The following is a 62,309-nucleotide window of genomic DNA, read 5'->3' as shown; positions in this document are numbered from 1 at the left end:
TAATAACTGTTTTGGTACAAAAGTAATACATGCTCATTTCAGAAAATTTGAAAGATACAGATATCAATAAATTAAAAGAACATAAAATTCAACTGTTTCTCCAAAAAACCATAATTCCAGTCTAATTATGAGAAATTCTAACAAGGAAGCAATCTTCAAAATATCTGCCAGGACTCCTGAAAACTCAATGTCAAAAGTCAATGTAAACTATAAATGTCTTGAGAGACTGTCACAGCCAATAGGAAAATTACAAAAGCATTATGACTAAATATAATGCAATCTCCTGAGTAGGATCCTGGAACAGAAAAATAAGAAACCTGAACTAAATATGGACTAGAGTTAATATTTAAATATTTGTTCATTAACTATACTAAATGTAAGAGGTAATAATAGCTCATGTATACTCATATAAGGTGGTAATAATCGAGGAAACTAGATGTGGGGTATAAAGGAACTCTGTACTATCTTCTCAATCTTCTGCAAATTGAAAACTGTTCGAAAAATAAAGTCTAATTAAATTTTGTAAAAAAAAAGAAAAAGAAATCAATTGTAATTTCACCACCCAGAGTAAACATGTTAGCATATTAACATCTATATTTACAAATGTTTTGCCTATGCATAAATTTCCTTTCATAAAAAGTGGTATTAAACTATTTTCAATTATGTTTTATTGTTTTTAACAAACCATGAACATTGTCAATGCTGAGAAATATTTTCCTACAGCTTTATTTTTAGTGGCAACACATGCAGGTTTTTAGGCCTAAATGTACATAACTAGTGCTTCACAGTAAGATATTTGTTTTCCATTTTTAAATATTAATAAATAATGGTTTAGGGTTTTGTCCTTTAGTTTTACAAAATGGAATCCTATCACACATGGTATTTTATATACTGCTTAAGTCACACACAATGCACTGTAAATATCTCTGAGTCCATGAACACGAGCTAAGATATTGAGCCCAAATCTGGAACCTCATCCATAGCTGCATTCCCTAGCTGCCACTGCTGCTGCTGCTAAGTCGCTTCAGTCGTGTCTGACTCTGTGCGACCCCATAGATGGCAGCCCACCAGGCTCCCCCGTCCCTGGGATTCTCCAGGCAAGAGTACTGGAGTGGGTTGCCATTGCCTTCTCCATTCCCTAGCTAGCAGTTCTCAAGGTTCTTTTACATTGGGATTTCATACACTCCATGAAAGAACATAGAATTATATCATCAATTAAATACAGCTTTTTATCAGATGAACTTAAGTATGAATTTACATTAAACCACCCACGACTGGAAAACTCATTTAATGAAGATGCAACTCTCTTCTTCACTGGCAACATCTCCCCCATTAAAAGATATGGCCAAGAGTCTGTCCTGGTTCTGGCTCTTTGTTGACCTATTTTTAAGGTCATCTGCTGGTCCCTATTGGACTCCATCTGTGGCTACAGACCACAATGAGCATCATTAGATGATATAAGGACTTATCTACAAATTTCAGAGAATTCCTAGTCTTTCTGCAATTACTCAAAGTTGATTTTTTTTTAAGCACAGAATCTTTATTTCCTTGGTTCTAACCATGTCTATTTTTATTTGCTACTTCCTTGGTTTGAACCACACTATTTTCCTTGGTTCTAACCATGTCTGTTTTCATTCGCTACTTTATAGGTTGCAATTACACAGTGAGATAAGCTATGTAGAACACTCAGCATGGCACACAGTAATCACTCTTGTTATTGGTTAGTATTATGTATATAAATGCTGTAAAGACAGGATCCATAGAATAATGGCTTTAAAATGTCTCACTGTGTTAGGAGAAAGAGTTTTAAAGCCTCTGCTAGATTTTGGCAACAAAGGATCAATTCATATGCTGTGTAGCTCCTAAAAGACCCCCAACTTCTCTGTTTTGTAGATGTCAGTTATTCTATATGTATTTTTCATGTATCACAATTTGCTTTCCCAGAAACTGTAATTATAGTTGAAAAGTGAACTTTTTTACAGCCTCACCAGGTCTTTGCTGTGGAAGGTTAATCATAACAATATGCATGTTGGGTTTACACATCTGAACAGTAAACTGGGTTTCAGACTTATAGACATACAAGGAATGTGTTCATTTAATATAAAGCTACAGTCTAGCTGTGCCTTCATTATCCCATTTGTGACCTGGGCATTACAAAGCATTCACCATATCCCTGTTTACACAACTTTGGAACCATTGAGCTAACAGTAATTAAGCTCTAGTGAGTAAAAAGCCTGCAGAAGAAGTACTATAGTGTGGGTACCTCACTCACAAACATAGTGCTGTTTTTGCCACTGCAGTATTTAAATGCCACTGTTTAAATACCCCCCCCAAAAAAAGGCTGTTTACCTAGTTTGCTATTCTTCAAACCCTGTGTCTAAGTTAAAAAATAAAAACAAAAACTATTCATACTACCATTTCTTGTTTATTTGCTATCAACCAGTCCTCAAGACACTCCAACTCTCCATCCACTTGGGATTTACGGGCTATCATAGTTTCTTCAGTCACGCCATTCGGACTCCCGTCTTGATGGGTTATCTATTTCTTAAGCACTCGATCCTACCTGAGTTCCCTCTTGTTTCTATGACGCTGTTTGTTCTTTCTTGGGTTGACGTCACACAAATCTCCACTTCGCATCTGATTAGACAACATGGCGGTGCTATCTCATCTGCTCCCGCCTTGGGCCAGGTGAGTGGTGTCCGCACTGCAGGTATCCACTCCCCACTGGGCTCTTAGTGGCCCCCAGGGAAGAAGCTGACTGGGGGGAGGTCCCAGAGCAAACTGAGGAAAGAGGCAAAGTCGATCCTGGGCCCACTGGGGCGCCTCCTGGCTGCTTAAGCCGATCATTGCTCCTCTGGGTCAGCCCCAAGATGTTACACTTTTCCCTTCTTGGAATTTACTGTTCCTATCCTCTCATCCTGCAGCCTTGACCTGACCAATCTGTGCTAATATGTGCATGAAAAGGGACCAATTATTCTACCCAGTGAAGAGAACTGCATCTTAACAAAAGCTTTCTGGAGCTAATGTTGTACCCCAAAGGGAAACTTCCAAAAGAGCAATTTTCTAACTCTAAGAAGACTGCTGGAGGACAGGTGTTTGAGACAAATAAAACTTTCAGCACCTCTGAAATTATAGGAGGCAAGCAGCTCTTTATTCTTAAGGGCAAGCCCATCCTTACAAGTGTGGGAAGTGCCACCAGATGCCAAGTGGAGGAAACTGTCGAGAGTTAATCATATGCACATTAAGCCAAAGGGGAAGATAATCAGTAGGTGTCTCATTTACTGCTTTTGCCTTGGAAGAAAGAAAGGGAATGAACATTTATTGAAACTCAACTATGGGCTAGCCATTGTCCCAAGAACTTCATATTTCATCTCACTCATCCAAAGAATAGCTAAGTAAGTGCTTGCTCTGTATCATATCCTGGATCAAAAATTTGAAATATACTGCTTAGTTGAATCCTCCTAGTAATCATATAAATACTCCTATAGTATCCTAAAATACTATATAAGTATTATTATCTCCCATTTTACCTGCTGGGGAGTAAGAGTTGGGTAGTCAACTTAGTACCACACAACTAGTCAGAGGCCGAGTAGAAATCAAATTTTGATGTAATTCCAAACTTTGTACTCTTAACACAGCTCTTCAAGATAACTATAAGGTCCCATTTTTCAGATAGAGAAACTGAGATCAGAGAAGTTAAATAATTTTCTCAGTGTCTTAGAGCCAGTCAGAAATGGATGCAGCTTCTTCAAAACCAAGTCTACTTGAGCATATAGCCCCACGTGCTCCCTCCTGGTGACCCTTGGCAGAAGCTGAAGATGCCTTCCTCCCAAAGACCTTGCAGAAGTATGTGGATAATTCCAAGATAAATGATGTGGGTGAAAATCAAAAAATATGTAGAGAAAGCACAGTGGCCCATCCTTAAAAAAAAAAAAAAAAAAAAAAACCTGATTTAATGTCTGGGGCCACATTTATGTGAATAATTGTATGCTGATTCCCAAATGTTTTTTTCTCAATTTCATTATCACCACATTTCAAGGTAGGAGGAGGAAGGACCCGGTTGAATATATAGTTGCTGAATATAGTTATGATAGGTAATTGCTCATGTTGTTTATTCTGATGAAATAAGAACAGTAGGAGAGAGGAAGGTAGAAATGAGATATGAACAAGTGTTGAGTGAAAAGCAACATCTAGGGGCATTGATACAAAATTATTCTGAGGATGAGGTTGGTGAGAACAGGAGTGAGGCAGACAATTGAGGAAAGAACGAACTTGAGAGGAAGTTGGAGAAGAGAGGCAGAAACAATCAGAGACATGAACAGGCTTCCAACAATTCCATCACAGGAGGAAACGCCAACAAGGGTTTTTCTATTTCTCCACTGGTTTCCCTGAGGATGACCGATGGCCTTGGCCTGAGCTTCCTGGGGCTGAATTCATGACCTCATTTCCCTGACCGCCCCCCCACACACACTTTGTAACCCAGGCTAGGAGCACAGAGGTATTGATGGAGCCTCCATAAATTCAACATAGAAGTGTATGGGGACGGTCGTGTAGGGTTAAGGGTGTAAAAGAGCATGGATCTGGGGGCCAGCAGACTTAGTTCCAGTCTCAGCTCTAACACTGAAAGCTGAACTCTGCAGTGCCTCGGTTTACCTAATTGTAACATGAGCCCATCATGCCAACATCCTAAGGCTGGAGGAGTAAATGTGAGCATGTACACAAAACTACCTCACACAGGGGTTGCCTGGCACAGGGGACATTTATGTTCCTTCATCTGTGTGCTTAGTTGCTCAGTCATGTCAGACTCTTTGCAACCCCATGGACTTGCCAGGTTCCTCTGGGGGAGGTGGGTTTCCCTGTCCATGGAATTCTCCAGGCAAGAATACTGAAGTGGGTTGCCACATCCTCCAGGGCAATCTTCCTGATCCAAGGATTGAATCCGAGTCTCTTACATCTCCTGCATCGTCAGGCGGATTTCTTACCACTAAAGCCAAATGGGAAGCCCTTCATCTGAGCAGGGCATTTTAAAAAGATGATAGTAGTTCTCCTTGCTTTGGCCATTAAATCATGACTAGTTGTTTAATTTCCTCCCATAGGGTTTAGGCAAAAACTAGAATCCTCTTTAGAATCAGTATCAAATTATTTTTAATATTTTCATGTTTCTTAAACCTTTAATCTTGGTTTTGATTTGGAGGAACATTCAGAAATCATTCAGCACAAAATCTGATAGATGGATGATAATTTTTGGTTTGTTTAAAAATACAGACAGAAGGAAAACAGAAAAGAAGGAAGGGGATGAAGGATTGGGAAAGAAAGAGGAAGACAGAAAAATGCCTGAGCTACTAACTTTCTTGGGTGACTGAACTGATAAAAGGTTAGTGTAAGAAGGACTTTCTAAAACTGGCTTCAGTAGTGTCATCAGTTTGGGATAAAAGCCTACTTGGAAAGTGACAAGAAGACAATATTTATTTGGATATGAATGTCCTTTTGTATTTGAATTAAAAAAAAAAAAAAGGGCATGCAGTCACACCTTGTCATCCTCTGCAAACAGGACCGAGGGAGGGGGTGTGATGACATCATGTAGACTCCCCCAGCCTCCCCTCTCAGAGACCCTGGAGGGTCACGCAGTCGCCTGGTTACACATCCCTTGGTGGCAGTCTATATGCCTCTGCAAGGATAAGACAGACCTTGTCATGTTTACCCTTGTTGTTTTCTCTGGGTTTACAAAGTATCCTGAGAAATAGTACAGAAACACCAGTCTGAAGAATGAAGTTAAGAGAAGCAGATTCAAATGCTGGTTATCTGTGCAAATACTCAGCATTGCTTAACCTCTCTGAGCCTTTGTTTCCCCAGCTATCCATCTGTAAAATATCTGGATTAATCTTAAAAGTCCCCTTTGGAGTCCTACATTCTGTGGTTCCTGCTACTTTCCTTTGTCCTCAGAAAAGCAATGGGACTCTAACCTTTCATAGATGCATATGTGGATTTATCAGGAATTAATGAAGTTTTGTGGGTTTCCCTGGTGGTTTAAATGGTAAAGAATCTGCCTGCAATACAGGAGAGCCGGGTTCAATCCTTGGTTTGGAAAGATACCCTGGAGAAGGAAATGGCAACCTGCTCCAGTATTCTTGCCTGGAGAATCCCATGGACAGAGGAGCCTGGTGAGCTACAGTCCATGAAATGAAGCTTTCAATTTGGGGCCGCTTACCTCTACAGGGCCATTCCTGGGGCTTGGGATGGGATTCTGTGTTCACATGATTACATGTTCTTGTAAAATTTGCCAAAATAGATATTTATGTTCCTTTTCTTAAAGAGGACCCTCAAAATCGTTTAAAGCTCAAACTTCACAAGATCTCAATTTGCATTGTACAGAGAACATATTTCTTGCCAAATCCACTGATCAGAGTTGTGAAGAGTAGACAAAATCACCAAGGGATCAAGTTAAGTCCAGAAGCTTGTTTAAAAAGCAACTGCTTCCAGCTTCCCCCACTTCTTATCTCCCATTCAGCTTGTTCTGCATTTTTAGAGTGAGAAGCTGAGACCTTGAACAGCACAATGACCCATCCAAATTTATAACCTGAACTGAAGTTATAAAATGCACTCGATAATAAGGTAGTGTTCTCAGTCCTAGTAATGGGAGCACCGAAACCCCTGAAAACATGTGGTGCTCTATTTTACTAACAAGAAATCACAAACGGCTTAGAACCACTAGTGAAAGGGGATGGAGTACATTGCTGTCCTTAGAAGGTCAGTTTTCACATTCACCTCCTGCTTTTTTACATCCTTTAAAATAGAGTAGCTGGTGGCTGTTTTTCACGGTATGGCAGTGATTATTTTTACTTTCAATTACACTCACCAGAATAGCAACTACTACGCTGGGAATAGAGACTGGGCTGGCATTTATTTAACTGGTTTCCAAGACAGAGTGAGTCTTCATAAAAAAAAATTTTTTAATGGTTTCTCCCAGTTTCTTTATGGCCCCTGGGACTTGCTTTCCTAGAAGATGTCTTCAAATCCCATGCCTCTGACTTGCTTTTGGGGTGCAACTAGCTACAAGCCTTCTGCCAGAACTTCACAAGCCACCTCAAGTGGGAGTTTGCACCAAGCTTCCTGCACTGTCTGAGGGGACCGCACGCTATCAGGCTGCACCCCAGTCTGTTTTCCAGTCTGTCTCCTCAGGGAGAGCATCAGGGATGGAGCATTCCAATCCCAGAGGGAGCCCGTTGCCATGCAATTACTAAACACCAATTCTGGTCCAGCTGCGGGGGAGCCAGGAGAAGCATCCTTGGGGGGTAAACTACACACAAACATATTTATTCAACTTGTTGGGAATGTGAGCTACTAAGTGCTATTTCACAAGCCACTTATGCAATGGTCAGCCTACTTCCCGAAACTTATCCTACTGGCTGTGCGGGTAGGAAAGATATATCAAGGAAATTTTTCTAAACCAACAATAATTATACAAGTATTAAACGCTACATTCCTTTGTCCTTGCAAATTGTTTCTTTCCCCAATTTGTCTCCTACCGTGTCTCCTGCTCCGGGCTCTGCCTCCATCCACATCCAATATTGTTCTCTAGAGACATTAGTTGTCAAACACACTTAGCTTTCCATCAAAAAAATACTTGTTGGGACTTCCCTGGTGGCCCAGTAGTTAAGATTTGACCTTCCAATGCGGAAGATGCAGGTTCAATCCTTGATCCGGAAGCTAAGATCCCACATACCTCTCGGCCAAAAAACCAAAACAGAAAACAGGAGCAATGTTGTAACTAATTTAATAAAGACTTAAAAATGGTCCACATCAAAAAAAGTCCTTGAAAAATTAGTTATCAAGTGCTTACCTTGTGCCAACACCAGGTTTTGCTCTGGGGGAGGAAAAAAATCAAGAGGAAATAGTTCCTGCCTTCTTTGAACCCCCTGGGAATGCTGGAGGCATAAAACAGAGCACACAAGTGAATCGTAATAAGTGTTGGGATGTCTACTTCTGAATCTCTGCACACGTGCCTTTAGGGGCTGCCCAGGAGGAATGTACAGTGGAGATCTGCAGTGATCCAAGTATTTCATTCGAAGAACATGTTCTACTGCTTTTTTAAAAAAATTATTTATTTTTAATTGAAGGATAATTGCTTTAGAATATCGCATTGGTTTCTACTTTATATCAACACAATTAATTCATATCTGGTGTATTGGTTTTCTATTGCTACCGTGAAAACTACCATGAACTTAGCAGGTTAAAACAGCATTCATTCACTATGACACAGTTCTGCAGGGCAGAAGTCTGGTTGCTTTGGTTAGGTACTCTGCTTAGGGTCTCCCAAGGTCAAAGTCTTGGCTTGGGCTCTCTTACCTAGAGAATCTGATTCCAACTCATATGGGCTTTGGGCAGTTTCTTTCTTACTCATGGTTCCCACGTGGCCCCCTCTATCTTCAAGCCAGTAATGGTGGGTTGAGTCCTTCTTACACTTTGAATCTCTCTGAATTCCTCTTCCGCTTTCAAGGGTTCATGTGATTACATTGGTCCACCTGGTAATCCAGAATTATTGCCCTACTTTAAGGTCGGCTGATTAGTAACCTTAATAACATCTGCAAAGTCCCTTTTGCCACATAACAACATAATCACAATACTAATGCCAGGGTCAGAGATCCCAGAGGGCCAAAAATCTATCTATTTCAGTCCACTCCCAGCTCCCAGGATTCATACCGTATCACCCACAGAATACCTCCACCCTATCCTAAGGTCTCCAGAAGTTTCATCCCACTATAACACAAAATTCCACCTAAATCTCATCAGTCCAGAAGTCCAAAATCTCACCTAAATCATCTAAATTAGGCTCTGGGTATATTCCACTAAGTACAGTTTGGGGGCCACAGTTTTTCTCCATCTGTGCACCTATGAAACTCAAGAAACAAATTATCTGCTATCTAACATACAAAGATAGGACAGACACAGGATAACACAGACATTCCTCTTCAAAAAAAAGAGAGGGGAGCAGATAAAGAGAAGTCACCAGTCTAAAGCAGTATTAATATCCAGCCAGACAAACTCCATTAGAGTTCAATGCCTGGAAATAATTCTCTGTGGCTTTCAGTTCTGCCTTCTGAGTCACTAGGCAGATTAAAATAGCACTAATTATATTCCAGGCACTGTGCTATAGGCTTTATATATATTGACTTATTTAATTCTCCAACTACCCTATGAAGTACACTGCAATTAATTATCCTTGTTTCACAGACGAGGACTCTAAGGCATATAGAGGTACAGAGCTTGCCAAGATTGTACAGTTGGGCATTGAAGATCTGGACTCAAACCCAGGCAATCTGGCTTCACGGCTACTACACTACCCTCCAGTCTCTTGAAAAATAAGTAATAATTTTAAACCACTGAGTTCTGCTCAGGAAGGGAGGAATTTGGAAAGTATTTCAGGCTTTCTCCGTTACACAGCACTATTTCCTCTGAGATACACATGCATGTTTATATGTCCATGCGCAGGGCTCAGCTTCAGTACAGAGGATTAAGAGAATGCCTAACATCTCTGTTGTGAGTTATAGAGGTGAGAGTGTTAAGGAAAATCCCAAGCCTTGGAGCGCTTACATATAGAACTCTTCTCCAAAAATAATTTTATATGTGAGTTCCTCCCACTTCAATATAATCTGTCCTCTTAAGAAAAGAAAATCATTACTCTTCATGTCTTTATAGACAGTGATTTTCCAATCATCCTTTAGTCTTTGCCCCTGATAAAGGAACACATGTGTTTAATATTTCTTCACAGAAACCTGGCATCTAACTGTGGTTAGGCCTGGTGCCTCAGAGGTGTTGGGCTACCTGAATCTGAATGCTGGCCCACCACTTCAGTGCTCTTGAATCCCAGAACACTCACTTGACTTTTCTGAGACTCATTTCTAATATGGAAAGTATATTAGTTCCTGTCTCGTAGCATGTGTGCTAAGTCACGTCTGACTCTTTGTGACCCTATGGACTGTATCCCACCAGGCGCCTCTGACCATGAATTCTCCAGGCAAGAATACTGGAGTGGGTTGCCATGCCCCCCTCCAGGGGATCTTCCCGACCCAGGGATTGAACCCACGTCCTTTACGTCTTCTGTATTGGCAGGCAGGTTCTTGACCACTAGCACCAACTAGGAAGCATCCCCCTCCCCCACCGCCAACACCTCATAGAGATTTTGTTAATCACAAAATGCATATAAACTCTATGTGACCTGGGATCTGATAAGTCCCCAATAAATCTTAGTTACCATAGTCTTCTTATTTAAAAATATTTCCTTGTTTTCATTTTGTATCTTTTCTAATTCCCTCTATGCTATAATAAGATACAATTCTATGTATAAAAGAATTATTCTTTCTATTCTATTCTATTGTTTGAAATAGATGTGGTTCAGAATATGCAAAGTTTTCTATAAAGTTAATTCATTCCTCATTTTAATAATAATCTGAAATGAAACATCAACAATTCTTAAATTTTACATTTTGCATTGAATATTCATTTTCATACAAACCCAGTTTCATTTTGACTTTTCAGGATAATGCATTGATGGATAATATGTCCCAAATATCTTTCTCTTGTTTAGGTAGCCTGTCAGTTTTCCCCAATATTTTGTAGAATTTTTGTTCCAAGCCTAAAGAGGAAGTTGGCAGTTAACCTGAACACAATGGACTGTCAAAACGCATGAAAGTTCAATCACAAGAAAGAAGTTTGTGATAGAATCAAAAGATCTGAATTGTAGACCTTACAGCTATTAGGGTGGCTACTACAAATAAAAAGACTGCTGCTGAGTCACGTCAGTCGTGTCCGACTCTGTGCGACCCCATAGACGGCAGCCCACCAGGCTCCGCCGTCCCTGGGATTCTTGAGGCAAGAATACTGGAGTGGGTTGCCATTTCCTTCTCCGATGCATGAAAGTGAAAAGTGAAAGTTAAGTCGCTCAGTCGTGTCTGACTCTTAGCGACCCCATGGACTGCAGCCCACCAGGCTGCTCTATCCACGGGATTCTCCAGGCAAGAGTACTGGAGTGGGGTGCCATTGCCTTCTCCAATAAAAAGACTAAGAACAGAAAATAACAAGTGTAAGGAAGGATATAGAGAAATTGGAACCTTTGTGCACTATTAAGAAGATTGTAAAATGGTACAACTGCTATGGGAAACGTTAAAGAGGAGCCTCAAAGCAAATTAAACTACCATACAATCCAGCAATTCCACTTCCAGTAGCCAAAAGAATTGAAAGCAGAATCTCAAAAGAGATATTAACACACCCACCTCTATAACAGTGCTATTCACAATAGCCAAGGTATGAAAGCAATTCAAAAGTCCATTGATCAGCAATTATAAAAACAAAAGGTGGAATATACAGATAATGGAATAATATTCAGCCTTAAAAAGGGAGGAAACTCTGCCGTGTGCTACCGCATGAAACCTGGAGGATACTGTGTTCAGTGAAATGAACCAGTCATGAAAAGGACAAATGCTAGATGATTCCATTTACATGCGATATTTAAAGTACCGGGGGCTAGGGAAAGGGGGCGAAGGAGAGTTGTTTAATGGGTATAGAGTTTCTGTTCTGCTAGATACAGACACTAACAAAGTTCTGAATATCTATATCGTAGCAATGTGAATATATTGGAAAAGACCCTAATGCTGGGTAAGATTGGGGGCAGGAGGAGAAGGGGACGACAGAGGATGAGATGGTTGGATGGCATCACTGACTCGATGGACATGGGTTTGGGTAGACTCCAGGAGTTGGTGATGGACAGAGAGGCCTGGCGTGCTGCAATTCATGGGGTCGCAAAGTGTCGGACACGACTGAGCGACTGAATTGAACTGAACTGAACTGTATGCTTAAAATGGTTAAGATGGTAAAGTTTATATCATATGGTTTTTACTACAATTTTTAAAAAAGGAATAGAATATGCAATACCAGCATTAATTCTAATATGAACCATATGATTTGGGTGATGACAAGGTGCATGAATGGTAAGAATTTGCCTGCCAATGCCAGAGATGCAAAAGACCCAGTTTTGATCCCTAGGTCGGGAAGATCTTCTGAAGTAGGAAATGGCAACCCACTCCAGTATTCCTGCCTGGAAAATTCCAGATTGACCTGGTGGGCTATAGTTCATGGCATTGTGAAGAGTAGGACACGACTGAGCATGCAAAGGCAAAAAACAAGCCAGGTGTCAATATAGGGTCATTGATTCCAACAAATGTCACACTCTGATGGGGAATGTTGACAGTTGGTGGGGGCGGGGGCTGGGGGAGTTGTAGGGGCTTATGGGAACTCTCTGTACTTTCTGATCAATTTTTCTGTGAACCTAAAACTGCTCTAAAAAAATCAGTGTGCTTAAGTTCTGAATTCTCGGCTATGTAAACGTTCTAAATATCCGATGGTACCTTCAGAAAGACTTAACTTGGTGTATCACTAATGAGAACATTAGTGGATGGCCTCAAAAGCATCACCAATGTGGTGTAACATGACCTATAACCTATGGTCAAATATGTTCCTTTGGGAATCACTCCTTTGGGATAGGCAGAACTCTGTTTTCTCATCTGCCATGTAAGAGGCCACAGTAAATGACCACCGAGGCCAGTGTGACCAACGCATGGCTTTATGAGACTATGAGTACGGGCCCTATACGTGATCTCATTGAGTAAAAAGTTGTAAAATAGATGACTTAACTTGGGATTTGTGTTTGTGATTCATGCTTACATAATACCAGATTCACCATTTAGAGATGCAAAAAAAACCCAAAAAACTGTTTCTGTGCAATATCACTTAACTATAACTTGAATTTTCATATGTAACACCTAAAAGTAATTCAGATGCCTTTATTTAAAAATAATTATAGCCACAAAATAAGTCTCTACAAATTTTTTAAAAGATTGAAATTATTACAAAGTATGTTTTCCAGTCACAAAGGAATAAAGCTGGAAATAAATAGCAGAAGGAAAGCTGAAAAATTCACGATAAGGGGAATTGAATAACACACTCAAACAACCAATGGACATCAAGAAGAAGTCATAAGGAAAATTAGAAAATACCTTAAGACAAATGAAAATTGTGCTTTTGCAGCTCAATCGTGTCCGACTCTTTTGCAACCCTATGGACTGTAGCCCACCAGTCTCCTCTGTCCAAGGGATTTCCTAGGCAAGAATATTGGAGTGAGTTGCCATTTCCTCCTCCAGGAGATCTTCCCAACCCAGGAATCAAACGCATGTCTCATTATGTTTCCTGCATTGGCAGGCAGATTCTTTACTACTGAGCCACCTGGAAAGCCCCAAATGAAAATGAAGCTGTGAAATGCAGCAAAAGCAGTGTCAAGAGGGAATTTTATAGCTATAAATGCACACATAAAAAAAAGGAGAAAAATCTATCTTAAATTAACAAACTAACTTTATACCTCAACAAACTAGAAAAAGAACTAACTAAATCTAAAGTTAGCAGAAGAAAGGAAATAATAAAGATTAGAGCAGAGACATTCCCAGGTGGCACTAATGGTAAAGAACCCACCTGTCAAAACAGGAGATATATAAGATGCCAGTTTAATCCCTGGATCAGGAAGATTCCCTGGAGGAGGGCATGGCAACCCACTCCAATATTGTTAGCTGGAGAATCCCATGGACAGAGGAGCCTAGTGGGCTACAATCCATTGAGTCACAAAGAGTTGGACACCACTGAAGTGACTTAACACACAGCACAGCACAGACCAGAGATAATGAAACAGAGAATAGAAAAAACAATAGAACAATAAAAATAAAGCAATAGAAACTGAGGTTTTTTTTAATCAACAAAAAAGACAAATCCTTAGCTAGATTAACTATTTTAAAAAAGAGTGAAAAGGCTCACTAAAATGAAAAATTATAGAGAGAACCTTACAGCTAATGCCATTGAAATAAAAAGGATTATGAGAGATTACTATGAAAAATTTTATGCAACAAATTGGATAACCTAGAAGAAATGTTTAAATTCCTAGAAACACATAACTTATCAAGACTGAATCATGAAGAAATATAAAATCTTAACAAACCAATAACTAGTAAAAGATTGAATCAGTCATCAAAAAAAAAGAAAAGCCAGGACCAGATGGTTTCACTAGAGAATATTAACAAACATTCAAAGAATTAACACCAATCCCGCTCAAAGTCTTCTCAAAAATTGAGGAAGAAGGAGCCCTTCCAAGCTCATTCTACGAGGCCAGGATACCCTGCTATCAAAACCAGGCAAAGACACTACAAGAAAACAACTAATCAATATTCCTGATGCAAAAGTCCTTAAAAAATTGTAGTAAACAGAATTCAACAGCATGTCAAAAGACTATACATCTTGATATAACTTATTCCTGGAGTTCAAGGATGCTTCAACATACACAGCACATCTGAGTCACTCCTAATGAGGTAGGTGAACCTAGAGTCTATATACAGAGTGAAGGAAGTCAGAAAGAGAGGGACAAATATTGTATATTAATGCATGCATGTGGAATCTAGAAAGATGGCATTGATGAACCTATTTGTGGGGCAGCAATGGAGACACAGACATAGAGGACAGAGTTGTGGACACGGTTGAATAAGGAGAAGGTGGGACGAGTTGAGAGAGTAGTATAGAAACATATGCATTATATACGTAAAATAGATAGCAAGTGCGAATTTGCCGTGTGACACAGGGAGCTCAGCCCAGTGCTCTGTGACAACCTAGAGGGGTGGGATGGGATAGGAGATGGGAGGGGGGCTCAGGAGGGAGGGAATATATGTAAACCTGTGACTGATTCATGTTGGTGTATGGCAGAAACCAACACAATATGGTAAAGCAATAATCCTCCAGCAAAAAAAGAAAAATATATATATTGCACAACAATAACAGAATGAAGGATAAAAACCACATGACCATATCAACTGATGCAGAAAAATCGTGAGATCAGGGAGGAATCAATGACTTCATTGTGGATTTGTCCTTCATTTTCAAAAGCTATAGATGGTCCAGGCATCAAGCTTGGCAAAGACAAAAGCCCCCCAAGTGAGCTTGAGAGAAGAGATAATGAGGTTCCTGTCCCCTAGAGGGGTCAGAAGGATAGGAGGAGAGACAGGAAAGGATGTAGAAGGAAATATGTTTTGATATGTGGAGGTTTCACAGGCAGGGAGTTTCCACAGAAATAGCCCGTGGGTTCTAAGGCAAAGGTTGAACAATCAGCGAAGCGTCCATCATTCTCTTTATCTAAGGTTCAATTCCAGAGAGACTCCACTTATCAGAGAGCATCCATTAGGAGGGAAATCTTTTGCATTAAAACTGCATCTTAATGGAATCAAGGGAGGGAAGATGTTTTAGCAGAGGATATTAATCATCCAACAAACTCTAAAATTTCCTGTAAATGATACCTAGAATATATTGCAACAACTTCCATTGAAAAATTATTAAGTACTGTGATAAAGCTGTATGTGAAGTGTGTTTCATTCATTAACCCATTTAACTCTCACAATGAGGCAGGTACCGCTTAATGTAACCCCAAATAAATGAATGCTTAGAAGGGTGAAGTGATTTATCCCATAACATACAGCTAAAGAGTCAGGATTTAAACCCAGGTCTGTCTGTGTTCAAAGCTTAAGATCACAACCACAGTGCTGTCTCTGTGACTTCGCAGTTCAGATCAAGGCTCCTGGGCTGTCCTGACTACCATCCCAAGGAAATAAGTATAGAGCTGCCTCCGGCAATGCTGAGATGAAAGGAGGTTATTTCCCGCCACAACAATGAGCCTTCTCTCATTCTCACCCTGAAAAATAGCCTCCCTCTCTCTTCTCTGAGCAGAACTACCAGGGATAATTGGGCTCATTAAGTTGATCACACTCCTACTGCCTTACAATTTGAGGACACATTTAGGAATGGAGCTATTGCACAATGAATATAGCAAAGAAGTCAGGTCCTGTTATTAATCCCTTTTTAAAAAGATTAATGAAGGGAGAAATACAGATCTTTAAAGAAAGAATTCAAAAAGACGCTGAAAGCTGTGGGCTCCTACAAAGCTAGTCTAGACATTTACTTCTTGCTTGTGGACTCCAATGGAGAAGGAAATGGCAACCCACTCCAGTGTTCTTGCCTGGAGAATCCCAGGGATGGCGGAGCCTGGCGGGCTACAGTTCATGGGATCACAAGAGTCGGACACAACTTAGTGCTATCTTTTGTGGACTCTAAAAGGTATTGGAATAAAATCTATACATGCTTAATAGATTTCACTTAGACTTAAACTTACTGGACTTATCTAGATCAATTTCACTTTGACAAATCAAGTTCGATGCTCCAGCCAGTGGACTGAGCAGGTTTCACTGGAAGCCAGTGAAGAGTGTGGGGGAGGAGGCGAGCTCTGCCCTCTTGGGCTGGGAGGCCAAGGGTGGCTTTACTCCAGGGATTCTCATTCTGTAGAAGGTTGGCTGGCTCTTCATTTTGCTTGATATTCATTTCGTAACAAAGGGGCGAGGCTCTGGGCTTTACCCAGCCACACTAGGTGTTTCCTGTTGTCTTCAAAACGGGTCATCACAAAAGAATCATGTCCTTGGCGGACACATGTATATACATGTCCCTCTCTGTATATCATGCAAAGTTGCTGTTGTGCTTTTGGGATCCAATCTTCTCTACATTTTTGCCATTAGAAAAGTATTAACATTTATGAAGTGAAGAAATGTATGGTGGTTTTAGTAGCTAAGTCATGTTGGACTCTTTGCGACCCAAGGAGCCTACCAGGTTCCTCTGTCCATGGGATTTCCCAGGCAAGAATATTGAATTGGGTTGCCATTTCCTTCTCCAAGAGATAGAACCGGGGTCTCCTGCACTGCAGGCACTCTCCTGCATTGCAGGTGGATATTCTTTACCAACTCAGCCACCAGGGAAACCCAATAGAATGTATACATGCTTGTATTAGTTTTTTGTTGCTGCTGTAACAAATTACCAAAACCAGAATAGCTTAGAAAAACACAGGTTTACTCTTCTCTTTAATTAATTAATTAATTTTATTTGGAGGCTAATTCCTTTACAACATTGTAGTGGTTTTTGCCATACGTTGACATGACTCAGCCATGGGTGTACGTGTGTCAGATTTACTTTTTTATGCCCCTGGAGATCAGAAATACAAAAGCGGATAGGCAGAAGTGGGTTTGCACTGGAGGCTCTGAGGATGACCTGTTCCCTTATCTTTCTTAGCTGAGAGAGGTTGCCTGCATGCCTTGGTTCAGGGCCCCTGCTTTCATGTTCAAAGTCAGCAGCTTGACATTTACCCTCCTGCCCTCTTTTATAAGGATTCTTGGGATTACATTGGTCCCGCCTGAATAATCTGGGATAATCTTCCCATCTCTTCCCAAAGATGCTTTTTCTTTGAAATTTTTATTTTATTTTACTATTTTTGCCTGCGCTGGCTCTTCGTTGCTGTATGCAGTCTTTTCTCTAGTTTCAGCGAGTGGCGGCTAGTCTTCATAGTGGTGGGTAGGCTTCTCATTGCGGTCACTTCTTTTATCTAGGGGCACAGGCTCTAGGTGAGTGGGCTTTAGCAGTTGTGGCTCATGGGCTTATTTGTCGCGAGGCATGCGGGATCTTCGCAGACTAGGGATTAAACCTGTGCACCCTGTTCTAGCAGGTAAATTCCTAAACCACTTGACCACCAGGGAAGTCCCTGTCTCAATTCTTAATCATACCTGCAAAGTTCCTTTCATCATGTAAGGGTAATATATTCACAGGTCGGTGGCTGCGTGGCGCTGGACCATCAAGTGGCTGAAAGGAGAGACCCTATGTGCAAGGTCATTAGCGGCAGCCAAGAGGAGATACCCCACATCCAAGATAAGGAGCAGCGGCTGCATTTTGCTGGAGCAGCCGTGAAGAGATATCCCCCGTCCAATGTAAGAGAAACCCCAGTAAGACGGTAGGCACTGAGAGAGGGCATCAGAGGGCAGACAGACTGAAACCACAATCACAGAAAACTGACTAATCTAATCACATAGACCACAGCCTTGTCTAACTCAATGAAACTAAGCGACGGGTCTTGGTGAAGAGGTCTGACAAAATGTGGTCCACTAGAGAAGGGAATGGCAAACCACTTCAGTATTCTTGCCTTGAGAACCCCATGAACAGTATGAAAAGGCAAAAAGATAGGACACTGAAAGATGAACTCCCCAGGTCAGGAGGTGTCCAATATGCTACTGGAGATTGGTGGAGAAATAACTCCAGAAAGAATGAAGAGATGGAGCCAAAGCAAAAACAAAACCCAGTTGTGGATGTGACTGGTGATAGAAGCAAGGTCCGATGCTGTAAAGAGCAATATTGCATAGGAACCTGGAATGTTACGTCCATGAATCCAGGGAAATTGGAAGTGGTCAAACAGGAAATGGCAAGAGTGAACGTTGACATTTTAGGAATCAGTGAACTAAGATGGACTGGAATAGGTGAGTTTAACTCAGATAACCGTTATATCCACTACTGTGGGCAAGAATCCCTTAGAAGAAATGGAGTAGCCATCATAGTCAACAAAAGAGTCTGAAATGCAGTACTTGGATGCAATCTCAAAAACGATAGAATGATCTCTGTTCATTTCCAGGGCAAACCATTCAATATCACAGTAATCCAAGTCTATGTCCCGATCAGTAATGCTGAAGAAGCTGAAGTTCAATGGTTCTATGAAGACCTACAAGACCTTCTAAAACTAACACCCAAAAAGATGTCCTTTTCATTATAGGGGACTGGAATGCAAAAGTAGGAAGTCAGGAAACACCTGGAGTAACAGGCAAATTTGGCTTTGGAGTACAGAATGAAGCAGGGCAAAGGCTAATAGAGTTCTGCCAAGAGAATGCACTGTTCATAGCAAACACATGACTCTCTACATGGACATCACCAGATGGCCAACACCGAAATCAGATTGATTATATGCTTTGCAGGCAAGGATGGAGAAGCTCTATACAGCCAGCAAAAACAAGAAAGGGAGCTGACTGTGGCTCAGATCATGAACTCCTTATTGCCAGATTCATACTTAAATTGAAGAAAGTAGGGAAAACCACTAGACCATTCATGTATGACCTAAATCAAATCCCTTATGATTATACAGTGGAAGTGAGAAATAGAATTAAGGGACCAGATCTGATAGACAGAGTGCCTGAAGAACTATGGACAGAGGTTTGTGACATTGTACAGGAGACAGGGATCAAGACCATCCTCATGGAAAAGCAATGCAAAAAAGCAAAATGGCTGTCTGAGGAGGCCTTACAAATAGCTGTGAAAGAAGAGAAATGAAAAGGAAAGGAGCAAAGGAAAGACATACCCATTTGAATGCAGAGTTCCAAAGAATAGCAAGGAGAGATAAGAAAGCCTTCCTCAGTGATCAGTGCAAAGAAAGAGAGGAAAATGATAGAATGGGAAAGACTAGAGATCTCTTCAAGAAAATTAGAGATACCAAGGGAACATTTCATGCAAAGATAGATGCCATAAAAGACAGAAATGGTATGGACCTAACAGAAGCAGAAGATATTGAGAAGAGGTGGCAAGAATACACAGAAAATCTATACAAAAAAGATCTTCATGATGCAGATAATCATGAGGGTGTGATCATTCACCTAGACCCAGACATCCTGGAGTGTGAAGTCAAGTGGGCCTTAGAAAGCATCACTACGAACAAAGCTAGTGGAGGTGATGGAATTCCAGTTGAGCTATTTCAAATCCTAAAAGATGATGCTGTGAAAGTGCTGCACTCCATATGCCAGCAAATTTGGAAAACTCATCAGTGGCCGAAGGACTGGCACAGGTCCATTTTCACAATCCCAAAGTAACACAATGCCAAAGAATGCTCAAACTACCGCACAATTACACTTATCTCACACACTAGTAAAGTAATGCTCAAAATTCTCCAAGCCAGGCTTCAGCAATACGTGAACCATGAACTTCCAGATGTTCAAGCTGGTTTTAGAAGAGGCAGAGGAACCAGAGATCAAATTGCCAACATCCAATGGATCATCAAAAAAGCAAGAGAGTTCCAGAAAAAATCTATTTCTGCTTTATTGACTGTGCTAAAGCCTTTGACTGTGTGCATCACCACAAACTGTGGAAAATTCTTAAAGAGATGGGTATACCAGTCTATCTGACCTGCCTCTTGAGAAACTTGTATGCAGGTCAGGAAGCAACAGTTAGAACTGGACATGGAACAACAGACTGGTTCCAAATAGGAGAAGGAGTATGTCAAGGCGGTATATTGTCACCCTGCTTATGTAACTTATATGCAGAGTACATCATGAGAAACACTGGGCTGGAAGAAGCACAAGCTGGAATCAAGATTGCTGAGAGAAATATCAATAACCTCAGATATGCAGATGACAACATCCTTATGGCACAAAGTGAAGAAGAACTAAAGAGCCTCTTGATGAAAGTGAAAGAGGAGAGGGAAAAAGTTGGCTTGAAGCTCAACATTCAGAAAACTAAGATCATGGCATCTGGTCCCATCACTTCATGGCAAATAGATGGGGAAACACTGGAAACAGTGACAGACTTTATTTGGGGGGGCTCCAAAATCACTGCAGATGGTGATTGCAGCCATGAAATTAAAACACGCTTACTCTTTGGAAGGAAAGTTATGACCAACCTAGTTCAGTTCAGTTCAGTCGCTCAGTTGTGTCTGACTCTTTGCAACCCCATGGACTGCAGCACGCCAGGCCTCCCTGTCTATCACCAACTCCTGGAGTCCACCCAAACTCATGTCCATCAAGTCGGTGATGCCATCCAATCATCTCATCCTATGTCATCCCCTTCTCCTCCTGCCTTCAATATTTCCCAGCATCAGGGTCTTTTCAAATGAGTCAGTTTTTGCATCAGGTGGCCAAAGTACTGGAGTTTCAGCTTCAACATCACTGCTTCCAATGAACACCCAGGACTGATCTCCTTTAGGATGGACTGCTTGGATCTCCTTGCAGTCCAAGGGACTCTCAAGAGTCTTCTCCAACACCCCAGTTCAAAAGCATTCATTCTTCAGTGCTCAGCTTTCTTTATAGTCCAACTCTCACATCCATACATGACTACTGGAAAAACCATAGCTTTGACAAGACAGAATTTGTTGGCAAAGTAATGTCTCTGCTTTTTAATATACTGTCTAGGTTGGTCATAACTTTTCTTCCAAGGAGCAAGCATCTTTTAATATCGTGGCTTCAGTCACCATCTGCAGTGATTTTGGAGCCCAAAAATATAGTCTGTCATAGTTTCCATTGTTTCCCCATCTATTTGCCATGAAGTGATGGGACCAGATGCCATGATCTTAGTTTTCTGAATGTTGGGGTTTTTTTTAAATTAGTTTATTTTATTTTCTATTTTTTGACTTTACAATATTATATTTGTTTTGCCATACATTGCCATGAATCCACCATGGGTGTACATGTTTTCCCCTTCCAGAAACCCCCTTCCACCTCCCTCCCCATCTCATCCCTCCAGGTCATCCCACTGCACCAGCCCCGAGCACCCTGTGTCATGAGTCTCACCTGGACTGGCGATTCGTTTCACATATGATAATTTACATGCTTCAATGCCATTCTCCCATATCCTCCCACCCTCACCCTCTCCCATAGAGTCCATAATACTGTTCTATTTATCTGTGTCTCTTTTGATGTCTCACATACAGGGTTATCTTTACCAATTAACTAAACACCATATATATGTGTTAGTATACTGTGTTGGTGTTTTTCTTTCTGGCTTACTTCACTCTGTATAATAGGCTCCAGTTTCATCCACATTAGAACTGATTCAAATGTATTCTTTTTAATGGCTGAGTAATATTCCATTGTGTATATATACCACAGCTTCTTTATCCATTCGTCTGCTGATGGATGTCTAGGCTGCTTCCATGTCCTGGCTATTATAAACAGTGCTGTGATGAACATTTGGGTACATGTGTCTCTTTCAAGTCTGGTTTCCTCAGTGTGTATGCCCAGCAGTGGGATTTCTAGGTCATATGGCAGTTCTATTTCCAGTTTTTTGAGGAATCTCCATACTGTTCTCCATAGTGGCTGTACTAGTTTGCATTCCTACCAACAGTGTAAGAGGGTTCCCATTTCTCCACACCCTCTCCAGCATTTATGCTTGTAGTCTTTTGGATAGCAGCCATTCTGAAGGGCGTGAAATGGTACCTCATTGTGGTTTTGGGTTTTAAGACAACTTTTTCACTCTCTTCTTTCACTTTCATCAAGAGGCTCTTTAGTTCTTCTTCACTTTCTGCCATAAGGGTGGTGTCATCTGCATATCTGAGGTTATTGATATCCCTCCTGGCAATCTTGATTCCAGCTTGTGCTTCTTCCAGCCTGGCATTTCTCATGATGTACTCTGCATGTAAGTCAAATAATCAGGGTGACAATATACCGCCTTGACATACTCCTTTCCTTATTTGGAACCAGTCTATTGTTCCATGTCCAGTTCTAACTGTTGCTTCCTGACCTGCATACAGATTTCTCAAGAGGCAGGTCAGGTGGTCTGGTATTACCATCTTTTGAAGAATTTTCCAGAGTTTGTTGTGTCCACACAGTCAAAGGCATTGGCATAGTCAATAAAGCAGAAATAGATGTTTTTCTGGAACTCTCTTGCTTTTTTGATGATCCAGCGGATGTTGGCAATTTGATCTCTGGTTCCTCTGCCTTTTCTAAAACCAGCTTGAACATCTGGAATTTCACAGTTCACATACTGTTGAAGCCTGGCTTGGAGAGTTTTGAGCATTACTTTGCCAGTGTGTAAGATGAGTGCCATTAGAGCTGACTCAAATACATTCTGTTTTATGGCTGAGTAATGTTCTAGTCTATATATATACCACAGCTTCTTTATCCATTCTTCTGTCAATGGACATAACTGATGTTTTTTTTTTTTAAGAGTGATGAATCTATGACATTATCCTAAAAAGCCTAGTTGAGTTTTATGTATTCCCACACTCCTGCTGCACACGGAATCTACAGAAAAGCAGCCAGAAGTCCAAGTTCACTTGACCAGTGCTGTACCCCCAGGCGGAGACTCTGTGGCTCAGCCACTGGAGAAGCCTCATTCTGGATCAGAGTCGTGTCAGGACCAGCCCCATCCAGCTCATGCTGCAGATGCTTGAACAACCCAAGAGGGTAAGAACTGTGCACTGCCTCATGGCGCACACTCTGTGTGTGAAAAGCAATCTTCCCACCACCTCTGCTTCAATATATGACCATGAAAGAAAGACAGTGGAATGATACAATGATGAGAAGAGCTAGAATTTATTAAGAACATACTGCATGCCAAGCAGTGGTCTAAGTATTGGACTGCCCAAAAATTTTGTTCAGGTTTTCCATAATATCTTCTGGAAAAACCCAACCAAACTTTTTGGCCAACCCAATACTTAGCACGTATTAGTCATTTAACCTTCTAGCGTCTTACAAAGTAGCTAGCATTATCTCTCCATTTCCTGATGTGGGACTGCATGACAGAAATGTGATTTGCCAAGTGAGTAAGTAGCCAAACTGGAATTTGAACCTAAATGGTGAAAGTCACTCTCAACCACAACACTAGACCACTTTGCTTTACAGCAAGGGTCCTGGGGCTGGGAGCAGGGCTTCAGTTTTTGGAACAGAGTGGCTCTTTAGACAGGTAACCCAAGCCGATGGAAAAGAACCAAAGAGTTGGAACCATACAGACCAGGCTGGAATCCATTCTGGCAGTGAGCTCTCGAGGGCTTAGTAGGACTAACTGCAGAGTTCATGTTGTGGTCTGTCGGGTTACCATCATCTGGCTTGGAGAGACGTGTGGGCAAAGAGCCCCTGACCTCTGGACGGAGTTCCAAAAGCTGGTCTCCAAGGGAAGAACCCAGCTATCATCCACAAAGAGCCCTGCTTTCATTAGCTCTACTGATCCAAGAGCTAGAAGACTGCTTCCAATCCTTAAAATAAACTCAAAGCAAGTTACAGAAATCTGATACAAGAAAAGGGCCTCTTCTTCAATGATCACAGACTAGGAACGTGTCCAGTTCGCTGGGACCTGCTCCAGAAGTATTGCCAGAACATCACACGCTACTCAGAAATCCCCAAGGGTGCTTATCACAGCTTGTGAAATCCAACGACAAGCAGAAGAAAGGCTTTCTTAAAGTTTTTCAGATATCTGCTCTGTTGAGAACCAAGCAAACAAAACACTTTGTTCATTTGTCAAAATTGTCAGTTTATTCCCCATCCCACCACTGTAGCATCAATATTTTAGTGTTTTCTTTTATAGAAGATGATTAAAAATATATATATAATTACATATCATGTATATTCCAGATCCGAGAAACAAAGACTGCCTTCTTACTCTATGATTTTAGGTAGATTTTTGCTGTTGCAGTCTTCTTAACTTTCCTGTGTGCATGCTAAGTCGCTTCAGTAGGGTCTGACTCTTTGTGACCCTGAGGACTGTAGCCCACCAGGCTCCTCTGTGCATGGGATTCCCCAGGCAAGAATACTGGAGTGCGTTGCCATGCCCTTCTCCTGGGGATCTTCCTGACTCAGGGATTGAACTTCCCTTTCTTATGTCTCCTGCATTGGCCTGCAGGTTCTTTACCACTCGTGTCACCTGGGAAGCCTGTCACATTATATGGTTTTCAACAACAGAAAAATGTAATGAAAAATCTGACACTATTATAGCCTAGAGTGATTATAACCAAAAAGCCATTGATATTTTCATGAAATTCAACTACTATAGTGGACTCCAAGGGAACTACATTGGACACCATCCTGAAAGATCTATGATGTTGACACAGAGTCACAAATTATCATCAAACTTGCCTAGCGCATATTTATTTCTTTGTATTAATACAAAATAAGTTGGGTTCTTGTTTGTTGGGTTTTTTAGCAAACAAGCAGATCTCAGAACTAATTCTAAATTTCTTAGTAACTGATTCATAGTGAAAGTATTGATTAATTGGGGAGTTTCTAGGTGATACATGCATCTTTCATTGTTATTAAAAGACTTCCAGTCATATGTGTGCCTGTGTATTCACTAATATGAAACATATGCAGTCATATTTTGAAAAACTATCTAGGACACATCAAATCATTCTTCTTTTGATCTCAGATGGTTATTCAGTGTGGTTATTTAGTCTGATTTGAAGAAAAGCAAAACCTAAAAATGCCATTTTAATTTAGGGTGTAGGGTATACATGTGTATGTGTGTTTTTCACTAATATGAAAAACATGGCAACTAGGAGGGAAGGTGATGATACAGGTGAGACTTGGTCTTTAACCTCAAACCAGTCATAAGTCTACAGGTAGAGTATGTACAACATTTATACTTGTGTTTTTATCATTGGAAAGAATCGGACATGGTGGGAAGAATTGAAGCCATGACTAATGCCCTGAGAAATTTTGTGCCAGGCTCAGTCCCTGGGGACTGGCTCTGACTGTTACATGACCTTTGTGTTCTGACAACAATGTTTGAAAACAACGTTTGACATACGAAAAAATACTCGGCCATCTCCTAGGACTGGTGTGAAAGCACCTTAGAAAATCAGGCACTCAACTTCCCAACAGAAGAAAGAGATGGGAGAAGCCTCTGCTCCTTCAGGGTATTTTCTTCCCTCTCTTTTTCATCATGAGTGCACTCTAGCCACTCACATGCTGGACATAAGGCCTCCTTCTGGTGGGTTGTAACCCAAGTCTGCGCAGACAGGCAGCCAGCTCTTTACAAAGATCACCCCTGCCTTAGAGAGCCCAGGTGGATCTGCTGAGCTGTGCCAGGGACTAGGAGCAACCAGGTCACATTCTTCCTATATCCTGCTTGGAGGAATACAGAGAATCACTAAGCCGCCATATTATGAGAGTACTCAATCTCCCATGCCATTTAATGGAATGCTTTTTCCTACAAATTTCATTAATGGCTCCCAGAAATAGAACTGTACTACACTGAATAGTACACATTATGAGACACACCCAGTGCACAAGATGCTTGCAACCCCGTTGAGGCTGATATATTTATGTTGAAATTCAAACCAAGCTATGACTAAATTCTAAGAGATAGTATGTTGAGAACCATTAATGTCTAGTTGGTAACTGAAGTCACACAGGACACTACTGATGTTTGCTGGGAGTATGTTCACACTCCAGCTCTGCTGACCTTCCTCCAATCCCTCACACAGCCAAGCTTGCCCACACCCCCAGATCTTTGCAGATACCTTTCCCCCAAATCTGGCTAACTGCTAGACTTCATTTCCCCTGGAATACTTTTTCTTGCTCCTTTAATGTGTTCCTAATTGCACTCCCGCCCCAAATTTCCCCTTTCATATCACATTGTACTGTAATTGTTTATTAAAATACCTCCCTGATTAGACAACAGCATTGCAGACTAGAAACTATGCACGGAGCATCAGGATAAACTCACAATAGTCCTAACTCTACAACTTGTTGGCTATGTAATACTTGGATGAGGTTCTTGGCCTAGAATCTCTAAGCATCCATTTCCTCAGGAATAATAACTGTACTTACTCTAGGTAGTTGTGTCAGCTGATAAAATGCATGGAAACTCTAGTATGAGCCTGGAAAGGGTTCCAGAAATGCCAAAAACGTAGAAACTATTACCATATTTGTATTCTGCATTGTTTTTTTATTTCAGACTCTATAAAGGCTTTCATTCATTTATTCATTCCTTATTGTGTAACCCAAAGGTGGAAACCCATTCTTTGTTGCATTTCCAGAGTTATGATAAAGTTTGCATACGCTATACCCTCCAATGTTCATTGAATGAGTTATTGAAGAATGAAAGTTCTATTCGTGAGGCTTGAGCAGACCAGGGAACACTGCCCATCTCACACCTTCACTAATTCTGTATTTCTGAAGCTCTTCCATTTTAGGAATCAATGTGTGTGTCTGTTTATCTATGTGAGTATGTATGTGTGTATGTGAACATACATGGATAACATGTAAATCTGGTCAAGCTCCTACTCAGGAAATAGCCCATAACTTAAATAGATCAACAAAGTAATAGCTATTCCTACAAAATACAGCCTAAATCCTTATATGACTTCAAACTTAGGTCCATTTGTCAAAGGCCACAAGTCTGGAAAAAACACTATACAATGGAAACCATAACCCATGGTTTTTCTGCCTCACGGCACATCTTAAAATCACCTTCCTGTGTTCCTCTTATGCCTGTGCTCCCACTTCCCACAGTTTGTATCTTGTTCTATTATTTATGAGCTTGAACTATAAATACTTTGAAACAGGGAAGATTTTGTCGGTTGGGTACAATTTAAGTGGCTTTTCAGTACTATATATTTACAACATCTTATAAATATTTAGAATTATCATAATGATGCCTCTGATGACTCACAATAAGTTCTGTATTTTGTGTAGGGACGATTGCCAAATTGATAATCTAGAAAATTGGAAAACCCCGTCAAACTTCATGACCTGTTGGTCCCAAAAGAGCATCTTGCTAATTACTGGAAGAGCCTGAGCACTGCATTTAGCTGTCTTGGAAGTCGATCTGAAAAGATAAACATCCCAAAATTTACCTCTTTGGAAAAGATAAGTAAAAGAAATATTTTCCACTGAAGACTGTGTTCATTGAACTGTGTCTTAAAAGCCAAATAGTTCTCAAGAAGTGCATAAAAAAAACCACAGAAACGTGAAGTGCCCACCATGCTTGAGAAGGGGCTTGCAGACGAGGATGGAGGAACCGTGCGTGAGAACACCAGCAAATGATGCTGCACGTGTACAACCACAGTGCTCAAGAACGAGCCTCGACCGCTATAGAAGAAGCCTGGACTTGATGCCAAAGGGTAACGGCTCTGCAGTGTGGTCCCTGGACCAACAGCATTACTATCACCTGGGAACTTAAAACATGCAACTTCTTACATATATACATACAGGTGATTCACTTGGCTGTACAGCAGAAACTGACACAGCAGTCAGTATAAAGCAGTTGCACTTCAATTAAAAAAGGTTTTTTTAAAGAAAGGTAAAGAAAAAAAAAAAAGGCAACTTCTACATACAGATGGCCAAGAGACACAGCATCCCTAAAGATGTTGAAAAGATGCTCAGCATCACTAATTATTAGAGAAATGCAAATCAATGAACACTGGGGTGTATGTACCCTCTTGAAACATGTTTTTCTGTGGATACATGTCCAGAAGTGGGATTGCCAGACCACAGGGTAGCTCTGTTTTTAGTTTTTAAAGCAACCTCCATACCGTTCTCAGTAGTGGCTGTACCAATTTAGATTCAATGAAATATCACCTCACACTGGTCAGAATAGCCATCATCAAAATATCTACAAGTAATAAATGCTGGAGAGGGTGTGGAGAAAAGGGAACCTTCCTACACTGTTGGCGGAAATGTAAATTGGTTTAGCCATTACTGAGAACAGTATGGAGGTTGCTTAAAAAACTAAAAACAGAACTATCACTTCATCTAGCGATCCCACTTCTGGGCATGTATCTGCAGAAAAACATGTTTCAAAAGGGTACATATACCCCGATGCTCATTGCTGCACTATTTACAATAGTCAAGACATGTGCTCAGTCACTTCAGTCGTGTCTGACTCTCTGCGACCCCATGGCCCATGGCCCACCAGGCTTCTCTGTCCATGGGATTCTCCAGGCAAGAAAACTGGAGTGGGTTGCCATTTCCTTCTCCAGTGATAAAGTATGAAGTGAAGTGAGTGAAGTGAAGTCGCCCAGTTGTGTCCAACTCTTTGCGACCCCATAGACTGTAGCCTACCAAGCTCCTCCGTCCATGGGATTTTCCAGGCAAGAGTACTGGAGTGGGCTGCCATTTCCTTCTCCAGTTAAGACATGAAGCAATCTAAATGTCCACCGACAGATGAATGAATAAAGAAGATGTGGTGTATACATACAATGGACTATTGTGCATGTGTGTATTAGTTGCTCAGTCATGTCCAACTCTTTGCAGCCCTGCCAGGCTCCTCTGTCCATGGAATTTTCCAGGCAAAAATACTGGATTGGGTTGCCATTCCCTTCTCCAGGGGAACTTCCTGACCCAGGGTTAGAACCCAGGTCTCCAGCATTGCAGGCAGATTCTTTACCATCTGAGCCACCAGGAAAGCATACACAATAGAGTATAACTCAGCCATTAAAAAGAATGAAATAGTGCTGTTTGCATCAACGTGGATGGATTATCAAACTGAGCGAAGCAAGTCAGACAAAGACAAATATCATATGATAGTGCTTATATGTGGAATCCAAGAGAAAAAAAAACACAATACAAATGAACTTATCTAGAAAACAGAGGCAGATTCAGAGGCAGTCTTAGAATGAACTTATGGTTACCGCAGGGAAGGGTCAGGAGCAAGGATAGACTTGGAGTTTAGGATTGACATGTACACACTGCTATATTTAAAAGAGATAACCAGCAAGGGCAGACTGTAAAAAATAAATAAATAATTTTTAAAAAAATATGCAACTTCTTCAGCCCCAACCCAGACCTACTGAATACAAAACTCAAGAGCTGGGGCATAGTTACCTGTGTTTTAACAAACCCCCCACCAGGGAACTCTGATGCTCCTGAATGTGAGAACCACTGCCATAGGGAATGATGTAGTCAGATCTGGCTATGCTGGTGATGATGTGGAAAATGGACAAGAGGGGAAGGAACTGAAGGTGTGGAGGCCTGGAAAGCAATAGTGAAAGTATTGGTTCACTAGGGAGTTTTGTATTTTATCTATGTTTTAGCAAGTCTAAGATATAATCAATTATTAGTCACACCATTATTTTATTTATCTCTAGAAAGACGTCTGCCAATTTAATGTTAACACAACATCTCTTATCATTTGGAAATTTTGTTTTATTCTTGTTGAAAGGGTTCTCTTATATTTATCCTGACAGATTTTTACTGTATATCACCCATGGACATATATGGAAAGGAGAATAAAAGCAAAATAATTTATTGAAGATGTTCCTACCACTTTTTCCCATTCAATGTCTGACTCTTTTGGAATACTTTCCCACTCAAGAGCCATCTGGAGGTTTAATGATGCATCATTTCTTTTAAAACGCTCCACTATTGGGGACTTCCTTGGTGGTCCAGTGGTTAAGACTTCACCTTCCAAGGCAGGGAGTGAGGGTTTGATCCCTGGTCAGGGAGGTAAAGATCCCATATGACTCATGGCCATAAAACCCAAACCAGAAAACAGAAACAGTATTGTAGCAAATTCAATAAATACTTTAAAAATGGTCCACATCAAAAGCACTCTTTAAAAGTGCTGCAGTATTGTCTCTGAGGTGTCCAAGCAACCGAGGCCCATTCTGTAAGTTTCGGTGCAGGCGCACAGGCTGCGGCATCTACCTCACGACCACTGCTCAGCCAACAGAAACTCGAAGATGCGTCCTGGCTTGGGAAATGTTAACGATTGGGAAGTAGTGTCACTGACTCAAAGGACGTGAGTTTGAGCAAACTCCAGGAGATCGTGAAGGACAGAGGAACCTGGCGTGCTGCAGTTCCTGGGTCGCAGAGAGTCGGACACGACTGAGGGACTGAATAACAACAAGGAGTGGGAGGTGGTGGGCACCTTAGAATGGATGAATTCCCAGTGACAGCTAATCCATGCCTTAAGAGGCAGAGACGGAGGGAGAGGAGAGAGGAGGCAGAGACCAGTGGCATTTCATGGGTGGGTGCTAGAGCCTATGTGGTCAATTAGATATTGGGGGAGAGGAAGGCAGATGACCTTTCAGTTCTGATCTGAGTAACTGGGTGGCAAGCCCTTAACAGAAATAAGAAACTCAAGAGAAGGAGTAGATTTTAGGGCAGAAGGGAAGAAGTAGGTAAGAGTAAAATGAGTTAGTTCCAAACTTTTTGAGTTTGAAGATCTTGAGAGTAGCTAGGCAGAGATGTACCTGTAAATACAAATTTATAAACTCAAGCACTGGGGGTTCATGGTGAAAGGTACATACTTTTTAATCAGTAGCATTTAAGTGGTAGTTGAAACCAGGGGGCTGAGAACTCTTCCATGGTGACTGTGTGGAAAACTGGAAGCGAATTGGTAGCAGAACACAAACAGAATTGAAGAATTGGATAGAAATAAGAAGGAGCATTCAGAGAAAAGCTTGTTAGATGATGCTTACATATTTGGGGAGCTCCTTGAAGACAGAGCTGTCTTGTTTCTAGTCTGAGTTACCAGGGTTTTGCCGAGCTCAGTAATGAAAAAGGTGGCTCAAGGGCCTAAAAGGTAAACAGTTTTAGAGGAGGAATTGGCCAGTAATACCAAATGTGACAGTTGATCCTTTTAGATCCAAGGGCTGCTAAATTTAGTGAATCTAGTTTCATTCCCATCATTATCACCTCATTTTACAGCTAAAGAAAGAAACAAGAATAGACATGCCCAAGGCCAAAAGTTGGCTGGTGGGTGAGCAAAAGCAGGACGCTTGTCTCTTCACTCTAGTCTTGGGGCTATTTCCTCTACACTGAGCTTTTCCTCTCAAAGAGAGATTATGCCCACTGCTGATAAACCTCCGCATTCAAGCAAACTCAAAGAGGCTCAAATACATCCATGATTATCAGGGAAATGCAAATCAAAACTGTCATGAGATATCACCTCACTCTGGTCAGAATGGCCATCATCTAAAAGTCTACAAATAACAAATAATGGAGAGGATTTGGAGGAAAAGGAGCCTCCTGTGCTATTGGTGGGAATGTAAATTGGTGCAGTCGCTATGGAAAACAGTATGGAGGTGCCTTAAAAATTAAACATAGAGTTACTATATGATCCGGCAGTCTTACTCCTGGGCATATATCCAGAGAAAAGCTCTAATTCAAAAAGATACATGCACCCCTAAGTTCATAGCAGCACTATTTACAATAGTCAGGATATGGAAGCCACCTAAATGTTCATTCACAGATTAATGGATAAAGAAAATGTGGAATACTACTCAGGCATAAAAAAGAATGAAATAATGCCATTTGCAGCAGCATGGATAAATCTAATAAGTGAAGGAGGTCAGATAGAGAAAGACAAATGTCATATGATATCATTTATATGTGGAATCTAAAAAAAAAGACACCAATTAACATTCACAAAACATAAATAGACTCAAAGACAGAAAACAAACTATGGTTGAAAGTGAAATCGCTCAGTTGTGTCCGACTCTTTGCGACCCCATGGACTGTAGCTCACCAGGATCCTCCATTCATGGAATTTTCTAGGCAAGAGTACTAGAGTGGGTTGCCATTTCCCTCTCCAGGGGATCTTCCCAACCTGGGGATCAAACCCAGGTCTCCCGCATTGCAGGCAGATGCTTTACCATCTGAGCCACCAGGGAATCCCAGATTCCCTAAACTATGGTTACCACAGGGGAAAGGAGTGGCAGAGGATTAAATTAGGAGGTTGGGATTAACATATACACACTTCTATATATCAAATAGATAATCAGTATGAACCTACAGTATAGCACAGGGAACCACACTCAATATTCTGTAATATTTTACAACAGAGAAGAGTCTGAAAAGAATATATATACACATATGTATGTATAAGGGGCTTCCCAGGTGGCGCTAGTGGTAAAGAAGCTGCCTGCCAATGCAGGAGACACAAGAGATTCGGGTTCAATTCCTAGGTGGAGAAGAGCTCATGGTGGAGGGCACAGCAACCCACTCCAGTATTCTCCAGCCGAAGAATCCCATGGACAGAGGAGCCTGGTGGGTTATGGTCCATGGGATCACAGAAAGAGTTGGACATGACTGAAGCGACTTAGCAAGTGCACAAATATATGGATAATTGAATAATCACTGTACTGTCCGTCTGAAACTTACATGACATTGTAAATCAGGTATACTTGAATTAAAAAAAAAAAAATCCATCCATTAGAATGAGCTCTGCTAACACAGCCACCTCACTCCACGGGGCAGAAGAGAGCTATCGAGAACAGCAAAGGGGCTGGTGTCAGACAGACACGCCAAGTCTTGCTCTAACCACTGGACATTGTGTGTAGAGCTCTGCACAAAAGAAAAAATGCAGATGACTTGAATCTCTGGGTCACAACTTGAGCCAGAAATTTCTGTAACTCTTGCTACGTGTAACAAGATGGGAAGAGACACTGCAATCAGGTCGAACTGAAACAGAGCAAGCCTCTCCGCTGTGATGTTGGGTCTTTAAACAGGAAACTCATTCTGGATTTTATATGTTGCTGTTGTTCCGTCGCTCAGTCATGCCTGACTCTTTGAGACACCATGGGCTGTAGCAGGCCAGGCTTCCCTGTCCTTCACCATTTCCCGGAGCTTGCTCAAACTCATGTAGATGAGCAAAATTTGAATTCAGTAAAGTCAAAACAAACTGACATCATTCTCTTTAATAATAATCAAGTTGTATTCATTGATGTTGTTTAGCCGCTAAGCTGTGTCCAACTTCTTGCAACCCTATGAATTGCAACACGCCAGGTTTCTCTGTCTTTCATCATCTCCTGGAGTTCGCTCAAACTCATGTCCATTGAGTCAGACAAGACATGATTCACTGAAGAAGAGAATGGCAAACCCCTTCAGTATTCTTGACTTGAGAACCCCATGAAAAGTATGAAAAGGCAAAAAAAAAAGGAGTTACAGTATTCTTTTTGCAGCTGATGACATCCTGAAAAAACAAATTTTTTTCTCAAGAGCAGTGATTCTCAAGGTCCAGAGAGCTCAAAAGTGACCTTGAGAGGGTCCCTCCTTCAAAGGTTCTGGTGTAGCCTAAGCGGGCTCAACCACTGAAGTTCAAAATTCTCTGAAAATTTATTCCAGGAGACACGGTGAACATAACATTTCCCACATTTCCAAACTCAAAGCTTTCAAAGATCAGGCTCCTCGGCTTATGCCCTCTGTGTGATCCTTGCAGGGCCTGAGGATCTGTCGGATGAGACATTTGCGGTCACAGCCCTTGTGGCTTCATCGTTTTCATCAACAGAGACGTATACAGAGGCACAGAGGTTTCCAGAAGCCCCCATCTGGCAGAGATGACTAATGGGGTTTTCCCACTGACATCCTAGCAAAGGTGCCAAAAGTATATTCGTTCCAGATCACAGCCTTCATAGAGCAGTTCCTCCCAAGACATTACCCTGACAGATGACCTGGCTTCCTTTTGCAGCCTACGTGCCACCCACCTGAATAACCTTCCTCTCCAGACTGGGGGCACAGAAATGCATATCTGGCCTGTATCTCAGAACTAAATCCTTCCCAGCAAATGCCGACCTTGCTATAAACTAGGGAGAGGTCGTTTTTCTTCTACTAGGCAGCCTTCAATTTTCACTTGCTTTTATATCCAATGGCCAAAAAAAAAAAAGTGAAAAGCAGCTAGGATCTAGCTAAAATTGCAATCAAAGGAGCACCAAGTAGGTATGAAAGCAAATGCAAACTCATGAAGTCATTATTGGCTGATTGCTTTTGGTCGATTGCAGAAAAATCATCAAAGACTTTTATATAAAGTGTGTGCATACTCAGTCACTTGAGTCGTGTCTGACTCTTTGAGACCTGATGGACTGTAGCCCACCAGAATCCTCTGTCTATGGGTTTTTCCCAGCAAGATTACTGGAATGGGTTGCCATGCCCTCCTCCGGGGGATCTTCCTGACCCAGGGATCGAAACTGCGTCTCCTGCATTTCCTGCACTGCAGATGGACTCTTTACCACTGAACCACCAGGGAAGCCCATAAAGTAGAAGGAAGAAATTGAGTGATGGGTGATTTCTTCGCTGATAAGCCCTATCCAGTCAGAGCTTGTAAAAACAAGTTGGGCTAAGAAATACAAAATAAATTTACTCAGAGACCACTCTCACAAAGATAGGCAAGATCTCAAACTAGAGATAAGACCCATATTATCATTGATATAACCCTAATCCAATAATAATTGATTTTTTCCCTTCAATTTGTGCAGAGAAGAATAACCAGTAGCCATAGTAAGAAGTAGGTATCAGGAGCATGAAAAATTACTATTAACTTAGTGACCTTAGGAAAGTCACACAATATTTTACTCATAAATAAATGAGTTTACTCATAAATAAAATAAGGAAGTTGATTTAAATAATCTCTAAGGTCCCTTTCATCTCTGAAGTTCTGTGTCTATAACAGGGACTTTTTGCTATTGACAAGTTTAGCTGAGACATTAAGCATGGTGAGGTGGATCTTAGAGTATCAAAATAATTAATCTTTCAACAAAGACAGGAACTCAGATAAATATGTAGCAGCAAGAACAGATTAAAGCATTGTAAGGATATCGGAGCTGCTAAGCTGGTCCTGGGATACCAGATCCAGTGAATCCACCTCTCCAAGAATGCCAAATTATTTTCTAAACAGCATCTCAGGGAAGAGAAGCCCTGATGGTTATTTAAAAGTCTGATAAATGAACAAAATGAAATAAGTTATTTTATTACCAAAGGCCTCAGAGCCTTTCCTGCACTATTCAATAGAAAAAAGTGTGAAAGTGTTAGTCATTTAGTCGTGCCTGACTCTTTGCAACCCCAGGGACTGTAGCCCACCAGGCTCCTCTGTCCATGGGATTCTCCAGGCAAGAATACTGGAGTGAATTGCCACTCCCTTCTCCAAGGGATCTTCCCAATCCAGGGATGGAACCTGAGTCTCCTTCATTGGCAGGCGGATTCTTTACCACTGAGCAACCAAGGAAGCCCTTACCCAATAGAACTTTCCTGCAGTGATGAAATGCTCTATATGTGCACTTTCCAATATTGTGGCCATCAGTCACACGTGGCTATTCAGCACTGGAAACGTAGCTAGCGCCACTGAGGAACTGGCGTTTGTTTTTGCTTTGTTTATTTTTTAAAGGTTTTTTTTTTATGTGGACTATTTTTAAAGTCTATAAAGTTTGTTACAATATTGTTTCTGTCTAATGTTTTGGTTTTTTGACTGTAAAGCATGTTTGATCTTAGCTCTTCAACCAGGGATCGAACTCACAACCCCCTGCGTTGGAATGTGAAGTCTCAACCACTGGACCACCAGGCAAGTCCCAGGAACTCTTTTTAATTTGATTAAATATTAATAAATATTCATTTCTAGTTAAATAGCCACCTGGGGCTACTAATCCATGTAGAGCTGATACCGTATACATTAACAAGCTTAGCTTAAGAGGGATATAATGCATGGACCATTTCCCAAACTTGTTGGGCCATAGAACTGTGTTTTTAAAGGACTGAAATACCTAGCAAAATCATTTAGGAAGGATTAGGCTTTGAGCCATTGCTGAGTGGAGTGGTTGAAGCCCCAGGAGACCATTCTAGCTTCGACATGCTAACTTAGCCATCAAGGGCATCCATCATCATTCTGTGATATAGACAAGGCTATGTATTCTAACATCATCTCACAATTCAATCACATCAAAATTTCCCAAGTCCTGAAAGACACCCTTTGCCTCCCATTGCAGGTCCAGTCTACAGAATTCTACCTAAAACTGGCTGCTCCTTTCCACCAAGCCTGAAACAATGTCAGTCTACTGCTTCTGGGCTGTCCCAGGCAGTCTTGCCTACACCGGGATACATCATTATCTCAACAGTCATTGAGATAGCAACATTCCATTTTATAGGTTAGAAATGTGAGGCTCAGACAGATAAAGGGACTTAGTTGCTCAAGGTCATGTATTTGGTTAACAATACTTGACCTCCATTTTTGCATGTGTCCTGTAAAGCATTCTAATCAAATTTTTAATATTTATTTATCTGCCTGAACTGGGTCTTAGTTGCAGCATGTGAGATCTAGTTCCCTGACCAGGGAATGACCCTGGGCCCCTGCATTGGAAGCACAAAGTCTTAGCCACTGGATCACCAGGAAAGTTCCCCCTAACAATATTTTGAGTTGAATCTTTCCTCCAAATGTCTAGGACCCATAAAAAAAAATATATTGAATTAATACATTCTTAAAATACCAAAAATTTATACTTGCCTGAGTAGAACAGTTTGTTTTACAAGGCTTGCTCGTATATTTCTTGCGAATTCTGATAAATGCAAAGAATGTTTAACGATCATGGAATGAAAGAACACAATATTATTTTACAAATGTGTATAAATCCTTTCCTCAAAGAAACCCTTCCCTGGACCTGGAATAATCATATGCCTCTCAGTTGAAAATCCATATTGGTGTGTAAATAAGCAGCTACAAATTTCACTCACCCAGTTATTTGTCCTTTCTTGAGTATGCAATCAATTTGGTGCTTCTAAGCATCATTTATTTGGACCACAATCACACACACAACTGCTCATTTTTGCATCTAATTCAGGCTTGGTTCCTCCAGTGGCTGCCTGTGGGCCAAAGTCCTTGAATCAATTTGTCATCACATCAGATGTGAGTGCATTTGACTGTGACCTACACAATTTTAGAAATCAAGTTTTTTCAACAAGGTATTGTTTCTTGAAACACCATTTGGCCTTGTGGGAAATTGACTGGAAACTGAAGTTACTCTCTGACTCAGAGTTCCAAATCCAGGCATTGCCCGAGGAAGCCAAGACAGTCCCTGAAGCATGTCAACGAGGTGATGCTCTGCAAATTACACAGGGCTGGCCAGCTACTAATGAAACTCACTGTACTCAATTTGGCCCTTTAGATTAAAATATAATCACTTGCAATCAAATACATGGCAGTCATCACTCTATCTGAAATAAATCTGTATATACTTAATGTTATTGTTGTTTCATCACTAAATCTGTCCAACTCTTTGTGACCCCATGGACTGCAGCATGCCGGGATCCTCTGCCTGTCACTATCTCCTGAAGTTTGCTCAAACTCGTGTCCATTGAGTTGGTGGTGCTATCCAACCATCTCATCCCCTGTCACTGCCTTCTCCTTCTGCCTTCAATCCTTCCCAGCATATGGGTCTTTTCCAATGAGTCCACTCTTCCCATCCTGTGGCCAAAGTATTGGAGATTCAGCTTCAGCTTCAGCATCACTTCTTCCAATGAATATTCAAGGTTTATTTCCTGTAGGATTGACTAGTTTGATCTCCTTGCTGTCCAAGGGATTCTCAAGAGTCTCCTCCAGCACCACAATTTGAAAGCATCAGTTCTTCAGCTTAAGTAATAGTGAACTTTATTATGACATGCACTGGAAAAAATGTATACCACAGTTCAGTGTTCATTACAATACTGCATGCAATTATGCCATGCTCGGTTATCTCAATGGTCATGAGAAACCTAAAGGAAAGGAAGGGGTGGGGAGTAAACGCAATGAATGCAGAATAGAGGGTCGGCTAGAGGAAGATAAAAAACAGTTCAGAGGTTAAATCTGGGTCATCAGGAGGAAACCTTATACAAAGTGACCAACCACATGAGGGCCTGGAAAATCTTGGAGATGATTGAAGAGATGATTAAGTGACCAGACTCTCAAAGGCACAGGGGTGGGTACAGGGATGATTGTGACAAAGGATAAGGCTGATTAAGGAGGGTTGAGTAAGAAGAGGGGAACAAGCAGGTCTGTGCACAAGTCCATCCAGCTGCAAAAGCTCAGGGGGACTATGGAAACTGGGGTGCACTGCCAAATCCTACCACCTGGGACACTTGTTAATTTCACGATGTCCCATCCCACTCCAAAGATTGGGAATCTGTGTTTTTAACAAGCACCCCCAGGTAATTCCCATGACAGATGAGTTTGGGAAGCACAGCCTGTGAAGAAGGACATTAATGGAAGACTATTAGCCTTGAATTTGAATCCTGACTCCTCCATCCACCAGCTCTGTGAACTTGGGAAAGACTTTCTTTCCTTGACTCTCTGAGCCTTGGTTTTCTCATCCACAAAAATAAAAATGTATTTATGCCCAGTAGCACTCCTCCACATTAGCTATTATTATCATCATGCCCGAGACAGGAGTGATTAAGTACTTTGATTAAGTACTTTGTGATTAAGTACTTTGCCCCAAATCACACTGCTGGTAAATGGCAATGAGTGAGTGAGTGAGTGAGTGAGTGAAGTCACTCAGTTGTGTCCAACTCTTTGCAACCCTATGGGCTATAGCCTGCCAGATTCTTCCATCCATGGGATTTTCCAGGCAAGAATACTGGAGTGGGTTGGCATTTCCTTCTCCAGGGGATCTTCCAGACCCAGAGACAGAACTCAGGTCTCCTGCATTGCTGCCAGACTCTTTACCATCTGAGCCACCAGGTAAATGGCAGAGCTGATATCAAACCAGAAGCACAGGAGGTACAGTGGCTAAGACTCTGCATTCCCAGTGCAGGGGCTCAGGTTCAATTTCTGGTCAGGGAACTAGATCCCACGTGCTGCGACTGAAGATCTTTTGTGCAACAACTAAGACCTGGGGCAGCCAAATGATAAATAAAAATTATGAAAAGTAAATAAACCAGAAACCACTTGCTCCAGGCATCACGCTCTTAAGCCCAACCATGTTCTGCCTCTCCTCCCAAAAAAGAGCACTGAGAACCACAGAGGGTAGACCAGGAAATTTACGTGAATTCTTATTCACATCAGATGATAACTTGATGTTCCCACTTACCTAAGTTACTCTGAAAATAAGCACAGTTCACTCGAATTAATTTTGAATCAAGCTTTTTTTCCCCAAGGTTAATATTAATAATTTATAGGAATCAAGCCATGACTCCACCTGGGAGATGGCTCAGGCATATTAATAACTCAACAAACTTCACAGATAATAATGATACCACAGGTGGTAGAAATGAATATTCAATAAGGTACCGAGTGCTTCCCCCACACCCATTACCCGCACTGTGTGTCTAGGTATGGGTCTCAGCTAACAGAATTCACCATGTGAGACCACCTACCCCAAGTGGGTTCACCTCTACCCTGCTTTGCAAACAGAGTCTCCTCAATGTAGTCTTTGGCTGGAAATTTGCATTCTCTCTGAAATCAAGGCTTACCAGTTCATTTCTGAAAACACTGCGGCATATATCAAAATGAAGATCTAATCACCTGTTGTTCCGACAATGCATTTTTATTTTGCCAGGATGTGTGAAGTGATAGTTTCTCATTTGTCATCATGCGCTGCACTCTGGGTTGGAGGGAAGATGCATCCTGAAAGATAGGACTTGACACCAGAAACTAATTCTGAATTTTCTGTTTAAAGAGCATATATGTATATATATTGCAGAAGCCAGAGTCTATTGGGGGCTGTTTTTTAAAACTGCTACTCAAAGTTCTGAGGATAAACAAATAGAGAAGAAAGACAATGGCCAAACTTTGTGAACAAAAGAAATACAGGTTTATTCAAGCAAAGAAAAGTGGGGATGAGCAAAATTACATATTTTTAGAAAGGTTCTGTGTTACCATAACCAAAAGTGGGGTCCGACTTCTTGCCACTCAAAAGCCAGTAAAGAGGCCATCTTCGTGGAAAGGAAAGTTTGTTTTATTTTGGAGGCCAGCAACCATGGATGAGTGTGGACTCCTGTCCAAAAGCCAACTCCCCGCCCCAACCCCACCCCTGTGCTGACAATCAGTGGGCAAGAGCTCTTACAGGCTGCAGGAGAGGGCTCCATGCAGAAACAGTACAGTCAGCTCAGACAGTCATCTTGAAATCGGTCATCAGTGATCTGACCAGTGTCATTTTGATTGTTTTATGTACAGTTAATCTTCAGTTCTCTGGTCAGTGTCCCATCTCCTTGAGGTCAATTTCATAATTAGAATTACAGCTGCTTATGTCGTGGCTACAGACTGGTCATCACGTAGATAACGTCTTCTACCTGCTGGGGGTTTCAGTATCTAAAAGACGGATCACAGGATGTGGCTCAGAATAGTATCTATCCCTCTTGAGAAGGAACTAAAAGTCCCTGACTCTGCTTAATGTCTGCTAAGTTGCTGCTAAGTCGCTTCAGTCGTGTCCGACTCTGTGCGACCCCATAGACGGCAGCCCACCAGGCTCCGCCGTCCCTGGGATTCTCCAGGCAAGAATACTGGAGTGGGTTGCTATTTCCTTCTCCAGTGCATGAAAGGGAAAAGTGAAAGTGAAGTCGATCAGTCTTGTCTGACTCCTAGCAACCCCACGGGTCTGCAGCCTACCAGGCTCCTCCACCCATGGGACTTTCCAGGCAAGAGTACTGGAGTGGGGTGCCATTGCCTTAATGTCTACATTATTATTATTCAGTCTCCTTTGACTGTTTTTCTTTGTTTCTGCATTTTCTCACTTCTCTGATTAAACTTATTCTTTGGCTGAAGTTTTTCACAGACAAAAGGCAGGCAGAGGATATGGAAGGGCAAGGACCATAGGGTCCTGTTCCATTTCATTACCACAAAGAAGAAAATGATTCCAGAGGAACATTAAATAGGGAAGGTAGGTAATCTGAAGGATTCCTGCCTTTTTAAAAGACTGAAATTCCACAGCTAGATAATCCTTTCTTTGGCTTGGAGCTCTATGCTACTAATGTCCAATTAGTAGACATTCTAATCTTTTGTCTTTCTTTGTGTAGAGAACCTATCCTCACCTATTCCTGTGTCCTGTGCCCCTGGATGAGGGCTATCCACATGACCCAGAGAGAGTTGGTGCAAAGGCTGGGTTGAGCCAAGCTGATGCTTTTTCTCTAGACTTAGGGCTAAGAAGCATGGAGCAGATCATTCTTTAGTAGAAAGTTGAGTGGTAAGTTCGACTAGAGCCAGGATTAGAGATGGTGACATGGCCAGCCAAAAACTATGGGGGAGATATGTGAGTAGGGAAGGAAAGTCAATCTGAAGAAAGAGGAGATCAATAGAGACAAGCAGAGGAAAAGACTATGTGCCCTGATAATTCTCATTCTGGAATTTGTGGATTCAGCTTCAGCAATCTGCTTATACTTGATTTCTGGTTCTTGAGGGTCAGTGAGATGGACTATTGCATTCTTCTTCTACATCTTTTATATTTGAGCTTGAAAGTGAAAGTCGCTCAGTTGTGTCTGACCCTTTGGGACTCCATGGACTATACAGTCCATGGAATTCTCCAGGCCAGAATACTGGAGTGGATAACCTTTCCCTTCTCCAGGGGATCTTCCCAACCCAGGGATCAAACCCAGGTCTCCTGCATTGCAGGTGGATTTTTTACCATCTGAGCCACCAGGGAAGCTATTTGAGCTTATCTCATGGGTTTTTATTTTAATTCCTTGTCACCAAAGGATAGATCTTGACATTGGTGGGGAACTCACACCTGGCACCAAAGCCAATTCCTATGTCCTCACAATACTTATAAGAATTATATGACCATATCAAAGCAAAAGAATGCCTTCTTTTCATTCCTCCCCAGTGACAGATGGTCTGCCTTCCAGAAGCTTTTGCATCATCTCACTTGAAATATTTAAGGAAGGCTTCCATGCTCTGGAGTTCTGGGCAGTGATTTTTTCTGTCATAAGAAATGTGCAGAAGGAGGTTAATTGATCATCTGGCAGAGATGTGTAGGAGACAAATGGAAATACCCAAGAGGTGTTTACACTAGATCACCTCTACTCCTAAGCTTCAGTTTCTAGGGTCACCCTGGCCTGTTTGGTCAGACTGCACGCGTGCCTGTGTTCAGTCATGCCCAGCTCTATGTGATCCCGTGGATTGTAACCCACTGCCAGGCTTCTCTGTCCATGGAATGTCCCAGGTAAAAAGACTGGAGTGGGTTGCCATTTCCTATGCCAGGGAATCTTCCTGACCCAGGGATTGAACCCATGTCTCCTATGTCTCGGGTCCTTTACCACTGACGCCACCTGGGAAGTCCCCTTTGTCAGACTGCAAGTGCCCCCACCTTCCATCATCCCCCCACTACACCGTCTTCCCATGTTCTCACCTCATTTGGATGTGCTTCCATTTGCCAATGTCCTGCTTCAAGAGGGACCCTCAGAACCAGCCAGATGTGATCTGACCAGAACAGAAAACACCCTGTACTTCCTTTGTCTGCCTTTCCTTCCAAGGAGAGCACACCCTAACATTGAACCCATGCCTCAACAACGGCTCCAACTAAACCTGGGGTCACCCCAACTGTCCTGAGTAGTAGCAACCTAGACACAAATTTTGATAGGAGGCTGGAAAGGAGGGCATGTGCTCAATGCTGTGCAAACCCACTGCCTTTTGGAAAGACACCATTACCTTGGGGAAGCACAGCCAGTAGGTAGGAAGGGAAGTGAGGCAATTCCAGAGGTAAGTTTCCCTTTTGCAGTTTCCTCTGATTGACCCTTGGGCTTACCAGGTGGCATTTGTGGTAAAGAACCCACCTGCCAATGCTGGAGACATAAGAGATGCTGGTTCGATCCCTGGATTGGGAAGATCCCCTGGAGGAGGAAATGGCACCCCACTCCAGTATTCTTGCCTGGAGAATCCCATGGACAGAGGAGACTGGCAGTCTACAGTCTATGGGGTCCGCAAGGCGTCAGACATGACTGAGCATCTGAGACCCTGATTGACCGCAGGAATTCAGCACCATGAAGACAGCCAACCCCAAATCTCCAGAACAGTGTTTTCACCTGCCTTCAGTCTAGATTATACCAAGGAACTTCCCCCCAAAGAGTCTTCCCTATCCACACTTCCAAGTTTACTGTCTGAGCATACCCAAAACCTAGACATCCAAAGATTCCACTGTGAAAGCATTTTATGGTTTAAAAAAAAAGAATCAGAGTAAAGGGTGCCCTAATACAATACCGTACTGAGTAAATAAGTTGCAAAAGCATAACACACCATAGAACTTTAGGGGAAGGGAAGGTGAAGGGTTGGCAGGTTACAACTTCCTGAAAAGCAGGGGAGGTGAGCTGGATGATGAAGGCTCGGTCTGAGCATGAGTCACAGGAGAATGGAGGAGCCTGGCTGTCATTTCCACTGCCAGCCTGGAGGGCTGCAGGGAGTCATTATCCTTGCACGCCTGAAGTATGATGTCTTGAGTGTTCCCGGCAACTCAATTACGGCATGCAAATTTTCCGCAGAGTTGACTTCTTGGTCTTCGAGAGCCACGCACATGCTGCTCTGGGCTGTTTGCAGGGGAAAACATTGTTGGGAAAGGGGCCTGAGGACCAGCCACTGGAAAGTGCACTCAATTGCACTTTGGTTGAGATAATTGCTGCATTTTGTGTGTGTGTGTGTGTGTGTGTGTGTGTGTGTGTTTTTAAATTGTAGGCTCTGGAGGTGACCACAAGCAAAATTTGTGACAGACATTTGACACTGAGAAACTGCCGTGTACGGGGTGAAACTTTTCACATCCTCAGCCCCTCCCCTTCCCCTCGACTGGTTTGTTGACTAACAAAGGAAAATTATCTAAAACCACTGGAGTACGTTAGCCAAGTCTTCTCTTTTGTCGTAATGCTCTTTGTGCTGAGCATCAAGATTTCTCATGGTTACAGGCACGCGGATTCCCTTCCAGGCAAGCCCGTTCAAGTTCATGGCCCGGGTGACCTTGGCAGCCCAGCAGCCCCATCAGCACAAGGGTGTTGCTTCTTGAGCTCGAAAGTACGGATTTGCAGAGACGCCTACCTGCAATGCAGGAGACCAGGTTTGATCCCTGGGTTGGGAAGATCCCCTGGAGATGGGAATGGCAGTCCACTCCAGTGTTCTGGCCTGGAAAATTCTACAGACAGAGGAGCCTGGCAGGCTACAGTCCATGGCGTCTCAAAGAGTCGGACATGACTGAGCGACTAACACTTTCTCGCCCACCGTGGGCTCCAAAGACTTCATAGCCTTGCTCAGTTCCTGCACAGCAACCTCCTTATCCTCTGGGGAGAGGTCCTCCTTTGTTCCTTTCTGCCTGCAGCAAGCTCTGTCTCCAAAAAATCTGGCAGGCATTACTGTGCAAAGGATACCAGTACATCAAGCGGGAAAATAATCCCCAGCCTCATGGAAGTAAAAGACAGGGCTGTCGGAGACATTCTCCCTGCTCGCAGCCATCAAGACCCTGTGATGACTGCCAGCATCACAAGGACGTAATCAGAAGGACTGAGTGAGGAGCTTAGAGAAACACTTGGTGGCAAGCCTCCACCCTCAGCTGGGGCAGCAGGTCCAGAGCAGCTGGTGGGAGCTCTCCAGCTGCCTCCATGGTCATTCCCAAGGGCACCTCCAACAAGATCCCAGGACTCCCCAAGCTGGCTTCCCTCCCAGAGGAGCATTCTTGCCTGTTGGCCTTAACAATCCTACTTCTCATTGTCAAGATGGCATGACAGCAAAAGTATTAGATTGGGAGGTCATACTGACTTTGTGCCTGCTATCTTTTGGACTGGGGGACCTCAGGGAAGCTCTCTGTGGCTTGGTTCCATCACCTGAGAAATTAAAATAATATTCATCTCCTGGGGTCCTGGGGAAGACTCAGTAAGACAGTGGAGGTGAAAATGACTACCTGCCGTTGGCGCCTAGCCCATGGTTTGTCACAAATGAAAGTAAATGGCTCCACAAACTACCTTAATGAATCAATCAAGAAGCACTTCTGGGGAACCTGCATGTGCTCTCAAGGCTTCCCCTGTGGCTCAGCAGTAAAGAATTTTTCTGTAGTACTGGAGGCTCAGGAGATGCAGGTTCGATCCCTGGGTCAGGAAGATCCCTGGAGTAGGAAACGGCAATCCATTGCAGTATTCTTGCCTGGAAAATCCCATGGACAGAGGAGCCTGGTGGGTTACAGTCCACGGGGTGCCTAAGAGTCAGACACGACTGAAGAGACTGAGCATGCACGCAATGAGGATGACAAAAATGGACCAAGTATTTTTTTTCCCTCAAGGAGCTTATAGCCTAGTTGAGGAGATGATGTAAGCATGCGCCATAACAAATTTAAAAGCAGTGAACAGGCATCCAGAATAATGTACTCTGTATGTGCCACGGGAATCTCAAAGAAGGAGCAATAAGAGGAAGACAGGAGAGTCAAGGAAGGAGGGGTTTTAGCAGAACCTCGAAGGCTGAGGAGGACTTTGACAAGCCCAGAAGACATCCATCCCCCAGGAAGGAAGGCTTTCAAGAAAATGTTAGCGTCCCATGAATTTCCACCATCGAAGCTGATCTTTCAAGGGCCCAGTTGCCCTTGAATAATTATGAAAACTCAAGCTCGATTCTAGCGTATAAAAGAAAGAAGGGCATCTACTTACTGCCTCCTCCATGAGGCTGTCTTAGATTCAATACAGGAGCTATGGTTTGTGGCTCAGACAGTAAAAAATGTGCCTGCAATGCAGGAGACCCAGGTTCGATCCCTGGGTCGGGAAGATCCCCTGGAGAAAGGAATGGCTACCCACTCCAGAATTCTTGCCCAGAGAATTCCACGGACAGAGGAGCCTGGTGGGCTACAGCCCATGGTGTCTCAAAGAGTTGGGCATGACTGAGTGAGCAGCACATGGTTTTCCAATCCCAGAAAGAGAACCAAAGGCAAAAAAAAAGACAAGAGAAACTGAACATGCAGAGGGATGACCATCTGTGTTTGCTGGTTGAGTCTTCCTTCCAATGTGTAATTACCCTGCCAAGGGCTGAGTTGGCCATTTGGAGAGACGATGATGCAGGTCAAGCAAATAACCCACAAATGAGGAAAATAACCTACAGACCATGGATTGTATGGACCAGGCTTTTCTCTTAAAGGAGATTTGTGTTTGCCAACTAAAAGCAAGACACTTCCTCAAAGCACTTTAATTTGGTAGGAAACATCAAATTCACAGCTCTTCAGCAAAGTCTAAAGTGCTGCCAACCACCTTACCCCTAGAATAAAACATAAGATGGTATTATTTTCATTTTGTGTGAAACATTCAAAGTTCAGGGCTGGAAAATGGTGTGTGGGCTGATGTCTGATAGTGCAGCCAGTTATTATGTAGTGACTCATGAGAAATTTCCAGAGCTACCACACCTTAAAGTTAAACTCACTCAAGCCAGACAGTAAACTATTAGTAGAGATATTTTTGTAACCATAATTTCTAGTCTTTTAACTAATTTTTTTAACTTGCAGCATGGCCAGTTTTGTAAAAGTTATAGAGCTTTTTTTTTTCCCTGGCATCAAGGTTTTGGAATATTTATCCTTTGTAAAAACAATACAAAATAAAAACATGCCCTTGGGGTATTTTAAGGAATATTTCAGCTGACCAGCTTGGTCAACCAGAGATGTCCTGGCACACTGACTCTACCGTGTCAGCCAGCCCAGCTGCCCACCACAGGAAGGACTCAGCTCAGGACTCCTGTGGTTGTGGCCATGTCTGCCCCAGGTACCCAAAATGAAGTCTCTCTGTGGCCAGACCAAGCAAGATGGCACCATGCAAGGAGTGGGGAGAGCTGCTAACAGGACACTGGGGCTCTGGGAGAGGCTCCTATGCAGAGAAGGAGCTGCCAAGCTTTTCTCTGACACCAAATGAAGCAACTGGCAAAACATGCATCCCTCCAGGATAGCCTTTATCCCTCCAGCTGAGTCCAGTTCGGGTCTCCTGCATTAATATACTTCGTGTACCCAGCAGGAACACACAATGAAGCTGCACCTACCTGTGTGTGAGAACCCAGAGCTGGAAGCTTCTATTGAACATCAACAGGTCTTTAGAGAACTTCCAAAGGGTAGAGCTTGAGCTTCAGGATCTCTCTATAGCAACTGTGGTGATGCTAGAGAAGACTCTCGAGAGTCCCTTGGACTGCAAAGAGATTCAACAGGTCAATCCTAAAGGAAATCAACTCTGAATATGCATTGGAAGGACTGGTGCTGAAGCTGAAGCTCCAATACCTTGGCCACCTGATGTGAAAAACTGACTCATTGGAAAAGACTCTGAAGCTGGGAAAGATAGAAGGCAGAAGGAGAAGGGGGTGACAGAGGATGAGATGGTCAGATGGCATCATCGACTCAATGGACATGAATTTGAGCAAACTCCAGGAGATAGTGAAGGACAGGGAAGCCTGACATGCTGCAGTCTATAGGGTCACAAAGAGTCAGACAAGACTGAGTGACTGAACAAAAGCAATAACAACTGCATTAACTGGCTTTTCTTCATATAGTTTTTTTGTTTTTTTGTTGTTGTTTGTTTTGTTTTGGCTGCACTGCAGGGCATGTGGGAATCTTAGTTCCCCAACCAGGAATCGAACCAGAGCTCCATGCAGTCGAAACACAGAGTCTTAACCACTGGACCACAAGGGAAGTCCCCATGCAGTTTTAATCCTCATAATGATTTGTGATCAGATCTGTGATGGAGAGGGACCTCGTGGGCTACTGTGGCTGGTCTTCTGATTCTATATTTCTGAGCTTAAGGCTTTACACAAATATACATCCGGTCCCATCACTTCATGGCAAATAGTTGGGGAAACAGTGGAAACAGTGGCTGACTTTAAATTTCTGGGCTCCAAAATCACTGCAGATGGTGATTGCAGTCATGCAGTCATGAAATTAAAAGACACTTACTCCTTGGAAGGAAAGTTATGACCAACCTAGATAGCATATTAAAAAGCAGAGACATTACTTTTCCAACAAAGGTCCATCTAGTCAAGGCTATTGTTTTTCCAGTAGTCATGTATGTATGTGAGAGTTGGACTATAAAGAAAGCTGAGCACCAGAGAATTGATGCTTTTGAACTGTGGTGTTGGAAAAGACTCTTGAGTCCCTTGGACTGCAAGGAGATCCAACCAGTCCATCCTAAAGGAGATCAGCCCTGGGTGTTCATTGGAAGGACTGATGTTGAAGCTGAAACTCCAATACTTTGGCCACCTGATGCGAAGAGCTGACTCATTTGAAAAGATCCTGATGCTGGGAAAGATTGAGGGCAGGAGAAGAAGGGGATGACAGAGGATGAGATGACTGGATGGCATCACCGACTCGATGGACATGGGTTTGGGTGAACTCCGGGAGGTGGTGATGCACCGGGAGGCCTGGCGTGCTTTGGTTCATGGGATCGCAAAGAGTCGGACACGACTGAGCAAGTGAACTGAGCTGAACCCACTCTTCAAGTGGGATGGATGAAACAGAAATAATATACATGTGTCCATTTATTCCCGTCTCTGACACCACAGCCAGAATCTCAAATGCCTTACAAAACCCTATCGTAGAGCAACACCTCCCTCTCTTTCTACATGCTCAATAAATGAAGGATTGATGATTGATCCCCAAAGACCTTCCCTTTTCAGGAGTGGGGCTGGGGGAGTGGAGGGAAGACCTTGAACTTGTGGAGGCGAGCAGAGGCTTCCTGCCCAGGCTCAGCCAGAGGAACCACGTAGGGGCAGGGCCAAGGCCAAGGCTGGGAACAGGAGATGGGGAGGATGCTGACGCACTGCAGGCAGGGCTTGGGATTTTTCTGGGTTAGGAACACGAACTGTGCACACACCTCAGTCATCAGCCCTTGCAAGACAGAGTCTGACAGAGGAGTTAAAGGACACGGAGGAGTCAGAAAGGTGAGGGCTGAACCACTTCCATCCTGGACTGTTTTGTCTTGGTGCTGAGCTGGCATGCAGCACGTAGGTGCTGAATCAGTGACACGTTGCTGAGTTTGTGGACTGGAGGATGGGGATGGTTGAGGGAAGATTGTATGCTATAGGGAGACAGAGGGTACCACCCTCCCCGACCATAGGTGTCCGGACATAGAGGGTAGCCCACGTTCCCGTGTTCTCTGTGTATCTTTCATGTTTAAATGCCAGCCGTGGTTGGGATGGGTCAGTACAGGGAGGCCTCCTTGGGGTAGGAAATCCCACACTTCTCAGCAGGTTTCTTCTGAACCCAGCCCTCTGTGTTCTACCTAGGTCAGGACATAAGGGTTGGGGTCTCCCTGTATGCTGTGCTTAGTCGTTCAGTCATGTCTGACTCTTTGCAACCGCATGGACTGTAGTCCGCCAGGTTCCTCTGTCCATGGGGATTCTCCAGGCAAGAATATTGGAGTGGGTTGCCATGCCCTCCTCCAGGAGATCTTCCCAACCCAGGGATCGAACCCAGGTCTCCCACATTGCAGGCAGATTCTTTACCGTCTGAGCCACCAGGGAAGCCAAGACTACGGGAGTGGGTAGCCTATGTCTTCTCCAGGGAAACTATGAAGCCCCATATTCCTTGCCTTCCTTACACATCTTGAAGGCAGCTTCTAGCTAAGAAAGTCTTCACCCAACTCTCCTTTATCTTTCTAGCAAAGCACTTAATCCCTCATCCCATCTTGGTGAATGCCACTCCCTCCCCATGCTTTGCCCTTCACTGACAGTTTCAACATTTCCGTTCCAATCTCTACTAAGGTTTATGGGTCCCTTTCCAACACGATGGACAGGAGGAAAGAGCAAGGTTCTCATCGTGAGTCAGTCCTCTTCCTCACATCTGCTTTGCCTTATGCACTCATTTCTGTGTCTTCTTCGCCTGCGATCCTTCCCGCCCACGCCACGCAGCCTCACGACAGTTGCACGCCCTGAGTCAGAAGCTAAACTCAGAGGTTTCCTGCCCTGTCCTCCTTCCTTTGAATTTCTCAAAAGCCCACCTGCTCTGCAGAGGTTCCTGGCCATACAGACCACACACATCGTATCTTTTATCTACAGGACATTTCCCCCTGCAGTTTGTAGGATACTGAGGCCGCTTCTGCTTTCTAACTTCTGCTTATTTCTTTTCTCCAAGGCAGGAAAGAAGTGTGGTCTGATGAATGCCTAATTTGGCATGGAAATGGAAAGATCTGAATCGGACTTACTGTGTCACTAGGTGAAAATTACTTTGACTCTCTGGGTAAACCGATACTTCAGCAGCCTTGGGTAAGTAGAGAGAAAGTGATTCAGCCGTTCAGAAAAGGGCATCCTCCATGGCTGGCCCTTCCTGAAAGTAAGGCACATGATTGTTTCCATTCCTTTCCATAGCAACTAGCATGAGTAGGTGCCCTCTGCATGGTCCTATTCCTACTCTCCCTTTCACCGATTTTGATTCTTTGGTTTCTTCAGCATCAGGTGATCAAAGAAGCTCAAACCTTAGAAACCCAAAAAGTCAGTGCTTGCCCAATAAGTTCAGTGAATAGCTGCCCTAGGTGTACCCAAGGGCCGGGCATCTATTTTATTTTTATTTATTTATTTGAGATTTTTTTGATATGGACCATTTTAAAGTCTTTATTGCATTTTTTTTTTTTTTTTTACAGTATTGCTTCTGTTGTGTGTTTTGGTTTTCTGACCACGAGACACGTGGGATCTTAGCTTCCCTATCAGAGATTCAACTCGCACCCCCTGCAATGGAAGACCAAGTGTCAACCACTGGCCAGGGAAGCCCCTGGGCATACGTTTTAAATAGCTTGGGCCTGGGATGGGTGAAACACTCACAGAGCTCGATATCAAGAATTTTGATGAATGACGCCTCACCCCCCCCCACTCCTACACATAAAAGGTCAAGACACTTTCAATCTCAAGTGCCAGCAATTCAAATTATTTAAAGCCAAGAAAGAAACCCATGGGCTTACATACCTTGCACGTTTGACCTCAGGCAAAGCTGGATATGAGGCTCCCCTGGCGGCTCAGACAGTAAAGAATCTGCCTGAAATGCAAAAGACCTGGGTTCGATGTCTGGGTCAGGAAGATCCCCTGGAGAAGGGAATGGCTACCCACCCCAGTATTTTTGCCTGGAGAATTCCATGGACAGAGGAGCCTGGCTGGCTACAGTCCATGGGGTCACAAAAAGAGTTGGATGTGACTTAGTGATTAAACATCAACAAACAATACTGAATATTGGAAAATTGCTAAGAAAGTAGATTTCAGGTACTCTTACCACACACACACATAAAGGGTAACTACGTGAGGAGATGTATATGTTAATTAGCTTAACAGTAGTAATCATTTCACTATGTATAGTCAAACCATCATGTTATACAACTTAAATATATACCATTTTTTATCACAAAATTTCAATTGTCTTCAGAGCTCTGCCTCTGTCTCCCCCTGCTGGACAGGTGCTCTCCAGAAGGTTGGAAGATGGTTGCCTGCTCAGAGGCCCAGTAAAAGGAAAGTATTTGGTGATAGTTATTCTTGCCTGGAGAATTCCAACATACAGAGGAGCCTGATGGGCTACAGCCCAGGGGGTTGCAAAGAGTCGGACACGACTGAGCGACTAACACTTAGCAGAAATGTCCCAGGGGGACTCTGCTTAGGTCCTGGGCCCATTCCTGAATTACTCATGGGACACACGGCCTCCTGAGGTAGGGTTGACCTGGCTCAGGGAGTGAAATGTGTTCACCACATGAGAAAAGCATTCACTTCCTAGAAGGGCGACAATCAATGCTGGACAGGCAAAAACATCCAGTGTCTCTTCGCCTCCCTGAGCCAGTGAGGAGCCAAAACTACAGAAACCTGCAGTCAACTGGGTTGCCCCATGCACCCAGGACCCTGTCTTCTAAATCTTATGTGTTTCCAAGTAAATCTAAAGAAAGAATTGAGGTCATGCTTTAGCGATGTGGGGCATGACACTCTTGTTGCTGTTTGATTCTTTTGCTGGGTTGCGTCCAGCTCTTTGTGACCCCATGGACTGCAGCACACCAGGCTTCCCCCAGAGTTTGCTCAAACCCATGTCCATTGAGTCGGTGATGCCATCCAACCATCTTATCCTTGGTCACCCCCTTCTCCTCCTGCCTTCAATTTTTCCCAGCATCAGTGTCTTTTCCAATGAGTTGGCTCTTCACATCAGGTGGCCAGAGTATTGGAGTTTCAGCTTCAGTATTGGTCCTTCCAGTGAGTATTCAGGGTTGAACTGTGGCACTCTACTGTTTTCTGTAGTTGGATAAGGCTCTTCCAGTTTGGTGAGGTTGAATACAAATAACCATAGATTTTGCTGCAATTGGCAAAATGTTTCTATGACTCATGGGATGAATGAGAAAAATACACAAAAAGGTCAAAGTTACAGTGAAGTCAGATCGTAATCACACCCCTGAATTGTGACAACCCACAGATCAAGTTTCCCACCGAGATCACAGTACTGACTTATTTTCCTCCATGGAGGGTACTTGATTACCCTAAAGCAGATTATCTATGGATTATCTAAGAGCAGCTTTTCACCCAGGTTGACATCCTGTCAGCAATCTCCACAGCTTTTGCCTCTACCACTGAGTCAGCCTGCTGAAGCTCAACCCTGACTCCCTGACCCAAGAACCCAAATGTGAAACTACAAATCACCTAATGAGTCACGTGCGTGTGTGCTAAGTCGCTTCAGTCACATCTGACTCTTTGAGATGCTGTTGACTGTAACCCTCCAGACTCCTCTGTCCATAGGGTTCTCTAGGCAAGAATACTGGAGTGGGTTGACATACCTCCTCCGGGGGATCTTCCCAGCCCAGGGATGGAATCAGTGTCACTTAAGTCTCCTGCATTGGCTGGCAGATTTTGTTTTGTTTGTTTTTTACCCTAGTGCCATCTGGGAAGCCCCCTGATGAGCCATAGAGCAACTTAAAAGACAACACTCTTTCATTAAACGCTGATACTGAAGGCCTTAAGTGGGTGATGATATTTTCCTACAATAAGAAGATCAGGACTGTCTCTAGCAGTAAGGACACTCTTAACACCCTGATGGTCTGCCTGTAAGTAGGGATTTCTGAGGTAGGTAGGCTTTATAGTCAGAGGAGAAGGTCTCAGATACCCAGTATGTAAAACCCAGCTCAACCAGAAGAACTTTCCCCGACTTTGTGGTAAGTTAATTTTTCTCACCCTCAAGCCTCTGCCTAACAGATCCATGTCCCAATAACAACAAGCAATCAAAACTCATAGAGGACTTGCCATGTGACCAGCGTGAGAACACAAAGATGAAGTGGAAGAGGCACCTCTAGGCGAGACGCCGTTGTGAGCTCAAGCTCCAAGCTCTCCAACTCCAGACACACCAAGGATACAGGAAACACTTTTCAGGATAAAACCACACTGCACTATCAAATAAATATTTTCCATGGAAGAGGAACACATGGTTGTAAACAGGTCAAAGTCATGAGCTTCAAGGTTTCCCAGTTAAGATGGTAGAGAGGGGCAAAGTTTGACTCCTCTGGGCTGATATTCCCCTGGGCTGGTAGGGAATAAAGCCTTCCAGGCTCAGCACAGGGCCTGAATAAGGATGGAGCCTGAAGCCACAGGTGCTGCTGACCTTCCTCAGCTATAAAAAGAAGCAGGAAAACCATAGCCGCTGCCCTAAACCACTGGCCTTTTTATAAAATCCAGGAAGCTCCAGTGATGAAAAGAGACAGAGACAGCATGGAACCCCATTCTTTTTTAATTGAAGTATAGTTGATTTACAGTGCTGTGTCAGTTTCTGGTATACAGCATAATGATTCAATTATATATTGAATTTATTATATTATTTTTACAGATTATTAGTATTATTTATTATTTTATTATTATTATTTTTACAGATTCTTTTCCTCGGTGTGCTTAGTCGCTCAGTCATGTCTACTTCTTTGCGGCCCCATGGACTGCTAAAGATATTGAGCATAGTTCCTTGTGCTACACAGTAGGTCCTTGTTGGTTATCCATTTTATATATAGTGGCTGCTACTGCTACTGCTAAGTCGCTTCAGTCGTGTCCGACTCTGTGCGACCCCATAGACGGCAGCCCACCAGGCTCTGCCGTCCCTGGGATTCTCCAGGCAAGAATACTGGAGTGGGTTGCCATTTCCTTCTCCAGTGCATGAAAGGGAAAAGTGAAAGTGAAGTCGCTCAGTCATATCCGACTCCTAGCGACCCCATGGGTCTGCAGCCTACCAGGCTCCTCCACCCATGGGATTTTCCAGGCAAGAGTACTGGAGTGGGGTGCCATTGCCTTCTCCATATATAGTGGCATGTATATGTTAATCTCAAACCCCTAATTTATCCCTCCCCTCCCCTTCCCCCTTTGGTAACCATAAGTTTGTTTTCTATGTCTGTGAGACTATTTCTGTTTTGTAACTAATTTCATTTATGTCTTTATTTTAGATTCCACATATAAATGATATCATATGATATTTGTCTTTCTCTGTCTGGCTTACTTCATTTGCTATGATAACTTCTGCATGTGTGTGTGTGCTAAGTCGCTTCTGTTGTGTAAGGCTCTTTGCAACCTTACGGACTGTAGCCCGCCAGGCTCCTCTGTCTATGGGATTCTCCATGCAAGAATTGCTGGAGTGGGTTGCCATGCCCTCCTACAGGGGATCTTCCCAACCCAGGGATCCAACCCACATCTCTCACATCCCCTGCATTGGCAGGTGGGTTCTTTACCACGAGCACCACCTGGGGAGCTCCATGATAATCTCTAGGTTCATGCATGTTGTTGCAAGTGGCATTATTTCATTCTTTTTTATGGCTGAGTAGTATTCCATAGTAAAAATATAGGGCTTCCCTGGTGGCTCAGGTGGTAAAGAATCTGCCTGCAATGCAGGAGAAAAAACATGAAAATGAATCCTTCAGTAGAACATTTTATTATTATTTAGAGTTTAGCTAGCATGAAGAGCTATGAAATGAAAGTTAGTCACTCAGTCGTGTCCTACTCTTTGTGACCCCATGGATTGTAGCTGTCCATGAGATTCTCTAGGCAAGAATACTGGAATGGGTTGCCATTTCCTTCTCCAAGGGAGCTTCCTAACTCGGGGATGGAACCCAGGTCTCCCGCATAATGGACAGAGTCTTTACTGACTGAGCCACCAGGGAAGAGCAATGCAGACCAGGGTTCAATCCCTATTCCATTGTATAAATATACCACATCTTCTTTATCCAGTCATCTGTTGAAGGAAAGTCATGTCTTGGCTACTGTAAGTAGCGCTGCTATGAACACTGGTGTGTGTATATCTTTTTGAATTCGAGTTTTCTCTGATATATGCCCAGCAGTGGAACTGCTGGATCCTATGGTAGGTAACTCCATTTTTTGGTTTTAAAGAACCTCCAAACTGTGTTCAGTCTGCTCCAGCTGCTGTAATGAAATACCATAGACTGAAAGGCTTATTTAAACCCTTATTTAAATAAGGGTTTCATTTCTTATAGTCCAGGAGGCTAGAAATCCAAGACCAGGGTGCCAGCACAGTTGCATTCTAGACTCATTTCCTGGATGTTTTCCATAGTGGCTATACTAATTTACATTCTCCACATCCTCCCTGGAGCCCCATTCTGAGTGAAGCCACCAGCCTGCTTGAAGGCTGCATATTTGCATTCCCAGTACATGGGCAGGGAGGAAGCCCAGCCATGAATAGTCAACCTGGTTCTGGAACAGGGTCCCTGGGAGCTAGGTAGAGTAACATTAAAATCACTAAACAAGGAAGAAAATAACCCAAGGCTAGAGAGAAGGATAAGACAGTCAAGATGAGCATGTAAACCTAAATTTTAAAGGAAATCTAACATAAGGAAGTCAGATAACAATCTGAAAAAACAGAAAGACTTATTCTCTCAAAAATGGAAATACTTGAGCAATCTCAAAAATTATATTAAATAAGTATGCTTGAAACTTTCAAAGAGATAAAGCAATTGCATGCACAAAGAACAAAAGTAAAAAGCTTTTCTTTTGTGTGTAATTAATATAAAATGTTGCTCTGAAATAAGGCTTTAAGAACTAAGCTTAAATTTCTGATAAATAATCAGGACATGTGAAAAGGGGAAATAAGCTTCCCTTTCAGAGGAAATATTGGGAAACTGCCAGTTTCAAGTCAAAAGTTAACAAAATTTCTTTAAAAAAACAAAAACAAACAAACAAAAAAAGCCCAAAATAATTTATTAGGACTGCTCCACTTTCAAATGACAGAAACTCAAATCAAAGAAGCTTAAAAAAAAAAAGGAGACTTTATTGGCACACTTAACCAAAAAGTCCAAGGGATGTGGATTCAGGTATGGCTGGATCTAAGTGCTTAAATTACATTATTAGACATTTTCTCCTTAATTCTGCTAAAGCCTTTGCTATGGCTTTATTTTAGGGGGCCTCCCAGGTGACACAATGGTAAAGAACCTGCGTGTGAATGCAGGAGACACTAGAGATGTAGTTTCCAACTCTGGGTTGGGAAGTTTCCCCGGAGAAGGAAATGGCAACCCATCCAGCATTCTTGCCTGGAAAGCTGCATGGACAGAGGAGCCTGGCAGGCTACAGTCCACGGGGTCATAAAGAGTTGGACGTGACTAAGCACATGCAAACCACACACGTGAGTGAAGAACACGTTCTGAAAAATAATCAGTTACAAATCCTAAAAATTAAAAATACACTCATTAAAATTAAAACCTCATAGACTGGATAAATATTGAACACAAGTGATGAGAGAATTAGAAATTGGAGGGCAGTACTGAGGAATTCACCTAGAAGACAGCACAGGAGATAAAAGGATAGAAGACATGAACAGGAAAATGAAAGAGATGGAGGACAGATTAAAGCACATTTAGTTTACTCTCTATGAGCCTGTGGTGAGGCAGGCACCCTCATCCTATTTTGCATAAGAAGAAACTCTGCAGCCAAAGTGATGACATTTTTTTTACAAAGAATCACTGAGGAATGCTCATTCTTGGGTCAAAGAAGTTCTACTGAAGCCACGTTGAACATAACTAGTGTCCTGTTGGTCCATTACCATGAGCCCAAAGTTGAAGTTATGAATAATTTTTTAAACATGTTGGGTAGAGTGTGGTAAGTAGAATTTGCTCACAGAAGTAGACCTGGGAAGGGAAAAGTCTAGCCTTTTCAGGCTGCTGAAACAAAACAACACAGACTACAAGGCTTAAACAACAAGATTTATTCCTCACAGTCCGGAGGCCAAAAGTCCGAGACCAGGTGCTGGTGTGGTTGGGTTCTAGTGAGGACTCACTTCCTGGCGTATAGACAGCCACCTTCTCACTGAATCCTCACAAGACCAAGAAAGAGTTCTGGTCTCTTCATCACTGTGTATGGGCATGAATGCCATCACTGGGGCTCCACTCCCTGACTTCATTCCAATCCAGTTACCTCCCCAAACCCTACCTCCAAACACCACCGCATGGGGAGAAGGGCTTCAACACACGAATTTGTTGAGGGGCCACCAAAGAATAGTCCATAGCAGGAGGCAAAGCATAAGAGGAAAAGGAGGAGGAGGAGAAAGGGAGAAAAAGAAATGAGATGGTGGAGATGGAGAAGACTCTGGGGCAGCAAGGACTTGGGCCAGAAAGGCACAACCACCACAGGAAATTCTCCCCAGGATCCAAAAACCTCCCCACCAGAAGAGACAGCTCACACCTGGCTTCAATAAAGAGCCCCTCTTGCAAACCCTGCCTTGGTCTTGCAATAACAGTCACAAAATGCTGGGCTTTTTAAGACCCAAAAGGCAACTTGTCTGGCACTCTGCCCCTTGAACTACAAACTCTGTATGTATTGGAAGCAGTAGATTTATTTACATTCTGCTCATTAAAATGATGTTTGAGAAAAAACGGTGTGCTATTTAAGATGCCCAAATTGAACTGCCTTTTCCAAAGAAGAAGACGCAGGTAGAAAAACACACTGATCATTCATTTCCCATCTCTCTCTGCCCCCATCCTGGTCCCTGACACATTAATTATCCAGTGGACTTTCAAGTTAGACCAAATGCTCCTTCCACCTTCTTACATTCTGCTGACACAGGCACTCGGGGAGGATGCTTTAATGACCTCTCTACATCCTCTGGCCCAGCAGCTCTGTCATCTATACCATTTGAATATCCTCCACTTTATTGTCTGGACTTGGGCAAAAGCTATTTTCAGTCCGGTCATTTATGGCTTTCTTACCTTTGTGATGAAATTATCATTAATACCATTTAAGTAGTCTCTGTTTTATCGTCTCTGGATTTTTATGGGCTTGAGCAAAAGCCATTTTCCTATTGGTCACTTACGGTTTCCTTAATCACAATCAAGCGAGAAAAATTCTGTTTAAAACTGCATCTAATTTAAGGCTTCAAGATCCAACTATGTATTTCTACTTACCTGTGGTTCCAAATGATTTCAGTATTTCAACTTTTCTTCAAGGCTCCCCAAATCAGCAGAGATGACCTTTCATCACCCCCTCCCCACCTCAGGCAGTAACAGCCTAAGGAAATGGGTGAGTGACTTTTTCCACCTAAGACCACAATTTCTGAAACCACTTCCTCTCCGCACTCTCCTTGACCTCGCTTCAGCATTAGGCCCTATTAACAGCACCCTCCTTGAGACCCTCTCTTTGGTTCTGTGTCTGTACGTATGTTAAGAGCAAAGATCGTGGCATCCGCAGACCTGAATTTGAATCGCAGTCTGACACTTTCTAATTACAAGACATTGGGGAAGTTGTTTAAACCTCCAAGCCTCAATTCTCACACCTCTAAAAGAAAAATGGAAATTCCCACTTCAGAGGAAGTATGGTGAAGACAAAATCAACTCCTCATAGAGTGTTTAGAAAAGTCCACAGTCGCCGTGAGAGCTCAGTAAGCGGACCCTCCCCACTTCACATGTCACCTCCTGTGTTGGCTCCTGAACATTAACTCAACCCAAGCTGCTTTGGTCCTCAGCCACCTCCTCACCTCTGAGGTTCCCCTGCCTCCCTCCCAGACCTCACCTGGGAACCAGCCGACTAGCCTCACAGTTTTACATGCCCGAAATGAAACTCGAAGAGATGACTTCCCCTCTGGTCTCAATTTTCATGTCTGTAAAGCAGATACTGAGTGAGTGAATAGTCAAGATTCTTCCTAATGCCCCTTGCTGAATAAGCAAAGTCCATTCTCCTGCCTCTTCTACAGCCCTTTTCTTGCCCCTTCTTTCTTCCTCCCCTCCCTCATTTCTGAGGTCTGGAACAGAATTTGGATAGTTTACCAGACAATGATAGTCTAGGCTGGGAGATGCTTGTATAAGATTCTGGCTCTCAGCTTCCACCACCTGGCACAGGTTTGGCTCTGGAGATGTGGGCTAACGCGGATGCTTCTGATAGAAGTGGTTCTTGAGAACCTTGTCAAGACAGTCCAGCTTGCAGGCATGCATGCTAACTTGCTTCAGTCATGTCTGATTGTTTGCGACTCTATGGACTGTAGCCCACCAGGCTTCTCCATCCACAGGATTCTCCAGACAAGAATACTGGAGCGGGTTAGAATACTAGAGCGGGTTGCCATGCCCTCCTCCAGGGGACCTTCCTGATCCGGGGATCCAGCCCGAGTCTCTTATGTCTCCTGCACTGGCAGGCGGGTTCTTTACCACTAGCACCACCTGGGAAGCCCTAGTTCTGTTTTGTGAACAGCATAAAATTCATAAGGAGATTAGGGTGTTTCCTCCCCGCATTAAGCTGGCTACGTATGTTAATAAATTATTTCCCTGAGAGAGAGCTTTGTGTAGCCACTCTGGAGAACAGCCGGCACTACTTAAGCAAACACTCCTTCCTGACACCCTGCCATCCGGCAGTTCCACTGAGGGACAAGGATCCTAAGGAGAGCTGCATGAGAACGGCTACCATGCCAAAGATTTGGAGGCAGTTTTGGTGTTCACTGAGTGAACAGATTGATAAAATGCATACGGACTTCCCTGGCAGCTCCATGGTTGAGACTTCACCTTCCAATTGAGGAGGTGCGAGCTCAACCCCTGGTCACGCCGCTAAGATCCCACGTGCCTTGTGGCCAAAAAAACTAAAATGTGAAAGAGAAGCAATATTGCAACAAATTCAATACAGATTTTAAAAATGTTCCACATCAAAAATCTTAAAAAAAAAAAAAAAACCCAATCATTTGGTTTAAAATATATATAAACATAAAATGGGTAAATCATAGTCTGGAATAATATTCAATAAGCAGAGGCAGGCTAGGAAGTAAATGTACGCTATGGTATATACGTAACTGATACGTAAACCTCATAAACAAAAAGAAGGAATCAAGAATTTATCCTGGCTTTCCTCTATGAGTTATACTGTGAATAACCAAATAATTTATCACTGGAACTTTTGTTATAGAAGTGCCCCAGCTAATAAACGAAGAATGCTAGAATTAGAAGATCACCATCTTATAACACCAAATCGTGGCAGACTAAGATGACCGCCGTTTATCACTGGTGTTCATGCCCTTGTGTCATCTCATGCCCTTAAATACTGGTGGGACCTGTGACTTGCGTCTAATCGATAGAATACGGTAAATGTGATGGGATGTCTCTTCCATGCTTACATTACATATGACTGTCCTTCCATTTTTCCAGCAGAGTCTCTTTACAGACTGTCTCTCTTGGCTGGCTTTGAGGAGGTAAGCTGCTATCTAAAGGGGTCCAATGGTGGGCTTCTGACCACTACTAACAAGGAACTGAGACTGTCTGTCAGACTCACCCAAAGACTTGAGCCCTGCCAGGAGCCCTAGGCTTGGAAGCAGATTCTCTTCCAGTCAGGCCTCAGGCCACACTCTAGCCCTGGTCAACACCTTTTGTGTAGCCTTCTGAGAGACCCTGAAGCCAAAGTCTCAGCTAACTTGTGCCAGGACCTCTGACCCAACACCATGAGATAATTAATATAGGTCGCATTTTTTTTTTTTTTTTGCAAACCACTAAGTTTGTGACAATAGTGTTACAAGCCAAAAGAGAACTAATACACTAATAAACTAATAAGATTCTAGGTTTTGGTTACCAGGGGCTGCTAATATTACACACACACAAAAGAGAAAACCAAATCTGAGATGCTGATGGGAAAAACACAAGACAAACTGTGAAACAGTCTTGTCAAAAAAGAAATTATATATGGCCTGGTCAAGAGTCTACATTCAGCTACCTACTTAAAAGGAGCCCAGAGATGAATCACACTGTGGAAAATCTTATGGGACAAACAGCTTGGGTTCTTCAAGCAATAAATTGAAAGGGAGGAAAAAATAAACACAGATTCAGTGGGAAATTCATTGCTTAAAAGAGACTTAAAGAAATATCAGTCAGTCACCATGTATGAGCCTTAGCTGAGTTCTGATTCGTGCAAGCAAATTATGGAAAGAAATGACATTCATGAGAGGATTGGAAATTTGAGCACTGTTTAATGACATTCAGGACATATTTCCTTTTAAAGCTATTGATAAGGATATTGTGGTTATGTATCTTGTACAGACACACTGAAATATTTCTGGATGAGATGATCCAATATCTGAAAGGAAGGAAGTGGGTGGGGTGTAGATGGGATGGGCCTGGCTACAGGCTAATGGTAGTTGAGGTTGAATAATGGGTACATTTACCCTTTTATCTCTTTTGGGGTATATTCAAAATCCCCCATAATAAAAGGTTATTTAAATTACAAGTTGACAAGAAAACAATAAATATGTTGCAAGAACACTTATAAACAAAAAGGTAGAAACATTAGAATAGTTTCATATGGAGAAAGAAAGGAGCTCGGAGAATGCAGACAAAAAGAAATAAATAAAGCAGTCCCACACCTGGGTATATATTTGAAGGAAATAAAATCAGAATCTTGAAGAGAAATCTGTATCCCTACGTTCACTGCAGCCAAGGTATGGAAACAATCTATGTGTCTATTGATAGATGAATGGATAAAAAAGATGTGATATATATATATAATGGAATAATATTCAGCCATAAAAAGGAAGAAAATCCTATCATTTGTGACAACATGACTGAGTCTTCAGGATTATTATGCAAAGCGAAACAAATCAGACAGGGAGAAACAAGTAACTTATTATGGTATCACTT

General features: G+C 42.6%; 1 long non-coding RNA gene across 2 annotated transcripts; it reads left to right on the top strand.

The window, feature by feature from the left end:
* Positions 1 to 2,628: 2,628 nt before the first annotated feature.
* On the top strand, positions 2,629 to 27,531 carry LOC145530034 (uncharacterized). Of its 2 annotated transcripts, XR_014071427.1 has the most exons (4): positions 2,629 to 2,688; positions 2,925 to 3,395; positions 5,266 to 5,374; positions 27,330 to 27,531. It is a non-coding gene; the product is annotated as an uncharacterized LOC145530034 (long non-coding RNA). The 2 variants fall into 2 exon arrangements; XR_014071428.1 differs by lacking the exons at positions 5,266 to 5,374; positions 27,330 to 27,531 and adding an exon at positions 10,586 to 10,790.
* The last annotated feature ends 34,778 nt before the right edge of the window (positions 27,532 to 62,309 follow it).

This window comes from Giraffa tippelskirchi, chromosome 12, assembly GCF_054371585.1.
Source record: "Giraffa tippelskirchi isolate mGirTip1 chromosome 12, T2T-mGirTip1v1.2.pri, whole genome shotgun sequence".
NCBI classification, from domain to species: Eukaryota; Metazoa; Chordata; class Mammalia; order Artiodactyla; family Giraffidae; genus Giraffa; species Giraffa tippelskirchi.
This window is presented reverse-complemented; position numbering and strand designations above follow the sequence as displayed.